This window comes from Eptesicus fuscus, chromosome 16 (assembly GCF_027574615.1).
Source record: "Eptesicus fuscus isolate TK198812 chromosome 16, DD_ASM_mEF_20220401, whole genome shotgun sequence".
Lineage (NCBI taxonomy): Eukaryota > Metazoa > Chordata > Mammalia > Chiroptera > Vespertilionidae > Eptesicus > Eptesicus fuscus.
The window spans coordinates 6,472,794-6,544,882 of NC_072488.1; positions in this window are offsets into that span (position 1 = coordinate 6,472,794).

Genomic DNA, 72,089 nt, shown 5'->3' on the forward strand with positions numbered 1-72,089 from the left:
GAGCCAAGGTCTTGAATGACTGGATAAGGAGTTGAACAATCCTGAGAGCAGTGGGTTTCTCTCGGAGAGACAATGAAGGTGTCATTGGGCATCAGGTGTTCGTGATCCTGTAACAGCTCCCACGCCCCACCGCGTCTAAAGAACACTGAGCTCTCAGCATAACACTTAGGAGTGGGGTGACTCCACGTCCCTCTTACCGCCTCCTCCACGCGGATTCTCTCCTGCCCTTGTGGTCAGAGAACAAATCTGTCTCCCCACTTTACCTTGTCCAAAGGAATGGAAATACAATCTGAGATGTGTGTGATGCTGGAGCATAGGAGAGGATCCTGCCCTTGCAACCCCAATCATTTATGTTAACGTCCAGGCACCTGTAGCAGCGCACACACACGAGCCAGCAGAATCGCCTGCTTTCCCGCCAAGACTCGGGATGTGCTCGCTTCCAAAGCTCCAGCTACACACGGTGGCCGTGCATGTAAGTCTCCAAATCTGCAGTTCATTAAGCCCTGACTTTGCTACAATATTATTTTTAAAACTTCCCAATGGTTTGTTGTGAAGGAAAAGAATTCCCCTATGTGACACATGTTGGGTACATGTGTGTAATAAATTTGGGGATTTTAGCATCCCTTGACAATTACATTTCTTGCTTGTCAGCTGTTTTAACACACTTTCTTTGGGTTATTTGGGTTTTAATTGTATTTATTGCCAGACACTAGCTAGCACTTGGCATTAGGCCCCAAAGTTTTAAATAAGACTTGTTTGTACCATTTATTTTGAGATGCTATTTCTTTTTCCAGTAATGTTATTGATGGAGAAGATGGTTTAGCGATGGTTTAGAATTCAGGCGTCCTCAAACTACGGCCCGCGGGCCACATGCGGGTGTTTTTGCCGCTTTGTTTTTTTACTTCAAAATAAGATATGTGCAGTGTGCATAGGAATTTGTTCATAGTTTTTTTTTTTTTAACTATAGTCCGGCCCTCCCACGGTCTGAGGGACAGTGAATTGGCCCCCTGTTTAAAAAGTTTGAAGACCCCTGGTAGATTCTGAACCCAGGATCCTTGCTTAGGCGATTATCGCACTCTACCAGTTGGAATGTCTGTGCGTGTGTATGTATTCTAATGTGTGTATTATATGCAAACCAGAGATGATTTTTTACTGAAGTACAATGCAGAAATAACCACAACTGTAAATATTTTTATTGATAGACTCAGCCCTGTGATACAACAGACGTGTGGTATTGTGGCAAATTCTGAGCTAAGTTTAGATCAAAGTAAATGAAAGAAAGCGGTGTCTGTTGAGGAGTTTCAGTGGTCAACTGGGAATTTCCTCTTTAGTTACTTCCTAACGAACTGAAATCTCTCTGATGTGAAATGACAGGAATGGCAGGGTTTGGTCCGGTTTACCAGGCTTTGCCAAGAGAATCTATATCCCCTGGGCTGGAGACTGGAGCGTAGAATGACTTTTTGCCCAGGCCTGTGGGAGTACACGCGCCTTGTCATAACACTCCTACTGGCCTTCTTCCATCCTAGGATGTTTGTTTCACTGGAAAGATGGGGAAGAAGCTATTAGTAACACCATGTTGATCTTTTTTTTCGGAGGAGGGAAAATTGAGCCACAGGGTGAAAAGAAGAAGGCTCAGAAAGGATGGCTGATGTGTCTGTGATAACTCTGTTTACAGGGGTAGGAGGTGTCAAAGTGGCATTACTCAGGAGACTGATTTGAACAGAATGTTGCAAATCACTTTCAAGATTTTTTTTTTTTTTTTTTTTTTTACTTCCCCATATTTTGTGGTGCTTGGAGTCAGGATTACTGGCTTTGGTAATTAATCCTTCCCAGCCTGCATTCTTTGCTACTGAGCGTGGCAGTGATTCAGGGGCCCAACCTGCTAAATGGAGATAATGCTGGACCTCTGGCACGGAGGCCTCTTCCTCGCTGAGCCAGAGACACGCACCCAGGAGCTCAATTGGTAAAATCAACAGAGTTCAGACAGCGGGAGAGGTAACGTACAGTGTCTACGCTGGGCATTTGGAAGGCATCTTAAGAATATAAAAAAGTTATCAGTGCGGAGCACAAAGTTACTTGGGTTTTGTGTGTGAGTACAGACATGGGCTCTTCAAGAGCTGTGATCTTTCCAAAGGAACCACTGATTTCCACACGAGTTTATCACAGGAGATCTTTCGCGTCTGCTACGTTTGCCTGTTTATTTGGCTTGTGTTCCTTTCACAAGAGCCCTGTGTTAATATCACAGCTCTGCGTAAAGGAATTTTCCTGGTTTGGTTTGGCCAGAGCTACAATGTTTAGGATTATCTTGCGCAATTGACTATCATTATCTTTGTGTTTCTCTGCGATTAGTTACTGTGCCTTTAGACAACCCCTAGGCGTCTAGGGAGATTGTGTTGATAAAATGGTCACTTTGCTTTCCATAGGGAAAGAGGATCGCTTTGCCACTGGGAGACCAATTAGGTTTTATAAGAAGTTAACACCAGAGTGGCCCCCTTTTGAAAGAGTTAAAATAAAGGAGCCACGCTCCTTGGCACAGAATAGGAACCTTAAAAAACAAACAAACAAACAAACAAACAAAAGCATTTGAGTGAGTAAATAATATTAAAGAGTGATTTTCTATTGCTTTAAAATACTTTAATTAGTGACTAAATCAGTGTAACCTAGATTTTTGAGACTAGAGCGGTGAAATATTTTGAGCAGGTTTGCCCTTGTATTTTTTCCTCTTCATAAACATGAAAACCTTTCTATTTCTTTGAGTTTAAAGATCATCTAAGGTGGGCTGGTACAAGAATGGGAGAAACATCTCCTGTTTGGAAATACAAACGACAGGTATTTTTTCTGTCCCTGCCACCCGCGGGGCAGCCTGAGTCCCTTTACCATGTCCCTCTCACTCTGTCCTGGAATCCTGGGTCACTCTGTCTGTCCCAGTAGAAGACACATTCCTTGGAGTGAGGTTTAAATATATCACCTGCCTGTGTATCCCTAGGGTCCACCTGATGCCTGTAACATACTAGGAGCTCAAAAATAAGGGACCGAATGAATGATTAAATGACAGAATTCTGAAAGCCTTTTTGAAACTACTGCATCCCTTCAGTTCCTGTGTGTCTGTGTGTGTCTCACCCAAGATGTTACTGCGCTCATCTAATTGTATTTTTTCTTAATATGTTTTATCTAAATTTAATTTTGTACTCATACCCACAACCTTGCACCTCATAGCCACCAGTCACACACACTCACCACAGTAGCTACCACATACCACAGATAATCTCTACTTTTTAGACTTTAAAAGCTAAAACAACAATCCCCAGACTTATTTCATTCCCAGCAGTTTAGCCTCTAATGTCAGACACCTGAACCCTCCGTCAGCGAAGCTCTGGCCTGCGGGTCATGCTCAATATTTTGTTTTTAGGACTCAGCTTGACCAGTTGTAAACATGGAAAGACATTGGCCCTCATCCTCAAATTCTTTGCTCAATTAAACCTCCTTCGCCTGGCAGGCTCATCCTAGGGCAACCCTCGGAATCCTGACCTTTATTTATAGCCTGAAGTTCCTGGAGACTCAGCGAAGGTGGGTGAGTCAGGAATCAAAACCAAAACATGGTTTTCCTTTAGATCAATGTTTCAGTCTTGCCTCATTTTGATGCCAAAAGCCCTAGATTTGGAGTGTGTGTGTTGGTGGGGGGGAGAGGGGGCGGGGGAAGGATGTGAGATGAGCGGACTTCCTTCTGTGCTGTATAGCACACCATGAACTTTAGAGGGAGGCTTTGCAAGTTGTTTAAGGTCTAAAATATGTGCTCCCTGCCTTTCTAGTACACGTGTTTGAGGCCGAGAATCTTATCAGTAGATAAGGGCAGAGAGGCTGCCATCCCACATTCCACAAACTCACTTCCAGATGGTTTAGAGACTCAGGGGTGAAAAACTCAAGCTCTTCAATCAAGCCAAACAGCCCACACCTTTATTGCCCCATTTGTTTAGCAGCCTGACAGGGGCCTCCTAACATCTCAGCATCAGCCATGGGGGCAGCTGTTTCATTAGCTCCTCCGGGCTGCATTTTGGTGGGGGCAATTCATTTATGATGAAAAACAAATCGAAAGCCCCAAGGGTTTTTTTTTGTTCTTTCGCTTCTTTAGTGGTTACAGTTATCTGGAGCTTCTGACTCAGTCCAAATAGCAACGAGGATGGTTTTTTTTCAAAGGAGTCACTTGATCTTTTGTGCTGTTACTTTTTCTTTCTTTCCTTTTTATTTTCCTAAATCAGTCTGGTTATCTGACTTGAACAGGCAGAGATTTCCTTTCCTGGGTGCCAGGAAACAATGGCATTCTTCTGGACTGTGTGTGTGTGTGTGTGTGTGTGTGTGTGTGTGTGTGTTGTAGAAATACAACAACTGCAGTGTTAAATTCTTATAATAGTGACAAAGTTACGTGTTATTCTGTCCCAGGTTAAAATTTGGTTGTGAGTAATTTTGGGCCAACTGAATTCTAATAAGAATTTTAGAATTGACTGCAAGACACCTCTATGCTATGCCTTAAGGAACACAGAAAAAGAGAACATAAGGTCCCTAGCCTTGAGAAATTTATAGGGAAAATATATACTTATATTTGTATTATTCTTAACCTTTTTTTTTTATTTGGAAATAATGCTTAATTTCAGTAAGATTTGCAGAGATATTACAGTACCCTTCACCTGTCTTCCTCTAATGCTAGCATCTTATATAACCATGATATCAAAACAAATAAATTGATGTTAACACACTACTGCTAAGTAAACTACAGACTTACACACTTTACCCAGTTTTTTCACCAATGCTCTTTTCTGTTTGGGATTTGATCAGGGTCCCATACATTGCATTTAGATGGCACGTCTCCTTGACCTCCTCCAAACTGGGATAGTTTCTCGGTCCCTTCGTGTCCACCATGACCTTGACACGTTTGAGGAGTAGTGGTCGGGTTGTTTGAAGAGGGTCCTCTATACTCATCCTTTCAGCGCCTGCAGAGGCTCAGCCTCTTTCGAACGCTCTCCGGAGGCAATGGGTGAGACTTATAGTCATACGTACTTAGAGCAGGAGGCAAAAGGCCCTTCATTTTTAAAATGTAGAAAGTAAGGTCTAGCCCTAGCCGGTTTGGCTCAGTGGATAGGGCGTCAGTCTGAGGACTGAAGGGTCCTAGGTTCAATTCCAGTCAAGGGCACATGCCTAGGTTGTGGGTTTAATCCCCAGTAGGGAGTGTGCAGGAGGCAGCTGGTCAATGATTCTCTCTCATCATTGATATTTCTCTCTCTCTCTCTCCCTCTCCTTTCCTTTCTGAAATCAATCAATATATATATACATCATACACACACACACACACACACACACACACACACACACACACATAGTAAAAATCCTATATAATAAAAAGGTTAATATGCAAATTGTCCCCTTAGGAGTTCAACCACCCACTATGATGTGCGCTGACCACCAGGGGGCGGCTCAGAACGAAGGAAGGCCCCAGCCAGCAGCTGGAAGGCCCCAATCGGCCCTGATCACCAGCCAGGCCTGGGGACCCTACCCATGTATGAATTTCGTGCACTGGGCCTCTAGTATACATATAAAATAAAAGAGAATTAAGGTCTAGAGAAGGAAAAAAAGGACTCACCCTGAGTGTCAGTTAAGGCATCTAAGTGAGATAGCTGGCAGAGGTAGGATTAGAACCAGCGCAGACCTCCTGACTGCCTAGTAATGTTAGAGTTATTCTAGTTTTCTGTTTGGAAACCTGGGGAAACTTGATTCCTGGGAAGTGTGACTTCCAGTGTGCTGCTTTGATGCCCAGAGACAGCGCTGCACATGCTTCCCTGAACCCCCAGCACAGAGCCCGCTCTGCAGGCACCATGGAATTATTGAATTGTGCTCCAGAGACTCAAAGTGCTGTGAATGGATAAAGAATAGTCTCCAAGATAAGAGCTGAAAGTGCATAAAGAAGGAAGAATAAGGAAGTGTGAGTGTGTGAGTGAGGTCATAAAAAAACACCAGATTCTCACCAGCATCCTAAGATGCTTGTAGCAGAGCCACAGCTGTTGGGGAGTAGGCCTACAGGAGTGCCTGGAATAGTGGCTAATGGTTCCCATCCTGTGGCATGTAACTTTCTTTACTCACAATCGTGCCAGAAGGGACCTACCTGTCCCTTGATCTCAGAGTACTTTCTGCCCATCTTGATCCCTGAGACTTGAGGCCAGAGTGTGATAGTCAGTTCTTTCTCACGGTGTCTCAGTTCAATCTACCCAAGTTCCCATACCATCTGCTAAGGGCCACACAGGACTGAGCAAAGCACTGTTATCCTCACTCACACCTCAGGGTTTTAATATGGGGAGTTAATAATAATTAAGTTGAATAGTGCATCCTTAGCCATCTTGAGTCCTTGTGTAACTAAATCACAGAATGTTTTAGAGAACAAACTCATGCCTTATGACTAATGGTCAGGAATTCACACTTGGTTTTCAATATTCTGTGCAGTCCCCTTGGACAGAGCAGAGCTTTCTCCTGGTAGCCTTTGTTGACATTATTCTAGCATGTACCGGGTGCCACAGAGTGGATTCACCTTTTGCTTTGGAGAAAATACAGAGCAGGAAGGAAAATAGCCTGGGAATGAAGAGTTCTGGGTTCTAGCTCCAGCTGTCCCAGCCAATGATGATGTGACTTGGGGGGAAATGGCTACACCGCTATGTTTCCGAATTTCTCCCAGCTGTGCTCTTGCAGAGTTCAACCTGATTGATGGTTTTTAAACTGGATAATAAGAAGGAACTTTGGAGGTAGCTCTGGTGGGGATAGACTTGTTGAAGAGGGTCAGTGAAATCTTCATTGCAAAATATTAAAAACAAAAAGGTTGGAATCATGCTCCAAGTGATGTATTGCATAGTATTAAAAAGTGGGGATTCTGGCCCTTACTGGTTTGGATCAGTGGATAGAACCTTGGCCTGTGGACTGAAGGGTTCTGGGTTTGATTCCAGGTCAAGGGCACATGCCTGGGTTGTGGGCTCGATCCCCAGTAGGGAATGTGTAGGAGTCAGCCAATCAATGATTCTCTCTCATCATTTATGTTTCTGTCTCTCTCTCCTGCTCCCTTCCTCTTTGAAATCTATCTATCTATCTATCTATCTATCTATACTTTTTTTTTTAAGTGAGGGGTCTGCCATCATTCAAATTTGCTTTCATATAGTAGTGCAGCTACTTACTAGATGTGTTCCTGGGGCAATTTGATTAACCTTCCAAAGTCAGTTTCTTCATCTTTAAAGCAGAAATAATAACCGTGACTCCCTCTGGTGTGGTTGGTGTGGATGAAATGAAAAGTGCTTTGCACAGGCATCGGGTGCCTTTTAAGGGTGTTATTACTCAGCAAAGCTCTTCCACCCATAATGGCCTGTGCTTCTGAGAGCCGGCCCCGGTGACCCTCCTCTGCAAGGTCCAGGCGCTTTCTAAACCTGAGCTGTCAGTCTGTGGTAGGACAGGAGGTCATCCCAACCCAGGAAGCAGGAGAAGGTTTAAGAACACGATTCTGAGTCTTCAGAGCTTGAGAGTTCGTGAGAAAGTGATGGAACTTTCCTCTGACTGACACAGGACGGCGGGGAGGAGAGACTTGGAATGTTTCTGTCCTTGGCCCCCTTTTACTCTTCTTGCCCCGACTGTGCAGGGCTATTCTGGGCCCTTGTATTTTGGGAGCCATAATGAGGTGCTTCTCATCACACCTTGCCATTTTCAGGCAGCTTTTACTAGCCGCCTGGACACGGGAACAACCTAGTAATTTAAGAGCTATAGTGGACCGGGCTGGAAATAGAGGCCGAAGCTGCAGCCAGGTGAGGTGGGAATGGGGGACTTCTGATCTCCCCTTCCTAAAAGGGCGAGGCTAAAATGGCTTACAGTCACACCCAGAGATCTTCACAGAAGATGAGAAAGCAAATTTTCTTCTTTTTGTGCCACACCGTGGCTGGAGAGGACAAAAGAACGGATGACCTCCTGAGCAGCAAAGAGCCAGTTTCGGTAGATGTTGGAGCCGTGGGCTCTCTTCATCCGTCAGAGAGTAGGGGCTGTCCCCGTTGCCCCCTCACCAATCATGCTGAGCTCAAGTTCTACTGAAAAGGGGGTACATTCAAAGAAAGTCAAGCTGTCACATCAGCCTCTGAGGCAAATACTTCTAAACGCCTTCAAATTCCAAATGACCCATCATCCCGTCTTTGCCTACAGCACACAACACTCTAGAGTTTCAAAGCTCGCCTTCCTGGACATGATTGCCCCGAGCCTGAGCACTCTCCTCTTTCAACTCTGAAGCCGTGAAATAATTTTATGGTGCAAGTATTTCTGGATCCACAGTCTCGCACCCAGGAAGGGCCTATTTTCTGACACCCTATTGCAGAATCTTGGCAAAAACCCTGTGCATCTGGATGCCTAATTCAAAGCACCTCACGTGTTCCCTTCTCATGTGGCCGGGGGTGGGGGTGGGGGGGGAGAAACAGGCTGCACACTAACATGTTGCTCAAGTTTTCAAACAAGAATGTTGTCCTGACTTCAAACCCAGGATAAAGGAAATGCTTGTCTCCAGGAGCTTGACACGTCGGCGGTCATATTTCAGATACAATTAGCCCCCATCGACGGTGGTGGCTGATCTATCCAACGAGCAGCTAATCTTATCTGCGGTTCACAAATGGCTCAGATGGTAGCTTGTGACTTTGATTACTGGAAGGCTGGACCCCGTCAGACAGCTTTGCTCCAAACAGTGGTCCTTTCAGCCTCCTGCGCCTGCAGATCAAAGCACTCTCCCCTCTCCCTATCTGCAAGGAAGCTCATTAGAGGGAGGCTGTCAGGGTTATAATCACGCAACAGTTTTCCTTCTGGGTTATAACGCTTTCCCCTCCTTAGCAGCCTGTGAGGTCCAAAGTGAGAGGGATGAAGGAGGTACCGATGACATCTGATACCTTTAATAGGCTCACTGGTGGCTGCCTGGGCCCCAGCTCCCTGCCACTGCTGCCTGGCTGACTGCTGAAGGCTTCCCCTCCCCAGACCTATGGGGATCAGACTTTAGTCCTGAGGGAGAGCCCTCTATTGTCCCTTAACAGTCGCTTTTCTTTGAGAACAGAAGCAACTAACATAGGAGTCCAAAGATCTGCCTTTACATTTCTTCTCTTTCACTCAATACCTGAGTGAACGGAGGACATTTTGCTGTAATCTTCAGTTTCCCTTGTGAAATGTGTAAATGAAGACTTTTCTTAATGGAATTAATATACAGTTCTCAAAATTCCCCCCTCCCAGAAGCCTTCCATTAAGTTCTTCCCTTCCTCTCTCCTCCGCATCCCCTCCCTACCTGAGTTAAAGCACCCTCATGCCGAGTCACTGGCCCCTCTTCTGTATTCCCATAGCTCTTAGGGTTTCCACGAGCACTTCATTACTCATGCCTGCTTTTCTACCCACTTGCCTTTTCCTTCCCAAGAGACAGTGGAATCCTCAAGGCATAGGGGTCTGAGGCTCCTTATACCAAAGGCTGCCTCCACCTGATACGCAGTTGATACTGCAGGAGTGTTTGTTGTTCACAATGAATGAAGTGCTGTATACTTAAATGATTTGCAAAGCACAATGGGAGGGGTGGTATTGATTATGGGACATAGAGCCTTTTAGGGCTTCATGGGCAATGGTATTGATGACCCAGTAGAATATTCTGGGGTGGGGTCCAAAAGTTTACATGTCTAACAAGTTCCCACTTTGAGAAACACTGGTATAATCCACTCTTTCTATTTGCAGATGAAGAAACTGAGGCCTGGATTGGAGAAGGGGCTTGTGCAAGGTCATATAATTAGTCCAAGGCACTTGTGTTCTTATTTCTAAGTAGTTTATTAAAAGTAAACTCCGTCTCATGTTGGGATGTGTGTGTGTGTGTGTGTGTGTGTGTGTGTGTGTGTTTTGAAATGTAGAGGGAATAGGTCTTTTTGTTTGTTGTTACTCTGTGACTAGCTTCTTGAGGCTTCAGACTTGGGTCTTTTCATTATAAATCTCGTGATCATTTCACAACATGGCCATTTCACAACATGCTGCTTTCATGTTAAGAAGCGCGGTAGTCATGCTGCCAGGAAGCTGGCTCAGTTGTTATCTTTATTTGTCTCTTTTATTCCTTAGATTTATTGATGCTTTTAGCAATATCTGAGAGGAATGCATAGGGAACCCAGCGCACAGAGAAATAAGAGGGACCCTGAGTACCACAGGGCAGACCTGGTCTCTCCATCACTTGACCCGGAGTAACCTAAGCCAGGGCCTTCCCCATCCACACTGCTGGGAACGCGCAGCTCTTGTCAGGAGCTGTTATTACCCACAGGAATGAGAAACAGCCACCCTGGACTGTGGGGGTGGAGGGTTTAAGCTGGATAGGCTTAGGTTTAATTTTCACTCCGTCACATCCTGGGTGAGGTAAGATTGCTTCAGGGATTTAACATCAGGGAGACTCGGTCTGCTACTCCGTAAAGTAGGAAACGTATCTATTCCACAGGGTTATTGTAAAACTTTTAAAAACGAATGTTTAAGCTTCTTATACTTCCCAAAACATACCCAGAGCTTGGCCGTCCCATCTTTTCTTTCTTCCTCTCTTCACCCCCTCCCCACCTTCTCCCACTATCAGCTAGAAACCAACACTGGCGTAACACGAGTGAAAAATGTAACCCAGCTGGAAAAATAAGCGAAATACACTGCTTTTAAAAACAAAACATACGTCCTTCTGATTTACTTGCTGTTATTTCCTCGACATTAATTTAGCTATGTATTATTTTTCGTGGAAATCCACTTAAAACTTTTAAGAAAGAAATGTTTTGTAGTTAAAATAATTACCTTTTCATTAACTGTAATTTGGGAGGCATTAGCACTAATTGCCATTATAATGGAATTTATGTCTGACACGTTATAGTTCATGTGATGACAGAGAGCCGAGCCCTCCCCCGGAATCAGGGACAAGCTTATCAGAATATTAATCTCCTTCAGTTGCTCTTTAAAAGAATAAATAACTAATCAGTCACTGACTGCTAATATAATATATAACCCTTTTGCTAAGATGTATTAGAATTTGAGCTTCAACAGAATATATTTATTTAACTGACAGAAATCATGACTCCATTTGTTTTAAGTGACAATGCAGTAAAAAACCAGACTAGCAATAATGCTTGCAAAATTGAAATTTTTGACTAATTATTTTTTTTAATTAAACTTTGTGAGAAATAATGAATTCCTCCATTCCATTTTAAGCATTGAACATCTCTCAGAAATGTTTGCTGATCACCCAGTCTAAGTGGTCTCTAAGAAACGTGCTTAGATCCATGTTAGGCTTATTATTAGAATACTAGAGGCCTGGTGCACAGAATCTGTGCACTGGTGGGGGGTCCCTCAGCCTGGCCTGCACCACAGTCCAGGACCCCTCAGGGGATGTCTGCCTGTGGGGAGTGGGCCTAAACTGGCAGGCAGACATCCCTCTCACAGTCTAGGAGCCCTCACTCCTTACCGCCAATCTGCTTGCTGCCCTTACCGCTCAGCTGACTATTTCTTAGCACTGTGGCAGAGGTTGGAGAGGCTTCCGCCACTGCCACTGCGCTTGCCAGCTGTGACCCCAGCTTCTGGCTGAGCGGCACTCCCCCTGTGGGAGTGCACTGACCACCAGGGGGCAGCTCCTGTGATGAGCATCTGCCCCCTGGTGGTCAGTGCATATCATAGCAACCGGTCATTCTGGTCGTTGCGCTGTAATGGTCTCTTAGGCTTTTATTATAAAGATAATTATTTTGACCATCAAATCTCATAGCATCTAATTTCAGATGCAAAAATTCTGAAAATTTGGGCAAATGTTTTGTTGACCTGGGCTGAAACTAGCTGTTTTGATTATGAATAAATTTTAGGTATTACTCAGCTTTGTTGTGATTCATTTTTTCTCTGGAATAAGAGGAACAAGACCCCATTGGGAGAGAACATTCACCTTAATTCTGCTTCATTTGGTGTTTATGAGTGTACTCCAACAGCAAGTGTAATCCCTATCCGTCTATTTCATCAGGATAATACTGAATTCCAACTAACAGAAGAGGGACTAGCTGTTCTCTTCTGGAGAACAGCAGGCCATTCTCAGCACAAGGTGCTGTGTGAGCATTAGCAGCATCCTAGAGGGGGGCCTGTCTGTTTCCATGTGGAGAGAGAGACTTTTGGCCAGTATAACAAAGTAACTCCCCAGCCCTCTCTACACTTCATTCCTTTGGAGGAGGAGGAGGTTACCCAATTGGTGAGCTGGGAAAAGAAGTTGAACTCAGCATCCACTGTCTCTTTAGAAACCAGCCTGGAAAAATAAGTGAAATACGCTGTCTTTAAATACCATCTGGTTTGCTCTCAATTGTTTGGAGAGTAAACTTGGATCAGGCCCAGGCTCCAAGAATTGTTAAGCACTGCCTATTACTGGGTGGTAAATGTGTCTAAAAATTTGGTTGAAATAGCCACACAAAGTTCCGTTCTCTAAGTATCTTGTGAATCAATTCAGGATGAAAGGGGCAATTAGTTACTTATTGGGTCTCCTGTCAAACCCTGGAGAGTATGTGGGATCCCTGATTCTCTGTGGGATCCCTGATTCTCTGGGGCCTGATGCAGGCAGCTCCAGACTCATGTGTGGACACTTGAACCATGCCAGGGCTCAGGAAAGATGTGATTGACTCAAGATTGAACAGAGAGCAGAAGACTCCTTGTGATTATTTCCTGGCGTTTATTTGTCTAATAAGGCAAACACACACTGAGTGGCCGGATTATTATGATCTCTGAATGCATAATAATATGGCCACTCAGTGTGTGTGTGTGTGTGTGTGTGTGTGTGTGTGTGTGTGTGTGTGTGTGTTAGAGGCCCAGTGCATGAATTCGTGCATGGGTGGGGTCCAGCCAGCCTGGCCAGGGGGAAGGGACATGGGCGGTTGGCCGGCCTGTCTGCTTGTCGAACTCCTGGTTGAGGGGACAATTTGCATATTAGCCTTTTATGATATAGGATATACACTGAGTGGCCAGATTATTATGTGTTCAGAGATCATAATAATCTGGCCACTCAGTGTAGGTTCTGTGATTTCATGTCCTGTTCATACAATCCATCTATACCTCCAATGTAGGTATGTATCTTCCCAGCCTTCTATTCCCTTTAGATCAGGGCTGCCCTCCGAGATGGGGTGAGCAAGAGAACATGACATCCCAGTCTGTTACTGAGCTGTCCTGAGACCAGAAAGAAGGAACATGGATGCCCCTGTGGAGACAGCAGCCTCAGTTGTCCTATGGGTGCATGCCTTTAGCTGCCTTCAAATATAGATGGGCCTTGATATGTTCTCTGAAAAATTATCTTCTTGGGAATGGAGCTGGGGCAGCAAGTACAAGAATGGCTCTGAATCATGCTTTGCTCTGAGCTAGAAGTGGTCCATGAGAGTCCCAACTGAATGATGCTGCAAATAGTTAGAGAAAGAAAAGACTTCTCCAGTAAGCTCTGGCTGCCAGACACTTCCCACGACCCGCCCTCCACTTGGTGGGCTTCTCTCTGAGTCTGACGGTGGTTCACATGACCATGGGATTCTGCAGAGTAGAAGTTCACCCAGAGAAAGGGAGCTCACAAAATGTCACTTCTGTGAGATGTGGTTACTGAGGACTTCCCTGCCTGTGTTGTTATGGATGGCGATGAGACCCGGAAGCCTGTTCATGAACTAAATGGAGGTGACCAGATCCTTCTGCTGCCACTGGGGATGTTGAGGGTGAAAGAAAAGTCAGTGGAGTCCTGATTGTTAAGATTCTGGTAGGGCTTCCTCGTGCATGTTTTCTAGAGGTCTTCTTCTTCTCTTCCTCCTTCTTCTTCTTCTTCTTCTTCAACTCCTCCTCCTCCTCCTCCTCTTCCTCCTCCTCCTCCTCCTCCTCCTCCTCCTCCTCCTCCTCCTCCTCCTCCTTCTTCTTCTTCTTCTTCTTCTTCTTCTTCTTCTTCATTCCCACCTAAAGACCTGCATAGAGAGAGTGAGAGAGAGAAACATTGATCAGTTGCCTTCCGTATGTGCCCCTACCAGGGATTGAAACTACAACCTAGTTATGTCCCTGACTGGGAATCAAATGGGCAACCTTCTGGTTCACAGGACGATGCTCAACCAACTGAGCCACTCCAGCCAGGCTAGGGGATTGCTCCTTTAGGAGCCATCATGTATCTTGAGACAGCTTCCTATTTGTTGACAACCCAGTTTATATTAGACACCATGCTTGGCAATTTCATATAAGTTACTTTGATTTCTGACAGCAACCCTGTAAACTCAAGACCGTTGTTCACATTTTCATAAAGGAACTGGAGATCAGGGTGGTTAAAGAGTTCACTCCAGTGTGCTCACAGGAACAGAATGTCCAATCAGGGCTGCCCAACTGTAACGTCTAGGCTCTTTCCATGACCCACGCTGCCTCTCCCAGGAGCACAAAATGTACGGGACCTGAGAACTGACAAGCAGCTAGCACTGCGGCCTGGAGCCCGGCGGGGCTGGGATGCCTCCCCGTCTCAGGCCAGCAGCACCGGATGGTGAACCTGCCTCTTATCTCCAAACTCTGCTGGGCACCTGCTTATCTGCGGATCCGCCACCCCCTTCTCCGCAGCCTCTCCCCCACCGATTGCGTTTTTGATTTAGCTATTTGTTCCACCCCGATGGCGGCACCTTGCCAGCATGTGGTCCAGGAAGCCAAGCTCCTAGGCCAACAGGAGGCTTCTGCCTGGGACGTGCCAACGAGTCTGATCTCTCGCCTATGAAGTACTTTTCAAAATATTTGGGAAAGCATCGCTCCTCTCTGCTGCCCCACGTCTTTCCACGTCCTACCCTCACCACCTTCTCGAGACAGGGGAGCCGGCCAGTGGCAGGGGCTAGGCAGCCAGAAGCATGCTCCCCTCGGAGAGCCTGCTCCTTTCTTTGAGTCCCAAATGGAACGGAGTGATGGGCCTCCGGGTTCTCAAAGGCCGAGTGCACCTTGTCGGGGGCACGCCTCCTCCACGCAGTTCTCACCCAGTCAGCCTTCAGAGCGATCACGTGACTGAAAGACAGAACTAGGCAGGGCTGGCAGGCCTCTGGCAGCAAGGCGCCCTCTGCTCGTGTTTTTCATTGAAAAGCGTATAGAATTACCTTATTGTTCCAGAGATTAGCTTTCTGTGCCCAGCGCATACATATTTAAACAGCATAACCAATGTGCTGGATTGCAAAGCACCTCCATGCCACCGAGGCCCAGAAGGCCCCCCGGGTGCCAAGGCCCGAGACATCCTTCCAAGTTTCCTTCCCCATTGTCAGTGCCCGGGTGGGCCAGGCCGCCCGAGTGCAATAGCAAACATGCTGGGGATTTTTCAGGCCCCGTGTGGAAGACAACTTGCAGTTGACTGTGACAGCTGCCTGCAAAGGAGTGAACCCCCCCCCCCCCACACCACACACACACACACACACACACCACCAGCACGTCTTGCCATGCCTCAGGCCGGGGAGGCTCCGTGCAGGGCTCTCTGCAGCCCCGGGCTCCGGCTCCAGCCGGTCCCCTTGCTTGCTCTGCAGAATGTTATCACCCTTGTGGCCCAGGGTTAAGGGTTGGGGTTGGGGTACTGTTAGAGTTATCATCACCAGGGGAAATCTACAGTCTGACGATCACCATGCCCGCGGATCAAAGGCCAGGCGAGGCGCTATCTTGCTGCCGGGTGTGCTGTGACTGAGCACGGATCTGGGGGCCTGACCCCGAGGAGAGTTGGGGTGGGAACGAGTCTCCAACGACGGAGGTCTAGGTGGGGCTCACGTACGATGGCGTTCTAACAGCAAAGGGGGTCCCTTCCTTTTGTCTGGCCTCGCCATGCCTGGCCTTAAGAGCGAGGAGTGCTTGGAAACTGGTGTTTGATTGACGTGGCGGGAGGCTGTCGATGTGCAGAAAGATTGGCCTGGGGGAGGGCGGTGGTGTGCATTAGCATCCCAGGGCTGCCACGGGTCTGCTTTCTGACTTGGGCTGAGACCCAAGCTCCCGTCACACTGACCCCTCAACCTGTCTTTGCACCAATAACGGCCCCTCCCAATTCTGCTGTGCGGGGTAGGGGGTGCCCCTATGATGGGGATAATGTGCGCTGTCTTCCTGCAGGGGAAACCCGGCCTGTATCTCCAAGGCTCCGCTCTCTGACGCGGGGAGCATGTTCATACTCCCTTAAAAGAGGACTCCGTCCCTTCCTCTGCCACCCCACTGTTAGCCTTTTACTGGGGTGTTTACTGCCAAGTATATACGTGGGACCTTTTGGAAATGTAGCTGAGGGCATTCTTAAGGGCATCGCCATTGTTTATGTGTGTGTCACTGTGACATGGCAGCGCCTCAGGGGGACCTATTCGCTCTGTTCTCCGGATGCTCGTGATGGCAGCCGGCAGGCAGAGCCGCCTGGGCATCAGGTAAATGGGCGCAGTGGGAGAGAACAGGTGGAGGAAAGGAGGAAGGGTCCACTGCCCGCTTTGGACGCAGGCGTGTTTCTGCAGGAGGCAGTGGCCCCTGCTCCTCTGGCTGCTCCCTTTTCCCACCATGTCTGCAGTGGCTGGAGGGGGACCTGCTCTCTCCAGGTGGCAGCTCCCCTCCTTCTCAGATCCATATGGGGTCCACTCAGCGCTTTTGGTTCAAGGCCGTAGGCCTCACGTTGGTTAAAGTGTGGCGTTTCTCCCTGGAAGATGCTGTGGCCCCTCTCACGTCCTAATGCCTCGCAACTTCTGAAAGTCTCTACGAGGCCGTTCCTTTCCTCTCTGTACAAGATGCAGTTCTTATACCACCAGATCCATGCCGCTTTGCCAGCCTTGCCTCCGGGTCTTGGCCATCCTCTTTCTAGATGAAGAGGCCTGAGCAAGAGCTGGAGCGGGTCCCGCGGTTATGGTGCCCGCGGCTGCAGCAGCTGGGCTCCACCAAGGGTTGGGCATCCCTGTGCATGATGCCTACTCAGAAGGAGACTCACTTCTGGGGGCTCCGGCCCAGGGCAGCCAGATGGCACAATCCAGGAGTGAATAGGTGTTTACCAGTGGGAGACAGTGGGCAGGAGAAAGCTGTTGGAAAAGTTATTCTTTCTTCCCAACCCCATGTTTCTTTGAGTTGAGGTAGTTCATATTGTGTGTCTCTCTCAAGATGATGTGAGAGGAAAAAACAGCCATCCCCGCGTGCCGTGAAGCTGTGTCCAAATCGGCACCGCACACCCTCATCTTTGCATGTGTCGCTGCCTGGCTTCTCCTCTTGCTTCTGTCCTGGTTCTCTGGGGTGCACCCCAAGTGTTAGCAAGCAAGCTTTTGCCGCAGTCTCTGATTTTGAGGGAACCTGATGAGCTAAGACACATCCCTGGCCAACTCTGGTTAGCTTGAGCTTCTTTGCGCTCCCATAATATTGTGTGTATCTCTCTCACTTCCCACACCATATCACAAGTATCTCTTTATGGGTCTCTTTCTCCTTCTGGATCTTGTATCTCTGGAAGGCAGAAACCACACTGTATACTTTTGAATCTCTGGCACCTAGCACAGCGTCCAGCATAAATGAGAACTCTGAAGATAGTAAACATCTGCCAGCTGACTAGCCATCAAAGAAAGTTAGACTGCCCCTGATCGGGGAGAGAGTCCGACAGACCTCAGGAACATTTTAATGGTTTCCCATTTCAATGTGTGGTCTCTTTTGGCTTCACCTATATTGAGTCAGGGATGATGCTAGCAATCACATCATACTACAAGATTATAATTATATCCAACAATTTTGTAATAATTACAACAATAAGCTTGGAACCTATATGCTACCATGCTGTTAGATATGTCACATACATAATTTCATTACCACAGCAAGCATATTAGGTTGTCATTATATAGGTGGGACCTTTTGGAAATGTAGCTGGACAACTGGTCTTGACTGAAGGCGTTCTTAAGGGTAAAGGTTGTTTTAATTATAGTATTAAAATGGGGTTTTCTTAGTGGTTAATACTGCATCTACCAACATCCACCAATCGACACATAAGTGCCCAGTGGCAAAACTACTTTAATAAAACAGCAACAACAAACACCTCACTTCATTAATGAACAAAAGGTGACTTTATCGCCATCACTGTCACTTCACTTTTGCCTGTATGAACGTGCAGAAATATTGGGACGGGGCCTCTGGACCACAGACTGGCCACCTCTGTCACCCCACTTCTCCTTGGTTCCACTGAGGTCAATGAACTCAGCAAGATGTAACAGAGGGGTTTATGACCAAGGCACAGTGGGCACTTATGGGATTCCACGTTGGGTTTACCCTGTTCTAGAAACCTCCTGAAACCATAGGAATATTTTGCATTTCCGAAGAGTAATTTTTAGGGTATGTTCTATGTCAAATTCTCAAATGGGTTAAAAATTCCTGAATCTAATTCCGTGTGAACCAACATCTTGGGGCAGGCTGTGAAGAGCGGGGTCAAGTGTCTCTGCCTCAGAGGGCCTGGCTGGTCAGTTGAGCTCTGAATGACCTGGGATCCTGGGAATAAACTCACTCACCTGACACCTCTCTCTTCAGGCACCTGAATTGAAGCTTAAGCACGAAAGGAGCTCAGAGTATTTGCATTTCTCTCTCTGAAGCTGTTAGGGTCTGCAGGACTTACCCTGTACTCTGGGATCGGCCTCTATTGTGGCTCTGTTGTCAGGATTTCATGTTATGATGTAATCCAGCACAACTTGTCCAAAACAATATCAGATTTATTCCATTTGTTAAAAGGAAGATATCACTAGTATGTGGCCCTTTTGGCAAGATCTCAACTCCTCATTCTAGGCATGGTTTCAATCACCTGTTGCTAAGATACTGCAAAAAATATTATCTGTTTTTAAATGTTTCTTTTTAATTGAATAAACTGTTGCTTTGAAATATCAGTGCAAAGGTTAACTAGGTCTTTGAAATCATATATATATATATATATATATATATATATATATATATATATATATATATTCTTTTCCCTAGCAGAGATATTTCTGAGCATTTTAAATGGAGCAGCTGCTATCTCAGTGGAGTTCCTTGATGACATTTTTAAATCACACAGAAAGGAACACTTGTAGCACAACTGGAGGATGGAAATAGTAGAGAGAGTGAGAGAGAGAGAGAGAGAGAGAGAGAGAGAGAGAGAGAGAGAGAGAGAGAGAGAGAGAGAGAGACTCAGTCGGGTCAGCACACACTGCCCATGCTGGCCACAGTCATCGATTCTGCCACCAAGGCCTGAGAGAGAGAGCAGGCCCAGGTCCACCATCCCCATTAGCAACCCTGGAGCCAGATTCAGAGTGTGTTTGGATTTCTGAATGGTAATACAGTGTGTGTGTCCTGAGAAGGGTGTGGGCCCACACCTCCTAATCAAAATCATTGATATTTGGGTAACAAAGCATTTTAGTTTTTATGCTAAATTTTCATACCAAACTCCGGTCAAGTGAGTTTGCTGAAACTTATGAAAACACTTGGGCTTAAAGAGCATTTTTTATTTTTTGTGTTACAAATGAGTGTTTGTAGACCAGGGGTCCTCAAACTTTTTAAACAGGGGGCCGGTTCACTGTCCCTCAGACCGTTGGAGGGCCGGACTATAGTTTAAAAATAACTATGAACAAATTCCTATGCACACTGCACATATCTTATTTTGAAGTAAAAAATCAAAACGGCAAAAACACCCGCATGTGGCCCGCGGGCCATAGTTTGAGGACGCCTGTTGTAGACCATTAAAATTGAGAAACTCCAGGGTATATATGATTCAGAATAATTTCAGGATCAACTAAGACCCCAAATGGCCCAAGCCGTAGCAAATTTGGGAGCCAGGAGTCCAAGTGGGTGGAAAAACTGGAAGGCATGGATGGGACATTCAATCAAAGGCCAAACTAGGCAAAGTCAGCAGTGGCCAGCAGGGAGGGACAGAGGTTTAGGACTGTGGATGTCACTTGGAAAGACAGGTAAGAATTTAGAATCATTGAGCTTCTCCTATAAACCTCCTAAATGCAAATATTTCTCTTCTTCCACACTGTCCTTGCATTAGTCAGGCCATCTCTCTAGATCCTTACAATAGTCTCTTGACTTCTTCCTGCTTCCTTCTAGTCTTTTGACCCAATCAGTCTTACAGATGTGCCTCCATTGTGACCATTCTATATGAACATCTGACCTTGACATTTCCCCAGTGAAATGTTTCAGTGGCTTCCCATGACTGCAGAGTAAGTTACTGAGTGATAGGGTCCTCTCCAGTCTCTGTCTTATCTCTAAAGCTCTCACTTCCCACCTTAGGCTGTAACAACACAGTCGTCTTTAGCGCATGAAGACCAAGGTGTCTGCCTTTGGAATGCTCTCTGCAACACTTGCTTCCTCACACGGCTAGTTCCTACCTGCTCTGCAAGATTGGCATCAGTTAACTTCTGTTCTAGGCCCCAGGCTGACCTAAGTGACTCCACAGTTATCCCATCCCTATGTCAATGCAGTTAGCATTTTTCATAAAAATTTCCTGTTTGTGCACTTTCCTCTTCCATCTGACTATGAACTTCCTGAGGGCAAAATCCATTCTCTTTTATCATTTTACCTCTCGGGGTTTTAGCACAGGGCTTGGGACATGGTTTATGTTCAGACAAAAGTTATTGAACTGTGGAAGGAATGTCAAGGCAGGCAAAATTGTGGAATCCAGGCAATCAGAGAACACGAAGAAGCAGCATCTGTGAACAAATAATCCCCGCGTGACATAAACAAGGCTGAGTTCCTATCCTGGAGTGTTCGAAGTGTTGTGAGATGGGCCCTTGAATGATTCTGAAACAAATAAAAGGACCTGTTATATCCTTTGCCCCTAAGGATATGGCAAAAGAAAGCAGAGTTACTTTAACCAAATGGAAGGGATCTCCTTACGGTGAGGGAGGATGGGTAGGGGGATGGCTTCAAGAGAGCACTTTTGACAATAGGCCTTGGGCATCTATGGGCAACTATCTAAAGGAGTGGCCAGGATGAGTATGGTAAATTGGCTTGTCCTGGTCCCTAAAATACAATGCTTTCGGTTGGAGTTTCTTGCTGCACCCCCCACTCTGTGGAGTAAGCTGGATTGTGTCACATTGAAGTCACGTTGTCATGATGCCTTAGGGATTTTAAGCAGAGCCCGCAGAAGTCAACTGTGATGGAGTAGAAACAGCACTGGTCCAAAAAACAGAAGTCCATCCAAATCCTGGGACTGAGATTTACTGTGCCCCTCGGAAATTAGTTACCATCTCTTTGTCATCAGTTCTTCTTCTATATAAAATAGAGATAGTACCAACCTTAAAGGACTGTTGTAAGTACTAAATGAAAAAGTTGTGTGAATTCATCTGCCAAATTACATGCACTCAAATTTGTGTGGATGATTTACAGATTTTCTTCCCTGGATAGTCGGTATAAAAAGAGATAAAACATTGTTCTATTTATAGGCTAGATTTTTGGTGTTATGGTAAGGAAAGATGTTACTTTCACTATTGCAAAGTCATTAGAACAAAAATTCTCAGGTACTTTGGTATAAGGTGTTGAGTGCTAATGGCTGTCCTTGTCCACTGGCCTGGCCTTTCTGTGCAGTGGAACCTGAGGGTACTGTGGGTTTGGAGGTGGTGACGGCTTACACCTAGATGTCCAGGAAAGACTTCTCACCTGGCCCTGAGTAGAGGTCAGACAAAGTGAATCTGATTATTTTGAAGTCTGAACAGGAAATCTTGCTTTTCCTTTTTCTAATCTGAAACGTGTATAACTTTAAATCTATTACAAACAGCAGACTGTACTGGACACTGTGAGGGGATATAAAGAAGCATTATTTTTCTCCAATACTTTATGAAAGTATATACACATAAGGTTTGATAAGATGGACAATTCAGATGGTAAATACTTTTTTAACATGACGCTGAACAAGTCTCTTCTTCCCAAATTACCCCAGACAGAACAATTCAGGCATAGATTTTTAAAAATGTATTTTTATTTTTTTTCAGAGAGGAAGGGAGAGGGAGAGAGAGATAGAAACATGAATGATGAGAATCATTGATCAACTGCCTCCTGTACGCTCCCTACTGGAGATGGAGGCTGCAACCCAGGCACGTGACCAGAATCGAACCCGGGACCCGTTAGTCCACAGGCTGACGCTCTATCCACTGAGCCAAACCAGTTAGACACAGGCATGTTGTATTAGATAGGAAGGTGTTCTGCTATAAATAATAGTATATAAGCATCAGTGGCTTACACCAAAAGGAATTTATTTTTCTCATGAACCAGGAAGCCTGAGGTCAGCAACCTCTGGCCTTAGTTCAGTGTTTTGATATGTAAAGGCCAATTTCTCTGTGTTTCTCCTGTCCCATGTGACAAAGGATTAGGGTATCGTTTTAAAAGAGTCCAAAAAAGAACGTGCATGCTTTTGAGAAGATACTCCTCCCCTGGGGTGAGGAATGGTAAAATAAATGACTCACAAGATTTGCCATATGCTGATGGATATTTGATTACAACCCTATAGCCCGGCTCTCATTTCTACCTCATAGCTTCTCCATCTTCAAACTTGTGAACAAGGCTGGAAATGAATGAAAGGGGAAAGAGCCTGTGACAACCACATATTTGCGACTTCCCCTTTGAGCTCACTGGATGAGCCTGGATTCTATAGGGAGACCTCTTCAGAAGGCTTGGAAACAAGGAGACAGGAATACCATAATTGACCTAAGCTAATCACAACTCCTCATTTGAGTCTTATCACATTGCTGCTCTGAACAAATGTGGGCATCTTCTGACAAAGAAGTAAAGTGGCATGAGTGTCCCACAGCCATTGTCAATATGTGTGTATCTTTCTAGTCAGTTAATGCCTTAAGTAGTGAAGCCTTAATCAATTGCTTAAGTGATGTTTTTTTCTCTCTCTCAATAAAGTAATAGCTCCTGGAATGCAGAAACTGTGTCTTATTTTTTCTTCTCATATAGGATTTACTACAGGGCCTAGGATATACATGTTGCTTCATGTTCTATTGAAGTTCATTAAATTTAGCACCTTGAACAGAACATGTTAAATTCTAGACTTCTAGGATTACAATGCTAGAGTATCATAGTTTAGAGGTGTGAGTAATCACATGAGGTTTGGGATGGGGAAAAAAGACAAAAAAGGTTTCACAGAAGATAATAGGTTTTAAAGTATTCCTCGAAGAATGGATAGAGTCCATGTCTGATTTAGTGTTACATAGCACCCATGCCACTTAGGACAGTATTTTTCAGTAATGAGTTTTTTATATGTTTGTTGAACTGGATTACATTTGAGTAGAGGGGGGCTTTGCAAGTAAAGTTCATAGGTAGAAATGCACACCGGCGTTTCTCCTTCTTTCCTGTAGCTGGCCCATCCTTCTCTTTGATTTCCCATCTCTGCTAACCTTCAAGCGTAAGGTCACAGTGTTATCTGATGTTGAACCCTCAGGTACTCCGAGGCTTTGAGGCTTAGTGGAACATATTGTTGACTCTTTGGGCTGAAAACAGGGCTGTTTTCCACCTGCATCTGTTCAGAGATCTGGTATGCATCCAATATTAAGTTGAGGCATACAGATGACAGAGCTGGCAAATATAAGAGCAGTTACTTTTGGACAAACTGAGTTGAACCGTAGTCCTTTGCTGGGAATGCCTGTTATCCAGAGGCTGAATGGATCTCTGGTTTTCAAGTCTTTGGGAAGACTCTTCACTCCCAGCATGTGACGCCATGTCAGCCTCTGCTTTATCTTATGAGGTCATGTCAGCCGAGTTAAATTTACTGGGGCATTCAGTGGGAGCTGTAGACCACATGGGCAGACATATTATTAGCAGTTACCTATTGATTTGAAACCAAATAGCAATGAAAATCTCACTGAGTTAGTTCACTTTGTGTGAACATAGGTCCATAATCATCAAGGTTTTGTAATTTTTACAAAGAAAAGAAAAAGGAAAGGGAAAAACACAACCAACAACAGAATGCCTTAGAATCTATCTGCTTCCAAAATATTTCAGCAGCATATTTTCATCATGGAGATGCTCCTTTTGCTAAAGCAGGGACAGAATGGGTAGAGGATTAAAGAATATTGAAATTGTAGGAAAGCTGAGGTTAACTCAGAAGAGTTTGCCACCTCTAGTCCAGGTACCTTGGTCATGTCCAAGCAAGATGTCTTCACTGCGTGTGTCAGTGAAGACTCAATGGCTCTTATATGGGGCCCTCTTCTCCTAGTAGAATTGGTAATTTAGAGATCTTCTTTCTGTAAAATACGTATAACTACTCCATTTATTCAACATGATTTTCTAAAAATGTGTTTTGTATGGTAAGCATTGAATTCCATATGCTTTTAAAAATATATTTTTATTGATTTCAGAAGGAAGGGAGAGGGAGAGGGAGGGAGGAAGGGGAGAGAGAGAGGAGAGAGAGAGAATCAATGATGAGAGAGAATCATTGATTGGCTGACTCCCGCACTCCCCATACTGAAGATGAAGCCTGCAACCCGGGCATGTGCCTTAACCAGGAATTGAACTGTCACCTCCTGGTTCATAGGTCAACTATCAACCACTGAGCCTAACTGACCAGGCTCCATATGCTTTTGAAGCTTAGACCTTTTAATAATTATTACATCAATGTGGCCTGGCAAAATGAGTCTGCCACTTCTCATGATGGTATATTCTATAATAGAGAAGACTGTATGAGTTAAAAATTGCATCTGACTGTTGATAAGAATGATGTGAAATAACAGAGTCTTAAACCAATTTGGAGATTACCTTTCTCTTGAGTAGAAGAAGCCAGGAGGGAGACAGTCCAGAGAGAGTGTGATAGATGTAGGCTATCATCAATGTTCTGTGTACCTTTTATCTTTCTTCTACACTATCTTTAACACATGGCATCCATCCTCAAGATCACAAGATGTCAGCTGGAAGTCTTGCTGTCACATCTATGTTACAGGAAGAAAAAAGAATGAAAGGGGAATGAATAAAACAGCATATACCTCCCGGCCAAGTTAGAGCCATTAAAGAGCTTTTCTGCATCCCACTCAGTAACTTCTCCTTATATCTCCTTGACTTCTCTCTAGATGCAAGAAAACCTGGGAACTGTTCCATAGCTAGTCACATTGCTACAACCAATAATATAGAACTGTTTGCTACTAAGAAAGACAGAGGAGGATAGATATTAGGAATATAGTTAGGAGTCTCTGCCACAAGGCATGTGGGAATATAAGGGAGAGTATAGACTTGACAGTCAGATAAATGCCAGCATTTACTATATTAGTGTTTGGAATCATTTGACCAAAATTAGATGATTCATTTAAGAGTTCTGCATCTCAGTTTTTTCACCTATAAAATTAGAGTTTACAGTGAAAGTTTTACAGAGTTGTCCTCAAGATTACATAAGATGCCTCATAGTTTAATGTGGTGTTTGGTGAGCAACTTGTGTTGCTTTCCCCACCCCACCCCCAAATTCTTATCAAAATAACACTAAGATATGTACAAGGAGAATGAATAAAGATACTGACCAAAATGTCAAAATCTGAAAGGAATGTCCACTAACTGTAAGGAATATATGGTAATAAGGAAAACAAAACAAAACAAACAAAACCTTCATCAGGTGTGTGAAGAAAAAAAAAAAAGACTACATGGAAAAAGACAAGAAGATACTTAATCCCACAATTCTGTCCTCCTCATGCTGACTCCAGTGTCTGTGTCAGCAAGAAAAAGGATAGAGATCACTCTCCCACTCCAAGGCTGATGTCTGAAACCATCAGAGGACATGCCCTGTGTACTTCTGCAACATATCACACAGCCCAGCTCTTTTCATCTTTGCACAGATGTTACCTTCTTAGTGAGACCTAGCAGAGTGTCCCCACCTTCCCACTCCCCATGGCTCTGCCTCACCCTGCTTGTTCCCTTAGTACTTATGATCACCTAATATGCCCTATGTATTTTACTTATTTATCTTCCTATCTTTTGTCTTCTCCAAGTAGAACATAAAGTCTTTGGCAATACAGATTTCTCTCCATTTTTTGTTGTTTTATTCAATATTGTATAATCAGTGCCTATGAGAGCATGTAGGATTATAGTAGGTGCTCCATAAACATTTAAAATGGACCTTCTCATGCACCCATTATACCTCTTTCCTGTGTTATTTTTTCTCCTGTAGCACTTACAACCATTTCATTATTTATTTATTTGTTTGTTTATTTATTTAGCTTTTTGTCTGACTCTCCCCAGTGGAGTATAATTTCTATGAAGGCAAGGGTGTTGTATATTTTATTTACTACTCTTTCCCAGCACCTGTAACAGATCCCAGCACATTGTAAATACCTACATATTTGTTGATTGACAATCCCACCAACTTAGTCTACCGTATTTTCCGGCGTATAAGACGACTGGGCGTATAGAAGATTTTCCTGGGTTAAAAAGTCGTCTTAAATGCCGGAAAATATGGTATTCAGAAACAGCAGCTCATTGAAGGTACCTGGTCTGGAAATGTGGGGTGAAAAAAATCACAATGCATCATCACATCCTAAGGGTATCTATCGCCTTTGCATTGGCATGGGGGACAGGAACAAGGAGGACACTGGTGATGGGCTTGCTGGAATTGACAGTTTTAACACCTTCCATAGGTTGTAGCAAAAACCAAAGAACAAAATGATGCTACAGTAGTAGAAAGATTAAATACCTGTATGACTGATAAAACACTGGAATTTCTCAAGAGCTGTGTCATCAATTTGAACATTGTAGGTATTAAATAAATGTGTATTAATATTTGCATTTTCTAACTACTGGCCTTCCCTTGAGTTAGACAACAAATTCTTTGTGGGCAGGAATTTTATCACATCCTTTGTTTTGACTTATATGTGACACTTGAAATACTGCTTATTGGACATCTGGTAAGTCTTACTGGTTGGTGGTTACAGACTTGGTAGAAATCCACAAGGAGATCTGGAAGTCTGACCTTCTCTAGACTTTAACCCAACATCAAAACACAGGGAAGGGGAGGGGACGTTTTGACCAATGTTGAATCAAGCACGTCTCATGGCAAGTTCTGCCGTGATTCCGGAACAGTGAGGAGAGTGCATCCAGTACTTGATGACCAATCTCGAACTGGAGGGAGTGTGTGTGGGCTGGGAGAACACAGGGGCAGCCACTCCCAGGTCCAGACAGATGTCAGGATACATGGAGAGCTACCTCAGCCTGGTGCACAGTGGAGGAAACACACAGGTCCTGAGGTTTATTTAGCTTGAAATAGGAAAAGATGGCATTAAATCAGCTCCTCCTTGATTCCTGGTCTGGGAAGCAGGATGTTGTGGGTGGATAGAGAGAAGGAGGAAGTCTCTGAGCTGAGTGTCTGGAGCATGTGAATGACGTCTATGGGTTCCAGGCAGCAGACTGTTCAGTCCAGAGACTCTGGTGGCTTTGCATGAGGTTTGAGTCCTGTGTCCCTATTTGTTACGTTCACCTTTCTGATTTCATGCAACTTACTTTTATCTCAGCCACGTCCTTCTTAACCCACCATTTCTTTTGAAATGTCCATCTTCCCCTAAGCATTGCTTTGTAAACTCTTAATCATATTTGTTTGTTTTAATTGAACAAATATGTCCTGTGTCTTGGGTACAAGTGATGGCTCCTAATTGGTTACATGCTAGCTTGGCTCACACAGTCTTGGAGGATGGAGTTTCTCTGGTTCTGGTTGGGTGTGTAGAGGGGGAGATAACTTGAAAGCTTGATTAAAGCAAGTTTCTCTAATGTCAGGGTTCCCTCTAAGGAAACAGACATAATCCTGGAGGAACAATGGAGGCTTGCTTGCATTTCAAAAGTTAGAACAGAAGTTTAAAAAAACAACCCTTGGTCCCAAATTTTCAACAGGATTGTATAATGTTCAAAAAATGAAAAAAATCCCCCCCACTTGTAACCACAGGAAGCCAAGCATTAAAGTCAGAAAAAAAGAAAGCCCCCCAATCCCATCCCCAGAATGAACTGCCCCATATTGTTTTCCTTTCGTGCTTGCCGATTTCAGATTTTCATTTTCTGTACATTAAAAAGGAGACTTAAGAAAATATTCGTTAGCGGTTTCTGTCTAAATCTCATCATCTAATTATTTTCACAAAGAACATTTGGAATGGCACAAGCAATTCTGCCAAGAGCCTTCTCTCTCTGGATTCCAGGAGATGTTTCACAATAATTAGAAACCCCAATGGGTCTCTTAAGAACCCTTAAAGGGTTCCATATGCAGACTTCCATATGAAGTGGTACAATGTGTAGTTCTTCATTTTCCACAATAGGGCCTGACAGCTCTTAATGTATATTATTACATTAAATGAGATGCACATTAGTTGGTCAGGCTGCTGGGTATAGCTGGCCCCAATTCACTGAGAAATAAAAACCAACCTGGTAACCCCATTATTTGCCCCCACCCACCCCACCCCCATGCATACAGAGTACTATTAGTCATGGTTCTGAGTATTCAAGGACTAATTGGCTTCTTGGAACTTGTCCTTGAGTGTGAGCACTGGTTTCACTGATTTTACTGGAATTGTGAGATGAATTATTATATCTCAGTCAGGGATATTTGGGCCAAGCTCGGCTCCCTTTTCCATTGCCCTGTTAGCTGGCTTTTACTTGTTCCTTGGGAATTGAACTAGTTACAAAAGGCCCAAGGAACAGGGTGTCCTCTGTTTTAAATACTTGACTAGATCTTAGCATCCCTTGATCCACTGTTGCTGCATCATTCTGTGCTAAGGTAGCAGAAAACAATTACAAGGCAACAATATTGGATACCTTGTCAGGTGTGTCTATTTACCGTGTTTTGCTAAGAAAGGAGCACTGATTACCAACCGTATCCTGACTCAGAGAAGTCAAACTAGGATACTTGTTTGTTGACAGTAAAATGCTATTTTTTACCTAAAGGTTATGCATGGTTCATTGGGTGGGTAATGAGTCTAGACTCTTGGGTCTCCTGGCTGGTGACAGTTTGGGGGACTGATTCCTGATGCTTTGTGTACCCTAATGAGGTCATACAGTGTGACTCAGCAAGACCTCAGGAGACCCTGGCACCTGATAGAACAGAAGAATACAAGCTTCTTTCCTTGAGCATTTTATGCTCTCAGTAGACTAGAGGGCTGTGTAAAACTCTGTGAGATTTTCTAAAAATCTAAAAAAGTTTACCAGTAGTTTTATCTTGACAAATTATATACATATCTCCCACCTCCTCTGTGCTGCAATACCCCCTCTTGCCACTGTGGTTTTAGTGCAATGACCAGTACATGGCATTTGCAGTTTTGGGGGAGGGTTGAGGTGTGAAATAATAACAATGAATAGCATGCCATCTCCCATTATTATGTAGAAGAAATGCCTCTCAGCCCAGCATTTGATCCCTGATTATTTGTCTCTCTCCCTTCTCCCTGCAAAAAAAGTAGTCATGTTAGGGATGCTAAGTTTGGGAAGGTGATATATATATATCAATATTGTTTTTAAAATGCTAACCTGGCACCCTCATAAAGAAGGAAAGCTGTGAGCAGATGGATTTTTTGAGAATGCTTAAATTCCCTTCGCTGTCTGAGAGTAACTGGGTACAAAACAAGGAATCCAAATAAAAAGACAATTTTTTTTATTGCTTTTAGGAATTAGAGGATCAAGATTTTATGTGCAGATAGATATTTCTTGTTAAACAGATTTGTTTGTTTGTTTGTTTGCCAGTAATAAGAGCTAATCAAAAGTGAGCAGGTATTGCCCAGCAGGTGTGGCTCAGTGGTTGAGCTTCAACCTATGAACCAGGAGGTCATGGTTCGATTCCTGGTCAGGGTGCAAGCCCGATTTTCAGGCGAGGTACCAATCAGAGGTGTGTAACCAATCAATGATTCTCTCTGATCATTGATGTTTATATCTCTCTCTCCCTCTCCCTTTCTCTCTGAAATCAATAAAAATATATATATTTTAAATTGTATTGCCTCTTCCTAGCTCTGAGGCCTCCCTTTTTTTGACTTAAATTATTATCTAGTGACATATAAAGGCTAAAATTTCTCCTCCAACAAAAGCCATTAATTTACAACCCTTAGCAGATCTATTGCCTTTTCTTGTCCCTATGGCATGGAAGTTAAGAAATCCAACTGAAGATAATCTATATATATAAAAGCCTAAGTGACCAGTCGACCAGTAGCTATGATGTTCACTGACCACCGGGGGGCAGGAGCTGATCAGTGCACTCCCCCAGCTGGAGCGCTGCTCAGCCAGAAGCTGGGCTCACGGCTGGCGAGAGCAGTTGCTGCAGCGTGAGCCTCTCCCGCCTCCGCAGCAGCACTACTGAGCAGCAGCTGTGGCAGAAGCAGCAGGGCTGGGATGAGCAAGAGCGGCGTGGTGCTTGGCCCCAGCTCGGGCCCTCCCTGGCCGCTTGCTGCTTCATGCACTGCTACATCCCTTGGGTGTCCCAGGTTGTGAGAGGGAGCAGGCTAGGCTGAAAGACGCCACTGGTGCATGAATCTGTGCACCGGGCCTCTAGTTTATAATAAGAATAAGTAGAGACAGGAGGCAGAGTGTGAAGGCGGTGTAGCAGCAGTAAAGTTAAGAATCACACTCTTACCAGTGTTCTTTTTTGATCAATAGAACCAAATGTGTTGGAACAGCTCTTCTGAGAGATACAGAAGTACATGAGCATTTGGAGAAGAAGAGAACTGGGAGCCTTGCTGTCTGATTGTGAGACGGGAGGAGTCCACAGGCTCCTGCACAGGGGACCCCAAGAGAAAGGGAACAAGGAAGGGCATAAGGAAATGAGGTTACAGGGCTACAAAGGATCCCAACAGAGACATTCATAAACACTCATCTATACACATGAGCACATATAAGTATACTCACTCCACACGCACACACATATGACACAATAACAGATTTTTTTGGGGAAATCTGATTGCAATTTTGGACCTCAGCTGCTCACATTTAGCATAGTTATTTGCAGGGTGGCCAACTCATGTAACCAGTCCTGAGACCCACGTGGGTATCTGGAGACCTGGAAATCAATGGTGACAAGCTGATCTGCTACAGCAGCCAGGGAAGGGAACCCTGGGATTGGGATAACAACAGAAGAGAAAGTCTGCCTGCAACTCTGCGGTTCTGCGTGTCTTTTTGGTGCTAGTGTGTGGAACGGCAGACCTGGGAAGAAAAAGTATCTTGTGACAGCCTCACGAGGTCACTGTTGGTTCCAACTTTCAGATGAAGCATCTCACATCAGGAAGGCATTGCCATGGTTCTCACATGACCATCGATGAGCGGGATGACGTGAGGGAATCCGTTTCCTCTACACTCAGAACAGCAGCTTACAGAATAGACGCTGCTGGCATGCAGACACTAACTCAGGGCGACCCACAGTGTGTGAACTGTGGACAGTCAGCAAATGCCGTATTGCTGGTGTGCAAAGACGGAAGGCCCTATCAATGTGGGACTTAGTGGATTCCTAGTCTAATCACCAACTCAGCCCTGTGTAAAGAATAAAGGATAAGCTTCCAGGTGACAATATAAATGCCAGACATAGAGTTCCCAATTAATTAGCTCATCAAGAGGGAGGCATATGAGAACACTATTTCAACGACCTGTAAAAATCAGCAATGTTCTTCATACTTAAATATAATGGACAGCCAAGATTTTACCAGAAATATGAGGCAAATAAATTGCACTCATGAAGAAAAAAAATTTTTTTAAATCCAGATCAATGAAACCTAAAACTAATAATAGATAATTTGTAAGACATAAGTGAACTTTTAGAAATTCACAAATAATAGATTAAGAATGATATTGTTGCCTCTATAAAACAAAAATTGACTGTGATAACAAAAGAAAAAAATGAAAAAATTATAAAAGATCTCTTGGAAATTAAAAATTGGTTGCCTAATTTTAAAGTTTAATAGAAAGGATAGGAACCAAAGTTGATAACCTTCTCCAGAAGCAAGATAGATATGACAGAATAAGTCAGCTATATAGAGTACTATACAAAAATGACATTCAATAAAATTCTAGAAAGAGAGAACACAAAAAATGGAGAGTAATTTAAATAAATAAATGATAAAACAATTTACCAGAGGTATAAAAAGATAAGGTTTTTTAATTCAAAGGGAACATTTAAGTGATCTCAAGGTAAAAATTTATCAGAGGTGTAGAAAGATAAGATTTTTCAATTCAACAGTAATATGAACTTAAGGTAACACACACACACACACAAACACACACACACACACACACACAAACACACACAGAGATTATTTTTCCCTCTAATATTTCAGAACACAAAGGATAAAGACAAATCATTAAAAGGCAAAATCACAGAATTTCAGAAGGTTGAAATCAAACTGACATCAGGATGTTTCTCACCAATAATGGATGCTGAAGACAATTGGAGATCTGCCAGGCTCTAAGCATAAATTAGCTTGAATCTAGAATTCTACACACAACTATGTTAGCAGAACATGTGAGACAAAAATAAAAACACCTATAGTAATTTCCTCATGTACTAGTCTCAGGAAGTTTCTAGAGGATATACTTAAGGAAACAAAATTTCAAAAAAAAAAATGAGTGTGATAAAGAAAACAGGAGGTACGAGATACATTGGAATTAGCTGAGAGTTACAAGGCAAATAAATCCTACGATGACATCTGGACTAGTACAGGAAGTTGGTGGTTGGTCTATAAGAAAATATATTCAAGAGCAAAAGAATCAATTATTTTAAATAGATAGATGGGATAAGCAAGTAGGTTTTAGTTATGAAATAGTCATATATTTTTTTCAACAAGAATAAAAGAAAAATAATTAACCATGTCTTATAAAATGCATATAAGAATCATGGTAAAAAATAAAGCAAATAAAATGTGTCATTTAAAAAAAAGTTATGGAATGTAAGAAATCTGCCATGATTTCAATTATGGTTTCTGGTTTCCTGTTTGGCTGAAAAGGCATTTTCTACCCTGAGGTTATATCAATATTCTTCTAAATGATTTAGTTTAAATAATTGTATTTTTATGTGCTTTACATTTAGATTTCTAATCCATATAAAATGTATTTTTGCATGGAGTGTAATAGGGATTTAACTTTATTTTTTTCCTGATGGGTAGATAATTATGCCAATGTCATTTTTTAAACACATCATTCTTTCTTTACTGAACTCAAATACCACTTTTATTATTTTATTCCAGATATTTTAGGAACTGGCTTATGCTTTTGTCCAAAGAAGCCTGAAAGAAGGTAAGAGTCTTTTCTTTTTCAATGAGAGGAAAAAGATATATGATAAGCTAAACCAATTAAAAGATATAATAAAACATACATAGATGTCATAATTTAAGTCCAAAATCATATGAATAAAAATAGAACGTAGGATTTTTTAAAAATATATTTTATTGATTTTTTACAGAGAGGAAGGGAGAGGGATAGGGAGTTAGAAACATCAATGAGAGAGAAACATTGATCAGCTGCCTCTTGCACATCCCCTACTGGGGAATGTGCCCACAACCAAGGTACATGCCCTTGACCGGAATCGAACCAGGGACCCTTCAGTCCGCAGGCCAATGCTCCATCCACTGAGACAAACCGGTTTTGGCGAATGTAGAATTTTTAATCAGAGAAGACCATTTTAATTGTTCACAGGATACAGAAAAGAAGAAAAATGCGGAAAAATAAAATACAGAAATTAGAAATATAAAATAATGTGAAAAATAATTATCAAGAGAACAGAATGTACAGTAATTATAAATTGGTTAATCACACTAACTGAAAGACAGAGCCATTGAGAATGGATTAAAAATATATACACCCATGCCATACACATACACACTCTTTCCCAATGGGGAGTTTGTTTACTGAATATTTATTCATAGACATGATTAATTTTGTAGAAAGTCTTATGGTATCCACACAAAAAAATGTAGAACTAAATCCTGAGTTCAACAAAGTTGAAAGACACAAGATCAATATACAAATATTGTTGTATTTCTACATACTAGCAATTGATAATAGAAATTGAAATTAAAATGAATACCTTCACAAAAGCATCAGAAATATGAATTGCTAAGAGAGGAATCTTACAAAAGATATACAAATCATGTACACTAGAATCTACAAACACTGTTAATAGAAATTAAGATCTAAATAAATGGTGTGATAACAACAGATGGATCAGAAGACACCAATCTGTAAAGATATCAGCCTTCCCCAAATTAATCTATAATTTCAAAGCAAACCCATTAAAAATCTCAGTGAAACTTTTCATAGAATTGACAAGATGATTCTGAAATTCATGTAAATTCAAAAGATATAAAGTAGTGAAAATCTTTGAAAAAGAACCTAAGTTGGAAAATTAATACTACCTGATTTCAAGACTTATTAAAGTTCTGTTGATCAAGGTGCAGTGGTATGAGCATAAAGACAAAGAGGTCAATTGAACATAATAGATTCCAGAAATAGAATCACACATGTAAAACAACGTATTTTTCACAAAACTGGTGTTGTTCTTCATCTACTTCCTATTTGTATTGTACAATTTTTCATTTTTAATAAGTAAAATATGTCCCATAGGTTTGATATTATTTTATTATTATTTTATTTTTCTTGCAATAATACCATGAGTAGTAGTGGTAATATTCTTATTGTTTTTGTGATTATCTATAAATGGGGGGAATTCTTGGATAAGACATTTATGAGCAGATTTTGTGGACAAGGGACCAGTGGGAGGAAGCTGTGGGTAGAAGCAATTTGAGTCTCAGGCAAGCAGGGAGGCTGAGAGTCTGTCTATAGAAACTTACTCATCAACACTTTTCTGCTGATAGTAAAACCAAATGATGCTACATGAGGCCAGTGTATGTGTGTGTGTTGGGTTGGGGGGGGGGGGGGGAGTCATGTGATCTTATTTAAGTTTCAGAGATGTTTGATTCCCATTCTTTCTCTCCCACCATCTGCTTCTTCAAAAATGGTGCTCATTTGTTATTCAACCCTACTTTGCCTGCCATTCCATAGACTCATACTGGAATAGAGAGGCTCATACTGTGAACTTCCACACACTTCTTGTATCATCTCAAACAAGGAGTCTCTATACTCATCATCTGGCTCTGGCCAAAAATCTAAAGACAGGTGGCTTTTCTTGGTGTCCTCTCTCACCATCACTCCCATTTCATTTCACTCACCAGCTCTTCTTTGTATTTGTGGTTCAAAGTTATGTGTTCATAGACTCATCAAAGATAGCATGGCTCTTTCTGTCTCATATTTTCCTTGTTGGCTTTAGCCCATTTTAGAGAGAGAAAAAATTATTTTTACTTGTCCATCTAAGAACTTAAATAATCTAAGAAAATTTATAAATGATGATGCCAAGTTTTATGGCTGTGGTAGTTCATCTAAGAGGGTCATGTCTTCCAAGTGCAAAGTAACATTCAATGGAGACAAATATGGCAAATAGCTTTTTAAACTCTGTTCCTCACTCAGAGAATTATTGTTCATGTACTTTTCATCCAGGAACTACATTTGTAAATTGATGGCAAATGATGAGGTTACTAGAGGCCCAGTGCACGAAATCTGTGCACCTGGGAGGGGGGGTCCCTTACCCCAGATTGCAAGAGGGTGCAGGCCACGCCAAGGGACCCTACTGGTGCATGATCGGGGCTGGGGAGGGACGCAGAGATTGGCTAGCCAGGGAGGGACCGTGGGAGGATTCCAGGGCATGTCCAGCCCATCTCACTCAGTCCCAATTGGCCGGACCCCAGCAGCAAGCTAACATATTGGTCGGAATATCTGCCCCCTGGTGGTCAGTGAACGTCATAGCAATTGGTCAACCGGTCGATCGTCTGCCCCCTGGTGGTCAGTGCACATCATAGCGAGCAGCTGAGCGGCCTTAGCATATCATTAGAATATTATGCTTTGATTGGTTGAATGGATGACCGGATGACCAGACACTTAGCATATTAGGCTTTTATTATATAGGATGTTCATTTGAAAATGTTAATTTATGGCATTTTCTTTGAAGATGATGGGCCAAGTCAGAAGGTGAACTTGAGCAGCATTTTCATGTGCTGGACTTTTGTTTAGGCATTGCTTGCTGTTCTGGTATAAACTGTACTGGTTATTTAGAGTAGATATGATCATCATACTCCCAACATGTGTCTTTCCTGTGGACATTTGTTTCATATGCAATTGACTAAGGCCTAACTAGGGACTGGAGTTAAGGAGTATGATGATTCAGTAAGATCAGACCCTCGTGTCAGGAGGTTCCCACATGAAGACAGTTCATTTAGACACATACCTAAAAAATAAGCAAGTGTCTAATCACTACCTCCTAGGGTTGTTTTGTTGTTTAAATAAGAATATGACATGTCTTAAACCTTCAGTAACTATTTGCTATATTATTGCTGTTGTTTTTACCATCATTGTTATTTTCAGTATAGAGAGGCAATGGCAAAATTCTGAAGAAGAGAGTTGGAAGGATCCTGTTTGTACCTAGATTGATGACATGGATATTGACAAGTACCTCATTTGTGGCCTTTGGATAAAGGATAATCTGTATAGAGAAGCAGAAGTGGACACAGAGGCAAAAGTGAAAGAGGAGAGGGCTGTTTTGGGGCTGCTGCATGAGGGTGCATTGTGACAAAAAACTGCTTTTGTGTTGGGTCCCATGCATTGACCTTTTGCTTCTGTTTGATTCTCTCTCATTCTCTCACTTGAACTTGGCATGTTTTGTTTAGCAGAGCATCTGGCATCGGCCTGGTTCCTGTATAACAATTTTGAGAGGATGAGAGATGTGGATGGAAATAACCCCTCTAAAGTTACAATGACCTTCTCCCATAATGTATTGTAATGTGGTGATAATGATAGCTGCACCAGCTTCTGTATTTGAAGTTGAAAGAAAATTTGGTTGTGTTTTCTTTTCACCATCCACAGACTGTTATTTTGTAATAACAGAGGGAAGAGTTTTCTATAGCAGCCTCGTCAGTGGTTCCAAACTGGAAATAACATCCAACCACTAACTGCTGTTTAATTTTTTTTTTGTTTTCACTTTATTCCATGCGTAACTATGTTTGCACAGCAGGGCAGTAAACGTCTGAGGAAATGTCACTTGGAATAGCACACAAGCTACCCTTTCTGCCTGGGGTTTTGCCTTTGGTGGGTCTACCCAGTCCCACTTCACCAGGAAGATTGTATTTAAATGAAATGAAATCTGTGGGAAGATAAAAGATGGCAAATGGTATGTGAATTTCGTATTTGTGGTGCTTTTATTTCCCTAGAATAGGCAGAGCTCCTGAGAGACAGCTCATAAAGAGCATTCCTGGCTACTGAGTGACTCGGGAGGCAGAAGGAGGGGAGGCCTGGTGAGAATTCATCACAGGGGCAAAACCGGAGAATCCTAAATGCTCAGTGTGTAATCTTTACATGTAACTAAAACCCCAGACAGACTTCTTGTGTTTCTGAGGGATGCTCCTGGTTTTTCTCAGGGGGGTTCTATTTTGGGGTATTGGCACAAAGAGACATCAGCGGATGTTGGCAGGAGCCATCTCTCTCCCCAGCTGCACCAATGGAAATCATCACATTACTATGACTCATCGTTTTCCTTTGCCAGTGGGGTTTTGTCCACCATCTTCTGTGTTCAAAGCCCTGCCTGGTGACTGGGAGCAGGAGGAATCTGGGATCCTGGGGAGTTTGTGGCTTTGATGGTGAGTAGCCCAAACTCGAAGAAAAAGCTATGGGCGCCAAATCCTTAGAGGTTAAAAAAGGACCATACTCCACCCCTCTCTAATCAAAGCAGTTCTCTTGCCTCAGGTACAGGTAGTGGGCTAGGTAATGGCTCGGAGTTTTGTTTCTGGCACCTTCAATGATGTAAATTACCCTCTTCCTCCTCAGCTTACTTCTTGTGACAGAAAGAAAAGCAGAGCATTTAGATTTATGAGTTCTGATAGAGTCCCAAGTCAGCATTTAACTACTTTGCGTTTCAGTTTACAGATCCATAACATGTGAGTAGTAACCACTTCCTCGGGGTTGTTGAGAAGATGAAATTAGATAATTGAGTTTAGTGCATGTCAAATTTTCCCACCAAAGTTCTTCTGGAGGTAAGCCTCAGATCTCAGATTTTCAATCTGAGGATTTCCTCCAGAAGAGCTTTGCTGGGAAAATTTTAGATGTACTGAACTCCACTGCTGTATACTTGAGAGTAGTGGTTTTCTTTTATATAATATCTCATTCTAAAGATAGATCTGTACATCTAACAAAAACTCTACTCACAGTTATTTCTTTACTCATCTTTTTTTACACAATCGTAGTAACTTCCTGCGATGTACCAGGCAGAGAGGTCATGAGGTTTCAGAACTATGCTCAAGTTACCATGATGGCTAGAAGGCTGGCTTACGGAGCAATTAATCAGGCAAAGTCCTTGCCTTTAAGCAACTCACAGTCTGATAACAGGTTATAATAAAATGATGTGCAATTTCTTATGAGGAGGGTGGAGGGAAGAGGTGAAGTGGTATAAAGTGGGCCTTGAATTATGTTTGGGGCCATATATGTAAAGACATGGATCAGGAAGGAGCGTGGTGTGTATGTGTTCAGGGAGCTGGTTATTGACTAAGCGCACAGACCCTTTCCCATTTGGCCTCTCCTTTGAACTTCAGTGGTCATTCTGGAATTCCATGTTGGACCCATGAGAACTGACTCAGTCAGGATTTTGAGATGGAAGAGAACAGTGGAAGTGCCAAATCTCTGTAACTATCTTGAGTTACTTTTTCAATCACTAGTGCTTGGACCAGCTCAGAGGACACAGGTTATCAGGTATCCCAGATAAGAAGGTTTTGCTAATCTTGTGCAAGTATATTAGGTGTGCGCTAAGTGGGTAAATTTGGAGAATACACAAATCCACATTAAAAGAATGTCACTGATGTTCAGAAGATGGTTAGACAACTCTGGAAGAGTCCTCAAAAGAAACCAGACCAATCCTTCATATCCTAGATGTATTTGGAAACCGAAGAAAATAGCTAATAAGACACTTCTTGTCTGAAAAATGTAGAAAGGGGCCATGCATTCTTTGGTGATGTGCTCCAGAAAAATGTTAACAAAAAGATGGTTTTTACTATTAAACCTTCAACTGACTTTGGCCTGCGAAACACCAGCTGGCTTACATTACTCATAATGTGCTTTGGTGTGTCTCTGATGATAAATATGAAGGGTCCTTTAAGATATACAGAAATATTAAGCAACTAAACATGCTTTTTTCCCTCCCTTTGAAAATTGAATATGTCAAAAGCAACATGGAGGCCATTTAAACACAGGGAAAATTATGTATGGATAAGTCACCTTTGTTCCTACTTAGAGCCAATGAGTTCTTCTCCTTTTAAGGGAGATCATAATTGAGTTTGAGCTCCATAGGACTCTAGTCCTGCATAACGGAACAAACAGTTAAAACACCCACCTTTTACAACTCAGCTTCAGTTTATGTCCAAAACTGTATCTCACAGGTATTTTTATTTTATTCTTTTCCATGAGAACTCATCATGTAAGCAAGACAAGTCTTTGTATCCTGGAATGAGCCAGGCATATTCTTATCACCAAGTCTTTGCATATTCTTTCTGAGAACAATGTCTCACCTGGCCACTCTAGTTCACATTGATCTCTATTCCCACTGGCCTCCTAACTGAAAATCTGCAAGCCGTTTTGGTTTTGTTCTCTCTGCCTGTCCTCTGGGACTTGGTGTACTGCTGCTTCTGAGGTTGGTGGCCTTCAGGTATAATTCATTCTCATAACCAATTATGGATGTGCCCCGTAAAGTATCTCATTTGTTCAACTCTGCCTCCCTGTGACGTGGGTTGGAGCGAGGCACCTGGAAGTCTGACAGATGCAACAGGGAGACAGTTTTGTACCCGACTGAAACAGGCAAGCTGGCATGGAGCTGACACTCAAAACCTGTCTCTTTAAAAATAAAATAAATAAATAAAAATAAATAAATATATATATTGATTTCAGAGAGGAAGGGAGAAGGAGAGAGAGAGAGATAGTAGCATCAATGATGAGAGAATCATTGATCAGCTGCCTTCTGCATGCCCACACTGGGGATCGAGCCCACAACCCGGTAATATGCCCTGACCAGGAATCAAACCGTGACCTCCTGGTTCATAGGTTGATGCTCAACCACTGAGCAACACCAGCTGGGCTCAAAACCTGTCTCTTACTTAGAGTTGCCATGGTGACAACTAAAATTATGGACACTGTAAACAGCTTTAAAGTTTACCACCATGATCTCAAGTGAATTCTGTCCATGTGTGGTGACCCTGACACCATTGAGATTTGATTTCCCCTCAATCTGTTGTATGGAATAAGAAGCTCAGAAATTTTACTTGGTTTCCCCAAGCTTCCACAACTCATGAGATAATAAAGCTCAGAGTTGAATAGAAAGTCTGGTACAAATAAAATGTTCTTAACATGATGAATGGTTCTACATGGCTGATCAACAGAATCATTTGGAAGCAAAATAAAGATTTCTCAGGCACTCCAAACTCACTGAATTTAAAGTCTCTGAGGTTGGGGAGCAGCAACCTGTATTTAAAATTTCACCTCCAGTAATTCTGAGATAAGCACTTTGCAGTGGGAGACAAGTCATCTGGGTACAATTGCTTTACTCTACACAGGCCCCTACACAGTAAGACCGTGTTATTGGCCCTAATTACTCAGCCAGTTAGAGCTAAGCTGGGGCTATAAAATCTTTGAGTTTCCTGTTTAATAGGCTATAAAAGTGACCCTGTTTTACTCCTGTTTTCTCTGAGATTTTTTTTCCAGTTACTATCCAAAATTTGCTTTTAACAATTTAAGAAATCCTGCTTTTAAAAGGAATTAGAAAATATATAATTAATCTAGCCAATGGTTTATATAGATTCTGTAAACCTGAAAAACAAATACAAATCTAGATTTTAACTTCTCAACTAAAACAGCACACAAATGGGAAAATCCTCTTGAATACTATAGCAAAAGGAGGCAAATGGCAAAATAGTTTCACAGGAGATATAACACTTATCAGAGGAATTAACCAGTGCATTAAATGTACAAGAAACTTTGAGAATTTGGGTCATATAATTTTTTTCTTTACTAACTCCAATAACACAGTGAAAGTTCTGTCTTGAAGTCAGGAGAATAATTGTGTGACCCAGGGTGAGGTATCTACCTTCCTCGAACTTTCTTTTTCTCAGATGTTAAATATAGAATATTCTATCTGTTTCCTACTGTGCTAGGCAGGATTAAAAGAGATTATATGGATAAAAGTGTCTGCAGCTAAATCAGGTATATAAGAAGTTCCTCCACAAAATTGAGCTGTGTCTGACTTTCAATGAAATGGCTCTTCAGTTAGTCCTTGTGTTTATTCATTTTTTAAAAATCTATAAATGGAGGTGTGTTCAGATAATAATGATCTCTAGGATCTCTAACCAAGCTGAAGTTCTGTATTTTTATTATTCTAGAAAGGCTTCCTGTGTGACCTCTATTTAACCAGAGCTGCTCTGAAAATTTGTATTGGTCACTGAGAGTTCAATGAAAATCCCTAGATAATCAACAACATTACACTGAAATATTTATTAGATATGGTACATAGGCTTTGGGTGTCTTTAGAAATTTCTAATGTTAATAAAAATACATTAAACTAATCTCTGGTGAATGCCAGTCTTTATTTGATATGAAAGATACATCAAGATCTTATATGGCCTCTTGTTTGTTCTCAGGGGGCAAAAAATTATTGTGCTATTGGCATTTGGACATATCAGTTCATAGAAGATTTCAGGAAGAAAAACAGTATGTGAACCAGAGTTCTCTATCTATTCGGTGTTAGATAGATTCATTATCATAGAAGTTTAATTTTGCTCCAGTCCCAATCACAGTGTCTGCTATGTGGGTACAGAGTTGGGGCTCAATAAAAACTCTTCAGAGGGAGGAACGAGTGCATTTTTCCATTGAGCTGCATTCATTGGTGTGATGTAGTGGGAAAAGCATTGATTTAAACTTGTTCTGCTCCTATTCTTTTCGTTTCCTCTCTCTTCCTTTTCCCCCTATTCTCTCCCACGTCTTCCTCCTCCTCCCCCCAGTGTCACCAGCATGCCCAGCTCTGGTCTATTATCTGCCATGTTGTAGGAAGCACCAGCAGTGGCCTCAGGAAGCGTTAGAATGTCAAAAAGCAGAAGAGGACAGGGAAGGCAGCAGGGCCCCAGAATCACATTGTCACCATTCACGATGGAGCATGATATATGCCCAGCCGGCCTCTGACTCCGGCCTTCGGTAAAAGGAAATTCTGCATCAAGAGTTATCTGCAAACAATATTCCTACAGTAAGCTAAATCAGCAAGCAAGCAGGGCTTATAAATATTTCCATCCCATTGTTTATCGCAAGAATGTAAGCCACACCTAAAAGCACATTCCTTATTTCGTCGGGAAATATATGGTGATGCACACTTTGTCCCGCTATGCCAAGACCTAGCCTTGCATTTAATTGTAACCTTGTTTTCCCCTTGCGATATAGTATGATTTCACAGTACATCCTCCCATCTGTTGAAACAGAGAAGTGCTTGCATTTTAGGCTGAGATGACTAATATTCATGAGGCACGAGTCCAAAGACAAACTAAATGCACATTTTTGCATCTGTCCAAACCCAGCCATGAATTATCTCGGGCTATCAATAGAAGAAGAGGAAAGTTGCTATCTATAAATCCCTATTTGTTTTCCCAAATTGCACCCTTGGCAATGGGTGTGACAGAAAAATGTTCAGTATTCCTAGTAGCCTAACCTGCCAAGAGAGATAAAGCCACTTTGATGTCCTGGGACGAGAGACTACACAGATTTTTACCTCAAATGGGCCTCGAGCTCTTTACAGAGAGGAGTGGGCTGGGATGACCTTCCTGCTGACCAGCCCTCCAAGTCCAGGAGACAGACTGTGGCCCTGGCGGCTCCAGCATGTGGCGGATCTGAATAAAGGTAGATGCTCTTATAACTACGCTGGCCGGTAACAAAGGGAGTGATCATGATGATGAAGACAATAACAGGGAAAGTTAATGCAGTAATAGCATATCCATGCTCACTGTAATTATGTGTTCTAGCACTGTGCCTACTGACTAGCATACACTATTCTATTTGTTCTTAGCACCCCCCTGTTGGAAGCAAGTGGGGCTGTGGTGGTGGCGTGCCAAGGTCACACAGCCGGTGACAGGACTGAGACGCACACCCACCCTCCCTCCTTCCTTGACCTTTCCTGTGGGGCCTGTGCTCCCCTTGCAGGCACTGCTGCCCTTCTCAGGGGTGGCCCCCCATGGACTCCTCTGGGACAGATGCTCCTCAGCGTTGTCCACAGCAGCACCCCGAATACCCGCCACACAAGAAAACCATCTCTTCTCGAGGCCAGGTGGAAGGACCATTCCAAAAAGATCTGATCACGAAATAAATTGCATTTGCAAACTCCACTCCTCGCCAGAGTTTTGCCTCCTTGACTGGGGCAGCCAGTCCCTAGGAGCGAGGTGACAGATGCCACCTCCTCCCCGAGTCTCAGTCCTTTTCTTTCATGGCCAAGAATTTGTCCTCGCAGCCTTATTTTCTGAGCACCCACTTCATACAGCACTAGGGTAGATACTACACTTAATATCTCCATGCATCCTGGCAAAAAATATTGACAAACATTCTAAGAGTTTGTTTGTTTTGTTTTGCCTGATGAAGACATTTAGATGAGAGGCATTTATGTAACTTGCCCAAGGTGCAAATACTGGTCAACTGGTGGTTTTCAACCAGATTTTCACTTCCTTTCTTCCAAAGGGAGTTTGGCAATGTTCTGAGACACCCTTGGTTGTCACAACTGGGGAGTAGATGGGGGCAGGTTGCTATTGATAACTAGTGGTGGAGGCCAAGGGTGCTGTTGAAGACCCTACAATGGCCCAGCCAACGTGGCTCAGTGGTTGAGCATCGACCTAGGAACCAGAGGGTCATGGTTAGATTCCAGGTCAGGGCACAGTCTTGATCCCAGTGTGGGGCATGCAGGAGGCAGCCGATCAGTGATTCTCTCTCATCATTGATCCTTCTATCTCTCTCTCCCTCTGAAATCAATAAAAAAACATATATATTTTTTAAAAATAACTTCCTCTATGAAATCAGTAAAAAAATATATATTTTTAAAAAAGATCCTACAGTGCACAGGACAGCCCCTGTGAGGGAAAAGTATCCTGCCCGCAGTACCCGAAGAGCTGAAGGGGAGAAACCTGGATTAAACGAAAAGGTTCTTGACTGGATTCGCTGTTCGGCCCCTCTGGCTACAGTGGTTCTCAACCTTTCTAATGCCGCGACCCTTTAATACGGTTCCTCATGTGGTGGTGACCCCCAACCATAAAGTTATTTTCGTTGCTACTTCATAACTGTAATTTTGCTACTGTTAATGAATCGTAATGGAAATATCTGTGTTTTCCGATGGTCTTAGGCTCTGAGGGCGCCCTCTGTGGAGAGCAGCGTTGCTCTGAGGGATGGTCATAAAGCTGGCTCCTTCACAGTGGTTCTTGGCCCAAGGCAAAGAGGAACGGGGTGGGGGGCGGGTGGAGGGGGTCTACCTATTTCTTTTCCAGAATACAGTCCAATCTCAGTGAGGCAGAAAGGACTCGGATTTAAGGCAGCTGCTCTGTCTGGGAAGGAAGCTGGAAAGTTTGACTGTGCTCAGGTACCATCAGGTGCCCTGACAATGTCAAACAGAGAGGTAGCATTCACAGTTACTCTACATAGTGGATGTTTGTTTGTTGAGCAAAAGGTAAACTGATAGTGTGAAGACCTGAGCTAGAGGCCTTCGGGGAGACTTCCTTCATTCACTTATTCCCTAAAAAGATAACCTGTTGAGCGCTTGTGTACATGTGTGCCAGGTACTGAGTAAGGCATGGGTTATGTAGATGCCCATCTTGGGGGAAGGAAGTCATAGAGAAAGCGGGTAGGCCCATAAGCAGAGCGAGCTTTGGAGCAGAGGCTGTGGGAGGGGCAGGCAAGGTCAAGTCTGAGAGTGTGGATTCCAGATCAGATAGGATTGCTGGAAATCAGGCAAGAGCACAGAGGTGTGACTGAGACTATGAGGAGAACCAGAGGATCTGAGTCCTCCCTGTGGGCAGGGCAGGCCAGGAATTGGTGATGGCGCTATGGAAAGGGAGGGGGAGGAAGATGAGGGATTTCATTTCACCTCCCTTTCCAGGCAACTGGGTGTCTGCCACTTACCAGGTCTGGGAAATTCTTTCTTTTCTGGTCTGAAGAGTGGAAACAAAATATTCACCTTTTCTACCTCGCAAAGCTGTTTGGATGACCAAGTGATATGAGAATTATAAAAGGGCTGTGCAGCCTCTAACGCGTGATGCATATCTGGCGGCACGGTGATTGTTCCTGATTATTGTCATCACATGTTCCTCTCCAGGGCTTTGTTAGCCTTCGCTTCGTGCTGTGAAACATCACCCCAGCTCTATGGTAACATCACTTGGGCGCCTTACAGCTCGCTGATTTCACGGTTACAGGGAGAATTTACAGAACATATAAAATGACAAGGGAAAAGGTGTGGCTCCTTGTTCTCTAGCATGAACTTGGCTCTTAAAGCCTGAAATTGACGCTGATTGCCATGAGAAAAACCCGAACCAGCCCGGCTTGGTTGCTGAAATGGTTGGGGAATTGGGAGTAGACAATGGAAACTGTTTCTCCTGTATTGTTGTACTGAGTTGCCAAAGAACGCCTGGGTCTCACCAGTCCCGGCCTGGTAATTATCCAAATGGCTCTGGGTCATCAAAACCACAGGAAAGATCCTACTGGCTTGCTGCTGCTCCATGGCTCCAAAGCTATGACCTTATTACTATTTTTTTTTTTTATCCCGCTGCAGCCTCAGAGAATAGAATGTGATTGAGCCCAGCCAGTATTGCCAGGAAACTATTTTGGGACCAGTAGGCTTGGGCTCAGCCCCAGCTTTGCCACTTAATCAACTATGTCACCTTGGGGAATCCACCTTGAGAAGTATCGGTTTCCTTGAGTCTTATTGGGGGACATAGATAATTGGTCCATTTCAGAATTGTGAGAGGCAGCAGAGATAAGGAATACATTGTGTAACAAGATGCTGAGAAAAATCATGGATGGATGGATGGATGGATGGATGGGCTGAGTAATATTAGAATCATTCTATTAGGAGACAGACTATTATATACATACTAGAGGCCTGATGCACGAAATTTGTGCAAGGGGCTTGGCCCTCGCAGCCCCACAAGTTCATCCAGAAGGACGACCAGAAGGTTGTTCGGCTGTCCGGTCTAATTAGCATATTGTGCTTTTATTATGATAGATTTTTTTCTTTAACTGAAAAATAAGTGACCCAAATTGATCCATCAGTACAAGTTTTAAAACCATATTTCTCTTTGTGGAAGTATAAATAATATAACGTAACTGTATCTTAGAATGCCCCAGAACTGGGGGTTGCCTCAGAGTCTCTCTGCTCACACATACTTTGTAGGAGGCTGCTTTCTGTTTAAGTCCTAGCTTGTTCGTGATGACACATCCAGAGTGTGGTTTGGGGCTGAAGCCCAGATCTCTGACTTCTCACTCAGTGTTCTTTTTTGCTCAACCACATGCCCTCGCAGGAGTCCCTCCACTTTCTGCCAACCATCGCGGCACCTCTTGGGCAGGCGAGGATCAGTGTCCCAGGCTGCTGGTGGTGATGAAGGCTGTGGGTCCGACGGGGGCAGCATTTCATGTTTATTGCACTCGCTGCTCGGGCAGGACAACATCACAGATTCGATGCACATAATTGGAATTTTTTTTGCCTTTAAAAATTTTTGACCTCGGTGTTTAAGGTCATCACTGTATACTACTCACAGTTTTATTTTTAAAACAAAGCAAACTAGCCCTTTCACTGTAAGGCAGAACAAAAGCTGGTGAGCATGGAAACAAGAACTGTGGTTTCTCTGAGGAGAGAAAGCCCTTCCTCAGACATCAGGTAACCTTGACCCTGGACACCCTGACTCTACTCTCTCCTTGCAGAGGAAGTGATGTCGAGAGAGGGGAGAGCATAGTGGCATTCCTTGCTTGTCTAAACATCTTGAACAATTTTTCAAACATTCTGAGTTTGTTAAAATCCAGGCTGCGTAGTGCCAAGCAGTTTTGCTTAATTTCTAACCCCCTGAGTATTGAAAGGGAAATTTAATCGGCATTTTTCTGAATTGTTTCATTTAACTCATCAGTGTGCTGTTTCATAAGAGCCATTGGATGCCAAAGAAGTCCTTCTGTGCCAACTTGGACCTTTGCCTCCGGAAGGCTCCAGAGGGCTGAGAGCAGGCAAGAGCGCAGGGACCTGGCGGTTCTAGAATCTCTCAAGTCAAGATCAAGGAGAAAGGGCTGCAGAAAGGTCTTGCTCAAGAGCATTCAAGAAACCAGCCGGAAAAGTGACAGGGCAATCCCGAAGCCTGCAGCCCCGTCCCAGGCACCGCTCCCTTTGTGCTCAGGACAACTTCAAGTCCTGTGGTGGAGCACCATGAACTCGAACTTAGCAGAGACTAGCCTGTTGGTAGGCAGGAGGGATTTTCACGATTCTCACACACGGCAATGAATATTTCTAAGATGCTCTGCAGTCATCGGCATGACTATGCACCTTTGCTGTGAGAAAGCTTTGCTCCCTCAGGGTCAGGGCCCGAGGCCCTCAGGAGACAACAGCATCCCAAAGATGAAAGGTTACTGAAGTGTTTTCCTCCTTCCTGACTAGTTCATCTCCCAGGAATTCAGTAGAAGCCGTCAGAGCCAGTTTCTGTGCATTAAAGGTTCAGGAGTTTAATACACACACACACACACACACACACACACACACACACACACACACACACACACGTATATTGTAATGCTATAAACAAGAAAGGTTAGAACTGGATTTTGGGACTAGACCAGTGGTCGGCAAAATCATTAGTCAACAGAGCCAAATATCAACAGTACAACGATTGAAATTTCTTTTAAGAGCCAAATTTTTTAAACTTAAACTTCTAACGCCACTTCTTCAAAATAGACTCACCCAGGCTGTGGTATTTTGTGGAAGAGCCACACTCAAGGGGCCAAAGAGCCACATGTGGCTCACGAGCCGCAGTTTGCCAACCATGGGACTAGACCAGGGGTCCTCAAACTCTTTAAACAGGGGGCCAGTTCACTGTCCCTCAGACCGTTAGAGGGCCGGACTATAGTTTTAAAAAAAACTATGAACAAATTCCTATGCACACTGCACATATCTTATTTTGAAGTAAAAACACAAAATGGCAAAAACACCTGCATGTGGCCCGCGGGCCGTAGTTTGAGGACGCCTGGACTAGACCAATGCCCAGGAATAGGGGGCACATGAAACAAACAGTGGTGAGGCCACATAAATGCAGAGGCCGCTGGTGCAAAGGCTTGCTTAGTGCCTCTTCTGTCCCAGGCCTGGTGCCCAGTGGTTTATATCTCTTCTTCATTTCATCTCCCTAATGATCCTGGGAGGTAGGCAGCATCACGCTGATTTTATAGTGATGATACAGGTGTTCAGTGAGGTTATGTAACTTGTCCAAGATCACCCAGCTAGTGAGTGGCAGAACTGGACTTCAAAGTCAATGCTAGATCCATTTGCCAGTCTGTTTGCTGCAAACGGTATTTGGTAATTGGTCATACATTTATAAAAGTGGCGGTGCCTCTAGTACATTTATAAAAGTGGTGAATGATGATCAGACCTATTTAAAGGGAGATTAATTAGATTCTGGTTTTAGCTGGAAAACTTTTAGGTTTATTTGTTATTTAGATATCATAATCTTCCATTTGTATCCAGAATTTCCACCATAATGCAGGGTAATCCTGAAATTCCTGAATGCCAGATAGTTCAGTGTCTCATGGAATAAATTAAGGGGCATAATTAGGTTTATAAATTCTATTGAATTTAGGAGGCTGTACATCCTTGCATAAGTATATCCATTTCTTGCAAACACATGCTCATGGAAAATACTTCCTCAGTCTCAAAGGAAGCTGAGTGCCTTCTTGTGATGGCTGTACATCAACGTGACTGGGCTAAAGCATGCCTGCACAGCTGGTAACACATCGTTTCTGGGTGTGGCTGTGAAGGTGTCTCTGGGAGAGAGAAGCATTTGAGTCAGTAGACAATAAAACCAATGGCCTTCCCCAGTGCGGGTGGGCATCACACAATCTGTTGAGATCTTGAGTAGAATACAAGGCAGAGGAAGAACAAATTTGCCTTTTCTGGTTGAGCTGAGACATCCATCCCCCCCTGCCCTCAGACATCAGTGTTCCTGGTTCTAGGGCTCTCAGACTCAGACCAGGACTTACACCATCTGCTCCCCTGGTTCTCAGACAGTTGGACCCTGCCTGACTGACACCACTCATTTCCCTGGCTCTCCAGCTTTCAGACCGTGGACTGTGGGACATCTAGGCCTCCAGAGCCACATGAGCCAGTTCCCATAATGAATCTCCTCTTCTATCTATCTATCTATCTATCTATCTATCTATCTATCTATCTATCATCTATCTACCAACCTACCTATCTACCTATCTACCTATTTATCTATATCACTCAATCTTCTATCAATATTATTGGTTCTGTTTCTTTGAAGAATCCTGACTAATAAAACAACTTTATTTTTTCTCTTACTCATTTGTTCAAACATTTACTCATTCACTAATTAATTGAATCACTCATAAATTCATTAATTCTGATCCATGGCAACTTCCCAATATAAATAATACTGCACTAGGCTAGGCTGGAGGTACTACTCATATATGTAAGGTATGAGGACTGCTTTGAGAGGGATCATTAATTTATAAATTTGGCATGAAATGCCCATGTTGTTGCAGGCCAGGCTGGAGAGGCCCTAAGGATGTGGCCTTGAATAAGGCAGACATGGCCACTATCTTTCCGAGGAGAATCCGATTGGAAAGGCAGGTTCTGGCCCACAAAGCACAAACAGTTGCAACAAGGAAGACACAAAGGCCATGACATGGAGTGCGTCTGTGGTGCTAAATAAGCTTTCCAGGCTCAGGAGGAGAAGGCTTCCCTGGGAACACAGAAGCAAAACTTGGCTTTGAAGGGCCCTGATTCTGGAACTCAGGATGTGAGTTGTGTCCACTTTCATTTCTCGAAATAGTGACCAGGAATCCTGGAAAGAGGCCCTTGTGCCTCAAAAGGAAAGTAGTTTCAGGCTCCCTCAGAGCCGAGAGGGGAAAGCGGGGTGTTCAGTCAAGTGGCTGGATTTCAACAATGTAACCTCATCTCTCTGTGCCTCAGTATTCTCACCTTTTAAATGGAAATAAAAATAATACCTACCTTGCAGGACTGATCATAACATTTAGGAAACCCAAATATTTACCTTAAACAGTAAAACTTCTGTTAAATATAAAATATGGTTAAGTCGCTAAAGGCTTTCCCTAACCTGTGGAACATTATGCTCTAGAATTATATTATAATTCAGTTAGAAATCATTAGCAGTGCATTTTCCATAGAAACAACATAAAGGTGACAGGTTTCTGTGATAACCCATAGAAGCTTATACAACTCAGATAAACTTGGAATAGGGAATCGCTCTAGAATTAGGAGCAGGGCCAATAGCTGGCCACTTACTGGGGCAGTGCCATGGGAGGGCTGGGGAGTAGAAAGTGGGCCATGAATGCTGAGTGTATGACAGTGTCTCCTCTGACTCCAGCAGCTCTATCGTGGGCGTGGGAGCTCCTAAACCAGAACTACACCCAAGTCATTGAGCCCCAGACTTTCTGCTGCTTTGGCCTGTGATGACAAACTTCAGGGGTAGCATCTGTTGTTCATCAGGAATTTGGGGAGACTGCAAATTTGTTCTCTTCCTGTGAGACTCGGTATCTGAGAAGCATCACCTCTCTGGACAGATTCACGAGCCTGGCTCCGGAGCAGTTTTCACATGAACACTCCCGCACTTCCTCTGCAGCCCTGTGAGCGCCGCAAGGCAGAGACCTTGAATGTTTTGCCCACCTTTGTAGCTTTGATGACCAGCATATGCTCTGACATATCATAGGCCCTCAACATATATTCATCCAATGAACAAATGTTCAATGCATTCCCCATTCGCTTGCCATTGGCCTTGTGATTATCGAGAGATTTCATCAGCCCAAGTATAGAGAAAGAAAGTTGCCGTGACTGGGCATATTAGAGATGTGGTTGCCTGGAATGCCCTCTTCTTCATCTACTGGATGCCTATTAACCCATTAGCAACCAAGCTCAGGCAGCTCCTCCTCCAGACAACCTAGGCCACCTGCCTCAAACAGAGGCTGAGAAGGATACTCTGACATTAGCCTATGATTATTATTCTATTTTTTAACTGTCCTCATTATTTTATAATTTTTTGCCTATCTCCTTGAGATTTATTTTGCTTGTAAACCCAGTATTTACCCCAATTATTGACACAAAATATGTGTTCAACTGATGCAGGCATAAAGATATCCACCCCCATCCCTGGAACCTGTAAATATGTTGTGACACAACATAGGGGAACCAAGTTTGCTAATCCATTTGACCTTAAAATTGCAAGATTATCCTGAAATACCTGGGAGGGTCCAATGTAGTCATAAGGGTCATAAAAGTGGAAGAGGGGGCAAAAGAGAAGGTTGTGGTGATGCAAGGTGGGAAGGACTCAACCCTCCTTTGCTGGCTCTAAGGATGTGGGAAGGGGGTCATAAGCCAAAGAATGCAGGCAGCCTGCAGAAGCTGGAAAAGGCAAGGGGATGGATTCTCCTCTGGACCCTCCGGAGGGGAACACATCCCTGCTGACATGTGGGTGCTAGCCCAATGAGGCCCATGTCTGAATTCTGACATATGGCGTATAAGATAGCACCTTTGTATAATTTTAAGACACTGATTTATGGTAATTTCTTATAGTAGCAATAATAATTAATAGTAGTAATAATAATAATAGTAATAATAATAATACAAGTGGGATCTCCAAAGTTGCCATCTAGGATGTGAATGATGGACCTGTGCAATGGAATCCCGGAGAGCAATTCTCAGGTTCCCACATGCCCAGATGAGCACAAAGTCCAGTCTCTCTCTCTCTCTTTTTTTTTTTTTTAATTTATTGATTTTTTACAGAGAGGAAGAGAGAGGGACAGAGAGTTAGAAACATCAATGAGAGAGAAACATCGATCAGCTGCCTCTTGCACACCCCTACTGGGGATGTGCCAGCAACCAAGGTACATGCCCTTGACCGGAATCGAACCTGGGACCCTTGAGCCTATCCACTGAGCCAAACCGGTTTTGGCAAAGTCCAGTCTCTCAAGCCTTTCTCACTTATCTGTCTAGGAATTCACAAGCGGTTTCCAGTGTCTGAAGGATGACCCTGCTTGTCAGAATTTAAGAGCATGCATTTTTGCTCTGAACAAGTCAACTGCCATCTGCAAGAGTATCAGCGCCCCCAGGATCAGATGCCATAGGTTTCTGCACATGCTCTTTCACAAGTGACCCCAATAAAGAAACGTTCTATGAAACAAAGAATCAAGGGCAGAACCATTGTGTCTGCTAGGATGAGGTCAGGCTAACATTTTTCTCCTAATCATACCACATGTCAGAGTGGATCAGTGCCCAGGCTACTGTGATTCTTTAGAGGAATTAACCTTTCCTTTCCAGAGTCACACATAACCAAGTCTAGAACTCCCAAACTAGCATTCCCTCCCTCCCTCAGAGACATGCCTTCAGGCCCCTGTGCTAAAGCACTCTCATCAGCAAGGGCCCCATTTGAAGCCCTGTGGCTGGGGCTCCAGGTGCAGGTGAAGCTTCTGCACAGCCTCTTCCCACAGTAGCAGTTGTCCTGGGGAGAGTCATCCCACAATCCTTGAGTTCAGGGAGTCAGACCAGAAAACTGAACCTCATTTTGGCCATCTTCTGAGGGTCCATTCACACAGCCATTTCTCCTGCCTGCCAGTGGGCACCCAATGGCTGCTCCACGACAGTCTCCAATATCCCAGACTCACGGGCCCAGGTCCCGAATTCTAAGTCAACATTCCACTTCCCTCCCCCAATGTCAGTTTAGGAGCCAGTCCAACATAATAAAGTCAAAATAACTTTATTTTTTAAGGAGCTTATTGTTTTTTTTCTTGATCTCCCTAACTTTGAATCTGAAAAAGGAAGCTAGGGTCTCCAGTTCTTCCTTTCTGTAAGACCCTGAACCCCTTATGCAAAATCCTCCCAGACTCCTCTGGGTTCTAATGACCACTGGAGGAAGCAGCTTTGGAAAGTTCTCTCAGTCTCAGTCTCTCTCTCTCTCTCTCTCTCTCTCTCTCTCTCTCTCTCTCTCTCTCTCTCTCTCTCTCTCTCTTTCTCTCTCTCACGGACACACTTCACTTTACACAATTCTTTTACAGCCTTATATTCATATAACCTAAAGCCATTCATAATAAGAAACATTTTTCAATATAAATTGAAAAAAATAGTGGAATTTTTAAATAGCAGATTATTTTTTTATGTAAAAGCCCTCAAATTACCTCCTGCATACTTGTTGCTTGACTGACTGACTGACTGATTGATGAATGTGTAGATGGGAAGAGGAAACCCCTAAGGAATTTTAGGATCATTGGAAGAGAGCAGAGCTCATATAATGGGGACTCATTGGAGGACGGTGGATTGGGTTGCAATGGAGTAGGTTGAGTAGTTATTGATAAGCAGAATGTCAGGAATGAAAGAACATGAGCTAAGTGTGTTACCCATGAAAGAGGACAGTGGATTGGGGTGGAGGTACCAGGAATGGTGATTGAACTGATTTCAGCAAAGTGCTGGGAGCACATTTTCCTAGAAGGGTTGATCATAATAACTTGCCAAATGCTTCACCTCCTTTGGCACTCTCCCCTCCCCCACGTTGGAAGGTATAAATCATTGCCTATCAGGATAATGAGAAGCAGATTTGCCTCTGCTAATTTCTGGGCTAAGGACGTCTTTAGAAAAAGCCTCATAAGGCATTGCTGAGTGTTATGAGCCCTACCGCCTGGATAGAAGGCACATGTGGGGTGCAGACGAGCAAGTCTGTACTCCAATGTGGTGGATGCTTCACAGGTAATACCACTAAACCTCTCATGTGTCCTGATACGTGAGGAGCTTCCTCCCTTTATTTTGAAGCCAGGGATGAGGAAAATAGAGTCTACCCTTCTGTGCGCTCAAACTGGATGACCCTTCCCTTAGGTTGAGGCAGGGGTCTCTTTAGAACATCTATCTCCCTGTGCTTTACATAAAGTCAGGGGCGGCTGGTCAGAACCAAAGACTTCCTAAGTCAAAATTGCAGGGAGTGGGTAGAAACAAAAAGCGAATGCAATAGTCTAGTTCCATGGTCGGCCACATGCGGCTCTTTGGCCCCTTGAGTGTAGCTCTTCCACAAAATACCATAGCCTGGGTGAGTCTATTTTGAAGAAGTGGCATTAGAAGAAGTTTAAGTTTAAAAAATTTGGCTCTCAAAAGAAATTTCAATCGTTGTACTGTTGATATTTGGCCCTGTTGACTAATGAGTTTGCCGACCACTGGTCTAGTTCATAGAAAGTTAGTATAAGCCAGAAAGAAAGAGCCAAGCTTTCCCTGAAGAGACCTGCCTATAGGTCCTGAAGCAGGAACATGTCACTGAGCAGGACAGGGAGCAGCAGAAGAAGCAAGGGGCCTGGGCCTGGCTTCCTCTCGCTGAGCCTCAGAAACTCTTGTTGAGAGATGGCAGGTGGCCATCTCCCTGGTGGAGACCCTCTGCAGGGGCTGGCCTCCCTCAAGCTGGCTTGTCCTCTGGATGCAGAGCCGGGCAAAAGCAGTGGGGAAAGGGCTTCTCCAGGTCACCCTGCTGGTGTCTATTGCACAGGAATACAGCACCAGGCTATCGTAATTGTTGTGTTGTGGTGCCAGGTGAATATAGGGACCTGCTAAGTCTATTAGGGACCTCTGACACATGAGCCATTGAATTTCAATGTGGTCTTTCCATGCAGTGGCCACGCTTGAGTGAAAATGAATGTTGTCTATTGGTTATCTTACACCATGCAAAGGAATGGATTGTAGAGTGTCAGAGAATATTGGAATTGGAAGGGAGCTTGGATTGTGTCTTCCATATCTTTCATTCTACCAATGGAGAAACAGAGCTTCAGAGAGGAGAAGACTCAGGCTTCCTCTTTTTTGAAGTTTGTGGAATATTTTGGACTTTCTTAACTGTATTTGCCAGTGTCTTTATGTAGGATTAACCTCAAATTATATCTTTGAAATGTATTTTGTCCTCAGAAATTGATTTTTTGTTGTGATGCAACAGATAAGCAAGAGGACAAGGAGTGGGAAAGAAGTTAAGATATATTTTTCAAATGAGTAAGGTGTCACTATAAATATTAAGAAACTAGAGGCCCGATGCACAAATTCATGCAAGAGTAGGCCTTCCTTTCCCCAGCTGCTGCCACCAGCTTCCCTCTGGCACCCGGGATCCGGGCTTCCCTCACAGCCCCAGCTTCATCCAGAAGGATGTCCAGTCTAATTAGCATATTATGCTCTTATTATTATAGATTACATCGTGATATAAAAAATGAAAAACAGAATAACGTAAGTAACTTTACCTTTTATTGCTATATGAGAGAAACTACATTATGAACATTTATATATATATATATATATATATATATATATATATATGAATATTATCAGTTTCATATATCAAGTTACTTTTCTTTTAATAGAAAAACTTACAGTACCTACATTAACCATATTCAATATAAGTGCTACCCTGTCTGAAAACATTATGGAAGTAATTATTTTAATATTATAAGGTAATTTGCTGTTGGTTAATTATTCAGTAGATCAAATCTACAAATATGTTATTATAGCCTGGTGTGTGTGTGTGTGTGTGTGTGTGTGTGTGTGTGTGTGATGGTGTGGGGACTGAGTGAGGGGAAAGGTGAGGTTAGTCCAGATCAGAATATCAGAGTAAGACCCAGAGTGTTGATGAATAAAATATCATGAGGCAACTTCAGCAACTCATACTATCACTTGTGAGTGCTAACCAATGGAATTGAAGGCCAAGGCCACCTCAAGTTCTCAAGATGAGAGGGAATGACGTGTTATGCTAGGTCCTCACACTTTTGACCCACCTTCTTTGCTCTGCCAGGAGCTATATGATGTGATTCCTGCACTTTGGGGAAAGCCTCAACCCTCATCCTTAAAATCTACCCCCTTTCTCTTGCATGCATCCAACTCTTTGACCCTACCTTGTCAGCTGACATGACCCTCAAATAGCGGAAAATAATAGGATGAGGAAACAAGTTATTAGCTTCCAACATTGGCTTCGTGTATTGCTGAGATGAGACTGTGTCTGGATAGGTTAAGGGAGCTTTATTAACGTTAGCAGAAGGATAAGACATGAAAATTATGTTTTCATGTGGGTGGGGAGATGAGGGTCGATACAACACTCATACACACTCTGGTGGGGCCCTTACAAACTCCCAAAAATGTATCCCACTGGAAACAGGGAGAGGATGGAGATAGATATATTTTGAAAACTTCTTTAGAGTTGCTTCCCAAAGCAAAACCAGAGAGTAAGAATAATTTCATGTTTAGTTTCCTCCCATTTGACTTAATCATCAATTCTTAAATCATGTGGTTGCAGAACACTGATGCAGACCTTAGTTGTACTGGCCCTAAATGGCTGCTACTTACATGTTTTATTTCCAGCATATACATCTTTGGGGACAGCTACCAGTTTTTAATCTAACATGATCTGATATAAGTTGATATCTATACTAATAAAAGGTTACTATGATAATTAGACTAGACATCTTCCAGACAAAGCCACAGTGGCAGGGGCTGAGGCAGAGGCAGTTAGGGGTGATCAGGCCAGCAGGGAAGGGCAGTTAGGGGCAAACAGCAGTCAGACATCACCTGAGGGGTCCCGGGTTGGAGAGGGTGCAGGCCAGGCTGAGGGGAGCCCCCCCCCCCCCGCCCATGCACAAATTTCATGCACTGGGCCACTAGTATATTATAAAATTATTATTCAATTTTACATATATATATATATATATATATATATATATATATGTGTGTGTGTGTGTGTGTGTGTGTGTGTGTGTGTGTGTGTGTGTGTATTTGCAGCATCATCCTGAAATATTTCACAAAAGACATTGATTATCAGATACTCTGCTAAATAAATTTGGGAACCACTGGACTAATTGGATCGTGGTTCAAATAGTTATCTCTTCAGATCCCTCCTCATATTCTGGCCCAGCCTAGCCAAAGACATGGGTGACATGGGCCATGTGTACTGCCTGCAGGACACTTGCTTTCACCTGACTGCAGTGACTACCAGCAGCTTTCCTTCTGCATATGCATACCTCATCTTCTTGTTAGACTAGTCCAAAAGGCAAGAGAAGACTCTGCTTTAAACTTTTTTTTTTAAGTATGGCCAACATAGACAGAGTTTTTGGTGGTTGATTGATTCATGAAGTTAGAATTGCTGCAGGCTGATATAGAACCTAAAGCTATTGGAGAAAGTAGAATCTTGGAACCAGAATGGACTTCCAGAGATGCCTTGACGTAAAAGATTACTGAAGGGCTCCACAGCCAAAAACTCCACTGCACCTTATGACAGAAATAACAAGACCTGTTACCTCTGCTCACCCATGAGTCACCTCAACTCTGGCTGCTATTCTAGCTCTCCTGGCAGTTCTGCTAGCCTCTTGGAATTTTTTTTTACTTAATCTTTAATTTTTATGTATATCTTGCCATAATATTGACTGTGACCATCAGATTTCTGCAGAGGAATGCCCAGGGCAATGTCAAAGGATTTTTTTAGACTTTATAGCACTGTCCTAGTAATTATTTTCCCTTTTCATCAGAACAGGTAAGGTTATGAGGCTACTCTTAAATAAGATATGGACTGCACATAGAAAGAGATATTAACATGCTCAAATCCCGCTTTGAAGCTCCCTAAATAGATCAGGGAAACATATATCCCTTTGCAGCTCTCAAAGACAGAAGTGTACTATAATAGAGTTGCACAGTGAACTGAGGTCACCACTGAAATGTCTCCAGGAGAAGTCATAATTAAACTGCAGCTCTCGGGATGGTGATAGAACAGAGAAGTGGCCTTGACGGGGTGGTGAGCTCTACATGCTCCATCTAAATTTGGCTACAGGCCTCGAGCACACTTCTGACTCAGCTCCCAGGCACCCAGTCACAATTGCCATCTTGATGACCCAGGACTACTTGGATTACTCCAAGCTGAGGCTAAAAGTAGTACAGGGAACATCTGTAAATTGTTAGGATATTATATTTCAAAAGAAATAAGGGGCCTATAGAGCTGATTGGCCAATCTGTTCCTTGCTGTTTTGAAGTTTTCTCTCCTTGCTATTAATTAATTAAGGTCTGGAGTAGCCTACAGGGTGGAAGCACCCATAATGTTGACAGGTAAAACAGGCAGCAATTTACCAACCTGATTGAGCAAATGTCTCAATTTTCCTAGTGAATTTTTTAAATTCTCAAAAAAAAATAAGTCAAGGTAAAATATCTTAAAGTTCATTGAAACTTGCATAAATAAATATCCTTATTTTTTCTACTTTATCTTCTACAAAAATTTAAAAGAGGGTCTTGGAATGAAAGAAAACTTGGGGTCCTTAGGAAATAGGCCACCTAACTCTGGAAGCCTTGTGTGTGGGGAACGCCGGCTTGATTAGAACCTCCTGAAACAGCAGCGGCAGGAAAGGATCGTGTGTTGTGAGGATCTTTGAGGCGTTTCATCCCTGGGCTGGAACATCACCAGTTGGATTCCCTCTTATCTAATCTCTGCTTAGTGTTGTGTTTTTGTTGTTTGTTTGTTTTGACCACTGTTTTAGAAAGCTATTCCTCATACTGACCTAAACTCTGTCTCCCTGTCACTCTCTTGCTTGCTCCTCATCTAACCCCCTTGAGGTCTCTTCTATTCAACAGTCTTTTAGGGACATTGCAGACACCACTTTATCCCTCCTACACTCCAGGGCTCTCACCTTCTCTGGGCCAGGCATACCCAGTCTTCACAACTGTTCCCTGTAAGATCTTGCTTCACCCTCTGGCCTCCCTTCTTCAGATCAATTTCAGTTTGCCTTAGAGATATGTTGTTCCTCCAATAGAAGGACTGTGATACTCCAGGTGAACTGAACACATCCCTTATTGTAAGGACTAGATATTCAACAGGTAGGAAGTTGAAATGTGAATGTTTAGAAATGTCATAGAGAATAGGATTTCACTGATCATTAGACACCTTTAGAATTTTTTTTCAAGACCTTAAGATATAATAAATACCCAAGAAGTAAAAGTGATGTATTGCAAATGGACTTGTACAGATGTAGACATATGTGTGCACTCAGGGTGGTCCACTTGATGGAGGGTCCTTATAAACCGCATTAGGTTCAGAAGCTTCCAGAATGCCTTGAGTTCAATTTATGAGGTGGGCTTTCTTTGGGGGGTCTACTATACATAAATAACTATTGATTAGCTTCCTAGAGACAGGTTTTTAGTAGAACTCTGAACAAGGGCATTAGAGAAATGCCCCCAATGGGGTCATTTTTGTTGACCTGGGACTGCATAAAAATAGGAGTATTGAATGCTTAATGTCACATTTTATTGCTTGGTTCAGCTAATTTGTCTTGTGGGAAGCAAATGTTTTTGAAAGCATTCCAGTGCCTTTGTAGTGTTAAAGCTCATTACCTTGGATTTCATATGAGCCAAAAAATATACAACCAACTAAGTGCTCTGAACTTCAGCAAAATTTCATGACTAGACAGAAGCAAAGCTGTATCATGTCATGCAAAAATAAGGTGAATTTAATGAACACCTTCTTAATAAAATACAATATAATAAAGTCAGGGGTTCCTTTGTTACTATTTTCTTTAAAGTGCTAAAGATGATTTGAGAAACAGATAAAAGAATAGACAGGATATATCTTCTTTAGGGAAATTATATTACTTTTCTGTTCATCCTTATCTCTCAATCTGGGTGTATGAGCTTAGAAAAAGACTGTGCACATTTTACCCAGACACAGAAATTTTATAGACCAGAATACATTTTTCAGTTATCTACAGCAGAACCCACGCTGTGCCAGGTTCTTTCATATACAGAATTCAGTTCTAACCCTCGAAAAATTGTTTATCACTATTTTACAGATAAGGGAACTAAGGCCCCCATGTCACTTTTATGATTTTTTTAAGTGATTCACAAGAGCCAGAAGGATTTTATTGCTCCATCTGGTTCTCAAGATACCCACAATCTGATCCTAATTTACTTAGTTAGACTTTGTTTCCCACTCATATTTTAAGGCCCTCTAAAACTAACGTAATGGTCAGGTAACAATCGTCAAACAATTTGTGTATTCAAATTTCGCTCCCTCTGGAAGTCTATCTTATCTGTTGTGCCTATTGAAATAATCCAACTTTCAATCACCAGAATGACTCCTCCTGCAGGAAACACTCTGGACTGGTCCTGACATGAGAATGCCCTTTCCGCCCCCTTCATTCCTTCTCCATAAATGCTGAGGGGACAGTGAAACATTTTACTACTAATGGGGGTGGGGGAGAGATTCAATATATAACACAAAAAAGTTAAAATGTTCTTTTTATTCTGTAAACAAGCTCTACCAAGTGGTATAAATTATGGTGCAAATTATACATACAATTGTTCTTATAATTTTCAAAGCACTTATTGCTATTAAGACATTGCTAGCATGAACATTCTTTTGATACACGTGTCACTAGCTAAATAATGAGCCTGCTTACAACTTTATTTTGACAGGGAAATACATGCACATTTCCAATAACTGTTCATTAAAAAGTCCTTAGGTGAGTCATTGCAATAAGTAAAGAATTTCTTGCCCAGCCGGCGTGGCTCAGTGGTTGAGCATCGACCTATGCACCAGGAGATCACAGTTCCATTCCTGGTCAGGGCACATGCCCAGGTTGTGAGCTAGATCCCCAGTAGGGGGCTGTGGGCTTGATCCCCAGCAGGGGGCGTGCAGGAAGCAGCTGATCAATGATTATCATTATTGATGTTTCTATCTCTCCCTCTCCCTTCCTCTCTGAAATCAATAAAAATATATTTAAAAAATAAGTGAAGAATTTCTCTTCACTTCAGTTTTATTATTCATGGCACTAAATCCTTTATCATCTTTAGCTGAACTATGTAATTAAATTACATTACTTTTAGTCCATATATGTCTGCCTGAGATAGTAACATAATAAATATCTCTATTATGAACTAAGTCATGAAAATCAGTTCTTAGCTTGTTATATTTATGAACTTTGTTTTATTACGTTATGTTTGCCTTTACTCCACAGAGATTTATAAACTTTCTTTGGTCAAGTTTCAGGATACACATAAATTCAATATAATATATTTTTTACTTTTTGTCATCAAATCATGGTCACATTTTCACATATTAAACTGTTTAATAGCTATTTCTCTTAGAATGATACCTTTTTCCAAATATTTTATTCTCATTTCTAGTATCTTTTGCTTCTCTTAATGATTTACCTTGTCAGTTTCTCTAAATAATAATAAAAGATTCATATTCTACAAAGCTAAAAATGTATTAAAATTAGGATTCAATGTATTGAACTGTCATTTTCCAATTATGTAATTTTTCTAATTTCAGAATTTTTATTAGAACAACCAGTCAAGGCTTTGGTTCACCTCAAAGGCTTCTGCAGCTCCAGCATGTTAGTCTTCCTCTAAGACCCAAATATTCCTTCAGTAGTCACGATTTAATTCTCCGGATATCAGTCTCTTCTCTCTTTATTTTTTGCATAATATGATTTAGAGATCTGTGTGTTTTATCTTCATCCAGGGAAATAACTTAGTACCAAACTAAGATATCCAGAACTATTTCTCAAATTCTGGATGACTTTCCAGCTCTTTTCTCTGGCCTTGGCACCACCTATGCAGCCTAGCCCTTTGATCTGTAGTTTCTTCATCAATGCATAGGGAAAAACACCTTCTCAGATATTGTAAAGAATACCTGATATGCAATTGTAGGTAAAACCTGGTACATATGGCTTTGTCACGAATCACACTATGATCATTATTATCTGTGATGTACAATTATTTCTACATGTCCAGCATCTTTGCTCCCTTATTTGGATAGTAGAAACCCCAAACTATGAATTTCTGCAGGCTGCCAATGCCATGAGTCCCATCTTCAAGGCACAAAGTGAGCACATGACCCAGATCTAGATAATAATAATATTCCATTCCTTGGGCAACAGTGTTTAATCTGGGAAGGGGAATATGGCCAAGGTACAGAAATCAGAGTTTCCCCCTGATTCTCTTGAGTGGAGCAAATAGAGAAAATCCCTTTTCCTTTCTGATAAAGGAACATCATGGACATGGAGACTGCAGACCTAGAGCTGATCTTGTCTCTACACCATTGGACACTGGAGAGATTAAAGCTGACACCAGAGAGAAGCCATGGAGACAGTGTCCTGGAAAGGGTGAGTCCCCTGTCCCAAGGTTTCCAGTTACTGAAACTCTTCCATTAATTTTATGAGCTGTTATTTATTCTTACAATGAACATGTGTTAAAGCAAGTTTGAATGCACTTTTGGTCATTTGTACCCAAGAGCTTTTCTGATGAGGACATCAGTTTGCATAAAGGAAGTAGCGCTGTTATGAAAACCAGCAGAGAAGACCCGTTTCAAGTAACTGTGATGGTGTCAGTGAGTTTTTAGATGTAGAAATCTCTGCAACATGAGGAGCTACGAAGCCCAGGCTTTCCAAAGCAAAACAGTGCAGTTTTAAACAGGAAGGACAAAAGACAGAACACTGGTAGCTTCTTGAAACAGAAAAACACCCAGGTGCTCCCATCCAGGCATTCTGTAAAATGAACTAGTTGGGGCTTGGGGATAGCACCTGGCAGAAAGATAGAAGGAAGATAGCTGCTGGGTGGGGAATTTGAAAGCAGGACATCACACTACAACCTTCCTTAACCTCAAATGTCACCTGTGAGGGTAGATCTCTGAAGGAACCCTTGATTAAAGTCAATCAATATTATTTTCCTCTGTTACTTGGTCTTACACAAGGCACCTAAATCTTCTGGAACTCTCATCCATATCTGCTCAACTCAAAAAACCAATCTCTTGACCACTGCATGGAATGGAATTGGCCGTGTTAGATGTGAGGGAGGGCTGTGCAGTCAGGCATTTCTCCATCACTTTGGCTGTAAGGAGACCAGATTTCCTGGTCTGGAATTATTGGGTAAGAAGCTACCCAGAGAAGTTCTGGCATGACTCTAGACTGGGCTTGTCTTGTTTCAATTGATTACAGAAGGAGCCTCCATGCACTAAGTCATTCATAGTTTTGAGTGAAATGCTTTGGGGTTTTTTCATTGTTGTTAGTTTGAGAGTTTTTTCCCCATGTTCATCTCCAAGGAGCAGGGAGCCTCCTACTTTCTGACATAGATGTTGTGTAGACCAGGGAGCCATGTGATATTAGAGTAAGATGAGACTCAAGACTCCACCTTCCACACTATTTCACTGTTTCACTTTCTGTCCTAAGACATCAAGGGGAATATGTCCCACACATGGTTAGAGACAGAGTTGGGCTGTTAACTCACCAGTCCTGGTGACATCTTCTTTCCCCCCACCACACACCACATTGCCTAAGATTGTCTGTGCTTGATGGAGCTTTGTTCTGCACTGAAGCCCATTTTGTGACTGGGTTAAGGTCCTGGTCATGTTGTGGCTTGAAGAAGGTAGGTTTACTTGGACCATGATGCTCAAGACCAGAGTCCTAGTGGTGGTTAAGACTGCAGCTGCATGGACTGATGGAGGCACTATGCAGGGAAGCCCAGGTCTGCAGGCACTGGGCTGAGTGTCATTCTAGACCATGGCAGGGGTTCAAGGCACAAAGCTCCTTCCAATGTTGAGTTTCTCATCCAAATTTTGCTTGAGGTTCTGTTTCAATATTCTATGGTTTAATGACACACCAGAGGTTAGCAAGGACAGGTGAAACTGTGAATATGTGTCTATGTACCTATGTGTATGTTGGCAAGGGGTGCTCAAGTAATTGGCAGATGCCTATGAAAGTGCAGGATGGAGGGTTTCAAGGTTAAGGCAAGAGTGATACTTCTAGATCACAGGCAAGATAGAAACAGAAATGGAAAGGGGAGTGTGGAGTTCTGAAACACTCAGAGAAGAATGACAGGAGGGCACTGCAGCTGAGAAAAAATCCCACTATTGCCCCACAGGAGATCATGTGTTCAATCCTTGGCATTTTTGTTGTAGGAAAGAAAGATAAGTGATATCTATATATTCCTTAAAGGAAAACATCTGGTTTTGAGTGTTGTTTTTAATATATATTTGTGGAAAATCATTTTTATTTTGTGAAAAATGGGGTAATAATACTTGTTTTATAGGGTGGTGGGGAGGAATCAATGAGGGAATTATCAGTAAACCACCTTGGACAGTGCCTGTTACATGGTGGATACTCAGAAATATTGTTGTTGTTATTATTGTTAGTACTTTCATGGTAGAATCTTCTTCTAGAGAATACTGCTTAAGCCAAAGCATACCCTTGGGTGCAGGACTCAACAATGGTGAGTCTGCCTGGTCTTCTCACTAGACCTGGACACTGGGGGCAGCAACCAGGCCTGACTTCTGCTGTTTGAACCCACCCAGGAATAGAGCCAATATCCTTCAACACAGACACAGGAGCAAGGCCAGCTCGTGCCATGTGACTGCCTTGCCAGGCATTGCTGGTGACTTGTGTGTTCTTAAGGAGACAGGACTCATCACCAACACTTTCCTTCTGAAAGTCACACTCTAGCCCAGGGGTGGGGAACCTTTTTTTCTGTCAAGGGCCATTTGGATATTTATAACATCATTTGCGGGCCATACAAAATTATCAACTTATAAATTAGCCTGCTATATTTGGTCAGACATTGAATTAACCCACCCCTAATGCTTTGGCAGGGCCAAACCAAACCATGTCAAGGGTCTTATACAGTCTTGGGCTGAACGTTCCCCCGCCGAAGCCTTATTGGGCTCTCACATAGCTATCTGGCTGCATGCTTCTTTGGTTCTGTGCCTTCTAAACATGTACCCCATGATGGAGCACACTTCTGAGATTTCTGACTAGACCTCGTAAGCAAAACCTGATAAATGGCATTATTCACAAATGTTGTATGCATATGTGTCATGCACACGTGTGTTTCTGTGTATGCATGCATGTGTGTTAAACACTTTCTGATCTGCCTGGGATGGTTCCAGAGCCTTTGCTGGGCAAGCCAGTGGCTGGTTCTGAAAAGTTCCATGTGTTCCTGGTCTGTGGGGGAGGAGGGAGGTCCTGGTGAACAACCCCCATCTTTAGACTCAGTATCAGCCATGGTACCCTCTGGAGGAGCAAACTGGATTCAAAGCTAAATCACTTCCACATACGCAGAAGCACCATTGCACTGAACACTAATATGAATAAAATAAATGCATAAAGATTTGAAGCATATTATCCCGTTTAGACCAAACTGTAGCTATTATCAGGCACATAGGCCAGAGGTTTTGAAAGTTGTTATTCTTGAAAAACATGATTGATTTTGGACGTTTTTTTCTTTAACTTCAATGTCATGAACCAGACATCCATAATTATATTATTTGTCTTATACAAATGAAAAAGAATAAATTAAAACTGGACATGTTGCAACAGGACTGTTGACATTATATACAAAGCCTGCTTATTGTCATAAGATACTCTTAACCTTCAAGCCAAAATCTTTCAAAACTATTAGTGTTAAATCTCGCAGCTGTTGTCAGAGTTCTCCTGTTCTCTGTTTTATGCATTGTGCTTTATTTGAAATGTTTGTTATATTTGTGTATATAACTTGCTGTGAGCTGTTCCTTGAAAGCTCCAAGGATTAAACATGAAGGTTGAGCCAGTTCAAAAGGAACAAAGTTAAGAAAATTAAAGAAAACTTGCTAAAATGAATGTTTAAACCATTAAAATATTTAGCAAGGTTTGCCTGGAGCTGTTTCCTTTATATAAAACATGATGCATTTCTTTTCTCTTTCATTCTTTTTCCTTTAAAACAAATGAGGTTAAGGAAAACATACTTCTGCTCTGAAGTTTTTTTTTTTCTTTAAAGCATTAGAAACTTAATATCTAAATATTTTATGCTAATAGATATGCTTGATTGGGACAGAACTATCTCAAGCATCCCAAGCATTTGGACGGGTGGTTTAGGGGTATATTTGATAGGTAAAAGAGATGCAGAGCCCAAGGGATCATCCTCTTTGAACTTGGATCAGCTTATGACTTTACTAAGTCACTAGGAATTAAATGTACAGCAACGGATGATATAGTTCTTGCATATCTACAAAAAGCAAAAGAGAGGATAAACTTTGCAGAACTCTATGTAGATTTGTCAGGCATTCTGTTTATTTATTCTGTACCTAAAGAAGAGTGTTTAATTGATATCCTTTCCAGCTCTCTCTGCCATGCCATTTGGAGTTTCCTCCCTGTCCACCCTGTTCTGAAATGCCAGGTCTTTGACTTGTCCAGGCATCCATCCATCCATCCATCTATCCATCCATCCATCCATCCATCCATCCATCCATCCATCCATCCATCCACTCATCCATTATCCCTTTGGGGGAAGTCTGTGATGGAAAACGAACTAGCTCCAAGTCAAACCATCCTGTTTCTAAATGACCTGTCCTAGCTGGGTGACATGCACACTTACTTACCCTCTCTGAGCTTTCGTTCCCTCTTCTGTAAAATAGGAATGATGCAATGTCCACTTCATTGGGGCATTGTCAAAATTATAGAATATAATTGATTTAAAGTGTTGTTGTTTTTTTAGTAACTGGCTCAAGAAATGTTAGGAGAACATATTCATCAACAAATATTGAGGGGGTGCTTACTGAATTGGTTACTCCCTCCCTCTCCTCAGGCTTACAAAGCCTAAACTGGAATAGAAATCTTGTGTGTTATACTTTTGTAGGAGCACCAACCTACAAAAGTTTGCCTAAGGCAGAGGGTCACGAACTTTCTTGAATCACAGTTCCCTTAGTGAGTCAATAATTTTTTTCAGGATATCCCTAGACTAAAATAAATGCCCAATATTACATTTGTTAAGTAGTTAGGGCCAAACAACTTGATACACATTTATGCTCTAACAATTTACTAGCTATTTTTTGTATATACATATATATATAGTGGTCAAAATTGGTTTACAGTTGTGAGTACACAAAACAAAGTTTATTGTATTATTATTTATTAATTATTATATTACTAGAAGCCTGATGCACAAAGTTCATGCAAGGGGCTCAGCCCTCGCAACCCCGGCTTTGTCTGGAAGGTCGTCTGGAAGGTTGTCCGGATGGTCATTTTGCTGTTTGGCCATCCCGTCTAATTAGCATATTATGCTTTTATTATTATAGCTTTTCCATATGAACAACTATATACATATTACATATATATGTATACTATCTATGTATTAATATATGTTATATACTAGAGGCCCGGTGCATGAAATTCTTGCATGGGTAGGGTCCCTAAGCCTGGCCAGCCCCTGGTGGTCAGTGCACATTATAGCAAGTGGTCAAACTCCAGGTCAGTCAAACTCCCGAGGGGATAATTTACATATTAGCCTTTTATTATATAGGAAACTTTAAGGGAAAGAAAATACATTTATTTCATTCTTTAGAAAACGCACTTACTCACTAACAGGATATTGTGCGTCCTCTGCAATGTCTCAAAACTTGGAATCCGACTGGATGCCTCCACCCTCCTTTCCTGCTCCACATTGATTTTTATGCAATGCTCACTTTTTATCCACAACCACCAAAAACCTAGCTTTGCAAAAAATATGACAGTGTTAAAAGGAATGTGATACTGTGCCCCACCTCAAGCCCGTAGCTCTCATGATGTGTGACAGATGTCCAGTGGCACTTCCCTGGAAATTAATTCTTTCATTAAAAGCCTGTCAAGCCTGGCACCCTGTGCATCCACTGTGACCTCCCAAAGCACCTCAGTGGTCTGGGACCTGTGGGACTAGAATATCCTCCAAGGGATTTTGTCTTATTTCTGAAAAGAAAATGACCTTGCTTCTAGCCCCAAATGTGGATTTCATGAGGAGGAGAGAGGTACCTGAGAAGATACTGAAATAGTAAAGGCCAGAGCTTCTGCAGGTTTGCATCCTCCCAGCAGCTGGGGGTACAAGCTGTGTATCCCGGTCCTTTGACCAAAGTGCTCAAAACAGAGGTCAAATGGGGCATAAGGAAATACAGGAGCTAAAGAAATACAGCTACCACCAACCTGCCTCTAAGGGCAAGAGACTTGTGTCACAGCTAAGTGGCCTTCCTACAGAGTGACCAATTAGTTCACCTGACTTCTGAATTTTCATAACATTTATCGCTATTAGTATGTAGAGCCATAGATTGCCATCCACAGTCACCAACCAAATAGCTACTTGCTCAGGGCTTGGCGTGATGCTAACTGTGTGTGAGCTTCCTGTGTCTAGGCTTCACTGAGCACATCTTCGAGGTCCATGCTGTCGCCTCCACACCCAGCTTGCCCGCCTCAAGCCCACCTTGAGCTGTGGCTCAGTGTCTCCGCACAGTGTCATTTCAGTCAGCGACTCTCAGAGGTGCCCTGGGCTGGGTCTGTTTATTCTCACACAATTGAACATACATTTTTGTGTTTCAGTTTAGAAACTTCCAGATGCCTGGAACTGGGTTATGTGCTTTGGGTGCGAAAAGGAAGTCTCTTGCCCTCAGAGGAAAAAATAATTAAATTTCTGTTTTGCTGCTCCTTGGGTGAAAGCCTTATTTTCTTTAACAAATACAAACCTTGTGTTTTATTTTGAGGCTCTCAGACCTTTAAGGCAAGATGCTGGTCTGTGGGTAGACTGAGAGGGAGAGGCGTTGGAGAGGAGATCTTCTGGGGAAGCTGGCTTCTCCTCCACCTCTGACCTGGGACATGACACAGTGGCGATGGAAGACATGACACTGGGAGCCACATCCATCCCTACCTGCCAGTTTACCCCCCTCAGACTTGCCAAGAAGAAATGAGCTCCTGGCTTCTCCGAGCCTTGATTTGGCTTCTGACTTGCCAAGGAGATCAGTTGGAAATTCCTTGTCTTGCTGGTGAAAGTCTGAAGAGCCCTCCCTGACACAACTGGGCCAGAATCATTTCCCCCAGCATCCAAGTCAACAGTGTCTGTTTTATACTTATTTAAACTATCATAGAGAACAGACTGACAGTTGTCAGATGGGAGGGAGGTTATGGGCTGGATGAAAAAGGTGAAGGGATTAAGCAAAAAAACACAGACAAACAAAACACCTTATAGGCACAGACAATAGTATGGGGATTACCAGAGGGGAAGGGGGGTGGGCAGAGATAGCAGAAGGTAAAGGGGGATAAATGGTGATCGAATATATCCCAAATTTTTTCCTTAGAACATTTTTGTAAAACTTATATAGAAGTTCCCTCTTACCCATAGTGGGAGGGAGGTACATTCCAAGACCCCCAGGAGATATCTGAAACCTTAAATAGTACCAAACTCTACATATACTATGTTTATTCCTACACATTTATACCAATGATAAAGTTTAATTTATAAATTAGACACGGTCAGAGATTAACAGCAATAATTAATAATAAAATAGAACAATGATGGCAATATAGTGTAATGAAAGTTACATGACTGTAGCTTCTCTCCCTCTCTCAAAACATCTTATTGTACTTTATTCATATTTTCATGTAAAGAAAGTACTTTATGGCTCTTATTTAGCATCTCTGAATTGCCAGCATGATGATTCTTGTGCTTTGGGGCCATTGTTAATTAAAATGAGACTTAATTGAACACAAGAGACCATGACAGTCTATCTGACAACCCAGATGGCGACTAACTGACTCACAGGCCGGTAGATTATAGAGCGTGGATGCATTGGACAGAGGGGTAATTCATGGTTCAGGCAGGATGGAGCAGGAAGATATAAGGTTTTATTATGCTACTCGGGATAGTGAGCAATTTAAAACTGATTGTTTATTTGTGGAATTTTTCATTTAATATTTTTGTGCTGCTGTTAACTGTAGGTAACAAACTGCGGAAAGTGAAACTGTGGATAAGGGTGGGCTCCTGTAGTAGGTGAAATTCTTCCTAGATGTTGGTAATTGGGTAAACATCAGTTTTAGTTGTTGAAGTGGATGTGGAGGTTAAAGTTATTGGGAATGGCATATCCAACTTATGGCTGGCAGACAAGGAGAATTAAGTGAGAGTCAGGGACTGTTAACCAGATACCATTTAAAAACAAAATTTCATATAATTCTTTAGTAAGAGTTCATCTATTTAAAAGTAGATAATGGGACGTATTCCAAGCAATTGGATTCATATATCATAAGAGTCTGAAAATTACTGGGGATGATACCTAAAGCTTACAAATGGGAGAAAGTTAGGTTATGTGACTACCTGAAGGATTCAGGCTGTTCTTAAGCCCTTCTTTTTTATTTATTATTTTTATCTTAATTGCTGAAAGTAATTACAGATGTCCCTCCCCCCCTGACTCCCTCCTCCCTGTCCTCCCCACCCCAGGACTACTGCATTATTGTCTGTCCATAGGTTATGCACATATGCATATAAATTATTTGGTTTAATCTCTTCCTGCCCTGCTCCCTCCTTCCCTCTGAGATTCTTCAGTCTCTTCCATGTCTCTGGATCTAACTTATTTATCAGTTTTTGTTCATTAGATTCCACTATAAGTGAGATCATGTGATACTTGTTTTCTCTGACTATTTCACGTAGCATAATATTCTCCATGCCCTCGCTTAATCATCCATTTGGCTGCATTTCTAGACAAATATTGACATAAAAATAAATTTGAACCTGTAATGATTTGTATATGTAATACGATTTACGTATTTTAACACTTTCCCATCTATATTACCTTGTTATTTTATAGATAAAAAATATTGTGAAAGGATTGGAGAAACTAAGTGGATTATGGTTGCACCATTTATCAATTCATTATCTAGATCACTCATTCATAGATTTATTCATTCAACTTTTTGGTAAAGACTATGTTTCAGATCCTGTGCTAGGTTTGAGGATGAATACAAGTAGTGGTATGCTAGTAAATGTTTAACAAAATGCTCTTGGAGGGGTTAAGGGCTGATTTGTAGTATTGGCCAATTTCTGTGGTGTAAATAATCCCACCTTGGCTGATTTTTTACTAGTCATGAGACATCACTGAACTCAGGGGTAGGGAAAGATGTGTATAATAGGCTCTTACAAGTAGTATGGTTGGCTCTAGCACACCACTAGACAGCTGTCTTAGTCTGTTCAGGCTGCTATAAAAAAATTACTATAGATTGGGTGGCCTCTAAACAACAGAATTATATTTCTTACTGTTCTGAAAGCTGAGAAGTCCAAGGTCAAGGTGCTGGCAGATTCAGTGTCTGCTAAGGGCCCACTTCCTAGTTCATAGGTAGCCACCTTCTTACTATCTCGTCAGAGTGGAAAGGGTAAGGGGAGGGCTCTTAGCTCTCTTATGTGGGTAAGGGGAGGGCTCTGTCCTCATGACCTAATCATCTCCCAAAGGCCTCCCTTCCAAGTACTATCACATTGGGCATTAGGATTTAACATGTTTTTTTTTGGGGGGGGGGAAGAAGGGTAAACATTCAGTCTATAGCAACAAGGTATAAAAGACGGTTCCTGTATTTAAGTTGCTAGTATTAGGCCAAGAAAAGAATTGTAAATAAATTACAATATGAAATTTTATGAATGACGTGATAAAGAGCTAGAATGAGAATACTAATTTTCCCAAAACGATTATCAAGTGGACTTTACAGAGAAGGTGGTGTCCAAATTGAGTCTAAAAGAATGAGTACAGTTTGTCATGTGAAGTAAGGGCTTCACAGGCTGGGGAAAGGCATGGTCAAGGGCATGCAAGTATCCATGAGCATGGTGTGTGCCAGGAACTGTGCCTAGCTTGTTAAGACATTAAGTAGATGTGTCCTGAGAGAGTCTCAGGAGATAAGAAGTAAGATCACCAATGATATTTTAAATCGTGTTAAGAAGCCTGGAACTTGTTTTATCATGAACAACCTGAAAGTGGGGTTTCAGAACTTTTTCCAGCTTTAGTAAAGTACAATTGACAAATAGGAATTGCATATTTAAGGTA